This window comes from Ovis canadensis, chromosome 3 (assembly GCF_042477335.2).
Source record: "Ovis canadensis isolate MfBH-ARS-UI-01 breed Bighorn chromosome 3, ARS-UI_OviCan_v2, whole genome shotgun sequence".
NCBI lineage: Eukaryota > Metazoa > Chordata > Mammalia > Artiodactyla > Bovidae > Ovis > Ovis canadensis.
Window position 1 is genome coordinate 170,146,483 of NC_091247.1, and position 72,089 is coordinate 170,218,571.

Here is a 72,089-nt window from a genome sequence, read left to right on the forward strand (position 1 = left end):
GTTGTTCAGTCGTGTCTGACTCTTTGTGACCCCATGAATCACAGCACAACGGGCCTCCCTGTCCATCACCAGCTCCCAGAGTTCACTCAAACTCATGTCCATCGAGTCGGTGATGCCATCCAGCCATCTCATCCTCTGCCATCCCCTTTCCTTCCTGCCCCCAATCCCTCCCAACATCAGAGTCTTTTCCAATGAGTCAACTCTTCACATGAAGTGGCCAAAGCACTGGAGTTTCAGCTTTAGCATCATTCCTTCCAAAGAACACCCATGACTGATCTCCTTTAGAATGGACTGGTTGGATCTCCCCCAAGGGCCTCTCAAGAGTCTTCTCGAACACCACAGTTCAAAAGCATCAATTCTTCAGCACTCAGCTTCCTTCAGTACTATTGCCTGGGAAATTCCATGAGCTGAGGAACCTGCTGAGCTACAATCCACGGGGTTGCAAAGAGTTAGTGATGACAGAGTGACTAAACAACAACAATACTACACTTAGATATCTGTGAGCCGATTTATGTCTCAATAATTATTTGCATGCATCATTTTAAGCCTATTTAATTTCAGTCCACTGTATTACTGTAACAACAGCATTTAAATTCAAACTTGTCATTTTTGTAAACAAATGTTGTTTTCAGTTTTACCATCGTAAAATATCACTCTACAGATAATTATGCTGTTTCTAAGTAACTTTAATCATTTTAGCTTCTTTTATATTTTCTACAATTATAAAAATATTACAAGAAGTTTTAAAAAATATTTATGTATATTGTCTGGAAAACTGGATCAAAGCAAAATTTCTCTGAGATACTGAGATACATACTTAGAACTATAATCTACTAATGCTGATAATTAGTATGTTCCTTCAAGTCATGTGTATAAGAGTATCTTTGTGCATACACTCAAGAATGCTTTTCCTTTAAATAACTATTATCTTTATTCATTTATGGACTAATGTAGGTCAAGTTGGGTTGCAGATTGAAGTAAAATTTACATATAATAAGTGGAACCTTTAAAATATTTTAGTTAGTGAATTTTCAAAATATATAGTTCCCTAATCATTACTTTCACTGTAAAGACAATAAACATTTCCATATTCCCACAAATTTCCTTTGTGTCCTTTCCTAATAAACTTTTTGTTTCTAGGCAGCCAGTGATCTTTCTGTCATTTAAAATCAGATTTGCCTTTTTTGTGTGTTTCTCTTGAATGGAATAATCATGGCATTCTTCCTTTATAATATTTTAATATTCAATTTTACTATTGTATATATAAGTAGTTCACTTACATTACTGAGAAATATCCATGATTTAGACGTATTGCTAAGTCACTTCAGTCATGCCCGACTCTGTGCAACCCCATAGACGGCAGCCCACCAGGCTCCCCTGTCCCTGGGATTCTCCAGGCCAGAACACTGGAGTGGGTTGCCATCTAGCCCCTAAATAATGGTCTGGGGGTCTTGAGAAAGGGTCGAGGGATGGCATCGATATGTCTAGAAAAACTGAGAAACTGGGAGATCCAAGAAAGCCATAAAAACAACAAACTGAACATTGCAACATTTAAACTGATTGATCAAAAATTACACGTATCTGGGCCCAAGCCAATCAAAAACGAACAGATCAATGCTAATAAAGATACAAAAACTGCTGTTATTCTCATCTTTTGGGGCTCTTTACCCCTTCTCAGTGTCTATGCTGAGGGCTTTGTGTCTTTATCCTTTTAAACATAAATTTTGCCTGTGTGAGTGTTTTAGAGTTTGTGAAATTCATTCTTTGGCTCTGTGAACAGAACCCCGTTTCCCATTTCAGCCCCAGCAGATGTTCACCAGCCCAGAAACCCATCTGAAGCCCATCTTTCTGGGATTTTATGGAGGCTTTATTATGTAGTTATTATTGATTAAATCATTAGTCTCTGTACATTGAACTAAATCTCCATCGAGAACCCTCTCTCTTTGCTGAGGTGGGGGATTTCAGTTCAGTTCAGTTCAGTCGCTCAGTCGTGTCCAACTTTTTGTGACCCCATAGACTGCAGCACACCAGCCCTCCCTGTCCATCACTAACTCCCGGAGCTTGCTCAAACTCATGTCCATTGGGTAATACCATCCAACCATCTCATCCTCTGTCGTCCCCTTCTCCTGCCTTCAATGTTTCCCAGCATCAGGTCCTTTTTCAATTTGGGGACTGTAAATTCCAATCCTCTAATCAATTGATTGATTTCTCTGGCAGCCAGGCTTCATCCTAAGGTGATTTAAGGGCTTCCTATATCTTCTCATTAACATAAGGAAAGATACCTTTATTGCTCTCATCCCTTAAGAAATTCCAAGTGTTGTAGGAGTGTCCTGTCAGGAACTGGATGATGACAAATAGGTATGTTTTTTTATAAATCACACAGACCAGAGATCTTTATTTTTCATGATAAGGTAACAGTACCAGTGTTATGATTACTGTGTTGTTTTCTGAGCCCATTTTGTTTTTTGGCAAATATACAATAGATATTCTGATGATTCTTTCATAAAATTTCAAGGGTGAAGCATAGACATGTTGTAAAAATGTAAAATCTGAAATGAATAAGCCTTTTAATAATAGTAGGTATGGATGAATGATGGGTTGATTATCATGTACAGGAATATTAAGTAGAATCAAGGTTTAGATCTTGGTTATCACTGAAATCATACTGATAAAGGCTTGTCTCTTATCTGAAATATGTGTATGTGTGTATATTTTATGAAAAGATTTTATTGTGATAAGAACACTTTGTGAGATCTACCCTTTTAACAGAATTTTAGTGTAGAATACATTATAGTTGATTGTAGTATAATGTGGTAAAGCAGGTCTCTAGAATTTATGAATTTTACTTAACTAAAATTTTATGCTTTTTCATTAATAATTCTCCATTCCCCTGACCCTTTCAGCCCTTTTCCCTGGTAATCACTATTCTAGTCTTTAATTTTATTAATTTGACTATTTTAGAAATTTCATGTAAATGAAATCATGAAGTTTTTGTCTTTCTGTATCTTGTTTATTTCATTTAGGATACTGTCTTCAAGGTCCATCCACATTGTCACATGCTGCTGAATTTTCTTCTTTTTGAAGGCTGAGTAGTAGTCCATTGTGTGTATATACCACATTTAACTTATCCATTAATTGGTAGGTAGACATTTATGTTGTTTCTACATATTAGTTATTGTGAATATTGCTGCAATGAACATGAGTGATTATGAGCACACATCTCTTTGAGATCCTTTTCAGTTCCTTTGTGTATATACCAGGAAGTGGGATCATAGGGTAGTTCTATGTTTAATTTTTTAAGGAAACTGAGTGACTATTAAAGAAAAAAAACTGAAGGAAAAAAAGAGTGATCCAATAAATAATGAGAATATATATATAAAATACAGGGAAATAGCAGTTGTAAAAGACTAAATGTGAACACAGGGGCCTGTAAGTTCAAGAGCCTATAGCATAAATTGTAGTGAATAGAGGAAATAGTTTCAGATGATTATCTGTGTAAGCTTCTTTTTCTAGGAAATGTGGTAAATAGTTTGTGTTCCTCCAATGGATAACCTTTTCATACTGTTCATGAGGTTCTCAAGGCAAGAATACTGAAGTGGTTTGCCATTCCTTTCTCCAGTGGACCACATTCTGTCAGACCTCTCCACCATGACCTGGCCGTCTTGAGTTGCCCTGCTGGCATGGCTTAGTTTCATTGAGTTAGAAAAGGCTGTGGTCTTAGTGTGATTAGATTGACTAGTTTTCTGTGAGTATGGTTTCAGTGTGTCTGCCCTCTGATGCCCTCTTGCAACACCTATCATCTTACTTGGGTTTCTCTTACCTTGGGCATGGGATATCTCTTCACAGCTGCTCCAGCAAAGCACAGCCGCTGCTCCTTACCTTGAATGAAGGGTATCTCCTCACTGCCACTCTTCCTGACCTTCAAAGTGGGATGGCTCCTCTAGGCCCTCCTGTGCCTGCACAGCCACTGCTCCTTGGACATGGGGTTGCTCCTCGGACGTGGGATGACTTCTCTTGGCCACCTTCCCTGGCCTCAGATGTGGGGTGGCTCCTCTCAAGCATCACTATGAACAAAGCTAGTGGAAGTGATGGAATTCCAGTTGAGCTATTTTAAATCCTGAAAGATGATGTTGTGAAAGTGCTGCACTCAATATGCCAACAAATTTGGAAAACTCAGCAGTGGCCACAGGACTGGAAAAGGTCAGATTTCATTCCAATCCCAAAGAAAGGCAATGCCAAAGAATGCTCAAACTACTGCGTAATTGCACTCATCTCACACGCTAGTAAAGTCATGCTCAAAATTCTCCAAGCCAGGCTTCAGCAATACGTGAACCGTGAAATTCCTGATGTTCAAACTGGTTTTAGAAAAGGCAGAGGAACCAGAGATCAAATTGCCAACATCCGCTGGATCATGGAAAACCCAAGAGAGTTCCATAAAAACATCTATTTCTGCTTTATTGACTATGCCAAGCCCTTGACTGTGTGGATCACAATAAACTGTGGAAAATTCTGAGAGAGATGGGAGTACCAGACCACCTGATCTGTCTCTTGAGAAATCTGTATGCAGGTCAGGAAGCAAGTTAGAACTGGACATGGAACAACACACTGGTTCCGAATAGGAAAAGGAGTACATCAAGGCTGCATATTGTCACCCTGCTTATTTAACTTATATGCAGAGTGCATCACGAGAAACACTGGACTGGAAGAAACACAAGCTGGAATCAAGATTGCCGGGAGAAATATCAATCACCTCAGATATGCAGATGACACCACCCTTATGGCAGAAAGTGAAGAGGAACTGAAAAGCCTCTTGATGAAAGTGAAAGAGGAGAGTGAAAAAGTTGGCTTAAAGCTCAACATTCAGAAAACGAAGATCATGGCATCTGGTCCCATCACTTCATGGGAAATAGATGGGGAAACAGTGGAAACAGTGTCAGACTTTATTTTTTGGGCTCCAAAATCACTGCAGGTAGTTATTGCAGCCATGAAATTAAAAGACGCTTACTCCTTGGAAGGAAAGTTATGACCAATCTAGATAGTATATTAAAAAGCAGAGATATTACTTTGCCAACAAAGATCAGTCTAGTCAAGACTATGGTTTTTCCAGTGGTCATGTATGGATGAGAGTTGGACTGTGAAGAAAGCTGAGTGCTGAAGAATTGATGCTTTTGAACGGTGGTGTTTGAGAGGACTCTTGATAGTCCCTTGGACTTCAAGGAGATCAACCAGTCTATTCTAAAGGAGATCAGTCCTGGGTGTTCACTGGAAGGACTGATGCTGAAGCTGAAACTCCAGTACTTTGGCTCCCTCATGCGAAGAGTTGACTCATTGGAAAAGACCCTGATGCTGGAAGGGATTGGGGGCCAGAGGGGAAGGGGATGACAGAGGATGAGATGGCTGGATGGCATCACCGACTTGATGGACATGAGTTTGAGTGAACTCCAGGATTTGGTGTTGAACAGGGAGGCCTCGTGGGCTGTGATTCATGGGGTTGCAAAGAGTCAGACATGACTGAGCGACTGAACTGAACTGAACTGAATGATGAGTGATGTTGAGCATCTTTTGCTGTGTTTGTTTACCATCTGTATGTCTTCTTTGGGGAAATGTGTTTAGGTCTTTTTCCCACGTTTTGATTGGATTGTTTGTTTTTCTGGCATTGAGTTGTATAAGCTGCTTGTATATTTTGGAAATTAATCCATTGTCAGGTGTTTCATTTGCTATTATTTTCTCCCCTAAGCATTGTCCTTTCTCTTTGTTTATAGTTTCCTTTGCTGTGAAAAAGTTTTTAAGTTTAATCAGGTCCTCTTTGTTTACTTCTGTTTTTATTTCCATTATTCTAGGAGATGAGCCACAGAGTATCTTGCTTTGATTTAGGTCATCAAGTGTTTTGCCTATGTTTTCCTTTAAGAGTTTTATAGTTTCTCGTCTTACATTTAGGTCTTTAATCCATTTTGAATTTATCTTTGTGTATGGTGTTAGGAAGTTTTCTAATTTCATTCTTTTACATGTAGCTGTCCAGTTTTCCCAACACCATTTATTGAAAAGGCTGTCTTTGCCCCATTGTCTATTCTTGCCTCTTTTGTCAAAAATAAGGCACCATAGGTGCGTGGGTTTATTTCTGGGCTTTCTATCTTGTTCCATTAGTCTATATTTCTGTTTTGTGCCAGTACCATACAGTCTTGATGACTGTAGCTTTGTAGTATAATCTGAACCCAGGAAGGTTGATTTCTCCAGCTCCATTTTTCTTTCTCAAGACTGCCTTGGCTATTCGGGGTCTTTTGTGTTTCCATATGAACTGTGAAGTTTTTTGTTCTAGTTCTGTGAAAAAAATGCCATTGGTAATGAAAGAGTCAATTGCTAGGCAGGTTGATAAAAAGTCTGGAGGTCCCCATGGAGAGAGGGTTCTGGGGTTCTCCAGGAGGAGATAGGGATCTGGAATCCTCAGGAGAAGGAAAGGACAAACTTTTTCCCCCCTCTACATTCCTTAGAATTATATAACAATAAAGTATCCTGCTTGAGGACAGTTTCTGGAAAAAACCTTCTGGCTAATCCTGTTATCTTAAAATGTAAATTATGGGAGTGGGTCTAGTAAGGTCTTTACAACATCCAGACATTCTTTTGAGTCACTGTAATAACTAATTAAAAAGTATATAACTCCATTGCTAACACTGGCAAAGCGGCACTCTTTCTGCCCCCTTCTGATGTCTTTGTCGGAAGCTTTCTCTATCCCATTTATACTTTAATAAAACCTTATTACACAAAAGCTCTGAGTGATCAGGTCTCGTCTCTGGCCCCAGAGTGAATTTTTTTCTCCCAAAGGCCAAGAATCCTTGCCTATTTCATGGTTCTGCAACAACTTTTCAGTAATTTGATAGGGATCACATTAAATCTGTAGATTGCATTTGAGAGTATATTCATTTTCACATTATTGATTCTTTCTACTTAGGAACATGGAATATCTCCCCATCTGTTTATATCATCTTTGATTTCTTTCATCAGTGTCTTATGATTTTCTGTGTATAGTTCTTTTTTCTCCTTAGGTAAGTTTATTCCAAGATATTTAATTGTTTTTGTTGCAATGGAGAATGGGATTGATTCCTTAATTTCTCTTTCTGACTTTTCACTGTTAGTATATAGAAATGTAAGTATTTCTGTATATCAATTTTAGGTATAAAGTTAGGTTGTCTATTCAGTGTTTTTCTTGTTTCTTGAGGTAGGATTGTATTGCTATAAACTTACCTCTTAGGTCTGCTTTTGCTGCATACCATAGTCTTTGAGTTACCTTATTTTTTTCCACTTAGTGTGGCTGAGTTTTCTATTAAATGGTGTTAACTTTCTTTCTTGCTCAGGGTATTTCAGTGTTGCTTCTTCTCTATTCACTCTATCTTTAGGAAGCTTTCAGTTATTTCATTGTCCTACTCAAAACAGAGTGATCAATGCAAATTCAGTTATTTGATAATTTAATTTCTAAATAATTAACCTCTTTAAAATAGAACAGGTACTGCAATCATGGAATGAATAATAATTACAAAAGTTATAATGTAGGAGTTTCTGCAAAGAGTTATGTGAGAAGCTGAAAAATTTATTTAGAATAAATACCTTGGTGTGTGAAAGCCAAAGTTAATGGTCTTGAATAGATTCAAGCTCATACAATTTGGTGAAAAGAAAAAAGTTAGAATGAGCCTGTACCCTCAGAATCAATATCTTATATATTGGTCAAAGGATCCTAATTAGGACAGAGTATATAAGTAACACCTGATTGAAGGGACATCTAGTGCTCAAGGTGGCCCAATATTTGATATGTATTCCTGCATTTGTTCAAAGTCATTGGTCATATCATAGTGGCATTTTTGAGCCCATTGCCCTGGTTTCATTAGACCTTTCCTGAAAAGTCACAATTGCTATACTAATAAATTCAGTTCTATATACCAATTCATAAATAATTTAACTTTTATCTACCTTCTTAGGGAGAGTGTTCATATGCTGTTGACCTTACTTTTTGTCCAGAACTTCCTGCTCTTCATTGTTTCATGTTAAAATATATCTGTTTTTTTTGTAAATATTATATAAATACAAACTATTTTCTAATATAACAAATGTTTTCAAGTCTTTATAAATTATGAATGCTTATATTAAGATGGAATGCTATATTTTAAATAATTTTTCCCTTAAAATTAGGAAAGTTTTTCAGTTTTCACAAATTAATACCTTCACTTGGTATTTGTAACTTTCCTAAAGTGTCCATTAAGGACATTTTAACATTAAAATGGGCATCATAGAGCATCACACACTGTAACAAACACTAGCATTGGAGTCAGATATAAATGGATTTGCACCAGGAAATTACCTCTTACTAGAAATTTGGAAAACTCAGCAGTGGCGACAGGACTGGAAAAGGTCAGTTTTCATTCCAATTCCAAAGAAAGGCAATGCCAAAGAATGCTCAAACTATCACACAATTGCACTCAACTCACATGCTAGTAAAGCAATGCTCAAAATTCTCCAAGCCAGGCTTCAGCAATATGGGAACCGTGAACTTCCTGATGTTCAAGCTGGTTTTAGAAAAGGCAGAGGAACCAGAGAACAAATTGCCAACATCCGCTGGATCACGGAAAAAGCAAGAGAGTTCCAGAAAAACATCTATTTCTGCTTTCTTGACTATGCCAAAGCCTTTGACTGTGTGGAACACAATAAACTGTGGAAAATTCTGAAAGAGATGGGAATACCAGACCACCTAACCTGCCTTTTAAGCCACCTGTATGCAGGTCAGGAAGCAACAGATAGAACTGGACATGGAACAACAGACTGGTTCCAGATAGGAAAAGGAGTATGTCAAGGCTGTATATTGTCACCCTGTTTATTTAACTTATATCCAGAGTACATCATGAGAAATTCAGGAAGAAGCACAAGCTGGAATCAAGATAGCCCAGAGAAATGTCAATAACCTCAGAAATGCAGATGACACCACCCTTATGGCAGAAAGTGAAGAGGAACTAAAGAGCCTCTTGATGAAAGTGAAAGAGGAAAGTGAAAAAGTTGGCTTAGAGCTCAACATTGAGAAAATGAAGATCATGGCATCTGGTCCCATCACTTCATGGGAAATAGATGGGGAAACAGACTTTATTTTTTTGGGCTCCAAAATCACTGCAGATGGTGACTGCAGCCATGAAATTAAAACACGTTTACTCCTTGGAAGAAAAGTTATGACCAACCTAGATAGCATATTGAAAAGCAGAGTCATTACTTCGCCAACAAAGGTCCATCTAGTCAAGGCTATGGTTTTTCCTGTGGTCATGTATGGATGTGCGAGTTGGACTGTGAAGAAAGTTGAACGCCAAAGAACTGACGCTTTTGAACTGTGATATTGGAGAAGACTCTTGAGAGTCTCTTGGACTGCAAGGAGATCCAGCCAGTCCGTTCTAAAGGAGATCAGCCCTGGGTGTTCTTTGGAAGGAATGATGCTAAAGCTGAAACTCCAGTACTTTGGCCACCTCATGTGAAGAGCTGATTCATTGGAAAAGACCCTGGTGCTGGAAGGGATTGGGAGCAGGAGGAGAAGGGGACGACAGAGGATGAGATGACTGGATGTTATCATCGACTCTGTGGATGTGAGCTTGAGTGAACTCTAGGAGTTGGTGTTGGACAGGGAGTCCTGGCATGTTGCTATTCATGGCACTGCAAAGAGTCGGACACGACTGTTTGACTGAACTGAACTGAACTGAGCAGTTTAACTCTGCTGAGCTTTAATTTACTTACCTGGGAAGACAAAACACCTTTTAAATGTGTTTTCCATATATTAAAATGCAATAGGTGTCTAGTAATTTTCTAATTGTTAGCTGATGTAATCATTGTCATCATGATATGAAAATGGACATGTAAAGAAACAGTGTTATCAGTTCATGATTTAGATTTAATTTTAATGTTAAACTCATTCCCCCTAAACCATCCTTGGGTTAAGCCCAAGGGACTCTCGAGAGTCTTCTCCAACACCACAGTTCAAAAGCATCAATTCTTCGGTGCTCAGCCTTCTTCACAGTCCAACTTTTACATCCATACATGACCACAGGAAATCCAAAGTCTTGATTAGATGGAACTTAGTCCGCAAAGAAATGTCTCTGCTTTAGAATATGCTGTCTAGGTTGGTCATAAGTTTTCTTCCAAGGAGTAAGCATCTTTTAATTTCATGGCTGCAATCACCATCTGCAGTGATTTTGGAGCCTGGAAAAATAAAGTCTGACACTGTTTCCACTGTTTCTCCATCTAGTTGCCATGAAGTGATGGGACCAGATGCCATGATCTTCATTTTCTGAATGTTGAGCTGTAAACCAACTTTGTCATTCTCCTCTTTCACTTTCATCAAGAGGCTATTTAGCTCCTCTTCACTTTCTGCCATAAGGGTGGTGTCATCTGCATATCTGAGGTTATTGATATTTCTCCCGGCAGTCTTGATTTCAGCTTGTGTTTCTTCCAGTCGAGCGTTTCTCATGATGTACTCTGCATATAAGTTAAATAAGCAGGGTGACAATATACAGCCTTGACACACTCCTTTTCCTATTTGGAACCAGTCTGTTGTTCCATGTCCAGTTCTAACTGTTGCTTCCTGACCTGCCTACAGGTTTCTCAAGAGGCAGGTCAGGTGGTCTGGTATTCCCATCTCTTTCAGAATTTTCCACAGTTTATTGTGACCCACACTGTCAAAGGCTTTGGCATAGTCAATAAAGCAGAAATAGATGTTTTTATGGAACTCTCTTGCTTTTTCCATGATCCAGTGGATGTTGGCAATTTGATCTCTGGTTCCTCTGCCTTTTCTAAAACCAGCTTGAACATCTGGAAGTTCATGGTTCACGTATTGCTGAAGCCTTGCTTGGAGAATTTTGAGCATTTCTTTACTAGCGTGTGAGATGAGTGCAATTGTGTGGTAGTTTGAGCATTCTTTGGCATTGCCTTTCTTTGGGATTGGAATGAAAACTGACCTTTTCCAGTCCTGTGGCCACTGCTGAGTTTTCCAAATGTGCTGGCATATTGAGTGCAGCACTTTCACAGCATCATCTTTCAGAATTTGAAATAGCTCAACTGGAATTCCATCACCTCCACGAGTTTTGTTCGTAGTGATGCTTTCTAAGGCCCACTTGACTTCACATTCCAGGATGTCTGGCTCTAGATGAGTGATCACACCTTCGTGATTATCCAGGTCATGTAGACCTTTTTTGTACAGTTCTGTGTATAATTTTTGTCAGCTTAGTAAACATTAATAATTTTCTATTTTAAATTGAAGTATGGTTGATTTACAATGTTGTATTATTATCAGGTGTACAGCAAAATGATTAAGTTATATATGTTCTTTTTTTCAGCCTCTTTTCCCTTGTAGGTTATTTCAAAGTATTGCACACATTTTCCTGTGCTGTACAGTAGGTCCTTGTTGGTTATGTATTTTTATTATAGTAGTTGCATATGTTATCAAAAACTCCTAATTTACCTCTCCTTTGCTCTTTGGTTACTATAAGTTTGTTTTTTGTGTCTGTGAGTTTATTTCTGTTTTGTAAGTAAGTTAATTTGTATCATTTTTTTGAAAAAAATCTGCATATAAGCAATTGTGTGTCATGACTGTGTGCTCAGTTGTGTCTGGCTCTCTGTGCCTCTGTGGACTGTAGCCCACCAGGCTCCTCTGTGCATCTAATTTTCAAGCAAGAATACTACACAGCGTGTTGCCATTTCCTACTCTAGGGCATCTTCCTGAACTGGGAAATCAAACCTGCGTCTCCTCTGTCTCCTGTGTTGCAGGCAGATTTTTACCACTTGAGCCATGTCATATAATGCTTGTCTTTCTCTGTCTGGCTTACTTCACTCATTGTGATAATCCCTAGGTCCATCCATGCTGCTGCAAATGGCATTATTTCATTCTTTCTTGATGGTTGAATAATATTTCATTGTGTGTATATGTACCACACTTTTTTTAATCCAGTCATTTGCTGATGAGCGTTTAGTTTGCTTCCATGTAAGGGCTGTTGTAAATAGTGTTGAAATGAATTTTGGGGTGCATGTGTCTTTTCAAATTTTAGTTTACTCTGGGTATGTCCCCAGAAGTAGGATTGCTGATTCATATATGAGTTCTATTTTTAGTTTTTTTAGAAACCTCCATACTATTTTTCAGTGACTGCATCAACTTACATTTCCATCAACAACATAGGAGTGTTCTCTTCTCTCCATATCCTGTCTAGCATTTGTTGTTTGTAGATATTTTGATGATGGCCATACTGACTAGTATGAAGTGGTACCTCATTGTAGTTTTGATTTGCATTTCTATAGTAACCAGTGATTTTCAACATCTTTTCATGTGCCTTTTAGTCACCTGTATATTTTCTTTGGATTAATATCTATTTAGATCTTCTGCCCATTTTTGATTGGGTTGTTTATTTCTTAGATATTGAGCTGTGTGAGCTATTTATGTATTTTAGAAATAAATCCCTTGTTGGTCACATCATTTGCAAAAATTTCCCCCCATTCTATTGATTTTCTTCTCCTTGTGTTTATTGTTTCCTTTGCTGTGCAAATCTTCTAAGTTTATCTAGGTCCCATTTGTTTATTTCTGTTTTAATTTCCACTATCATTACCATTTCCATTCCATTACCATTTAATTTCCATTCCCATAAAGTAGGCCTGCTGCCTAGGTCCACCAGGGCTTACCCGGTGCCTGTGCCTGCAGGTGTGTGCCTGGAGCCTGGTTCCACTGGGGCAGGTCTGACATCTGAATCCATTATGGCAGTCCTGGTACCCAGGTGCCCAAGGAGGATCTGGTACAGGATGGGGCATGAGCCCGAATTTGCAAGAGGTGGTGGGATGCTCTTTTGAGCCTGGTGCCTGGGGATGGACCTGCTCTGGAGCCTGTGGGGACCATCCTGGTGTTGGGGTCCACTAGGGTGGTCTGGCACCTGTGTCTCTGGAAGCATGCCTGGTCTTAGACTGTGGTATTGGTTTTGGAGCCTGTGTACATGGGGGTGGACCTTCAGCCTAAGTCTGTGAGGGCCATTCATGGAGAATGGGAACACAAGGGCAAGTCTGGATCTTGGACCCACAGGGGCTGGTGGTGCTGGAGCAGGCACTGGCCTAGAGCTTTGGGCCATGGGCCCAGCCTGGCATAGGAGATAGCTGGATGACCCTGATGCTGAGGTCTACAGTGAGGTCAGTTTCTCAGTGCTATCTGTAGTGCTGTCTCCCAGGCTACAGCCCTCATTATGCTCCAAATGAAACATAACTCACAACTCTCACGTGTGCATTAGTTTTTTGATCGACAATACTCTTTTCAGTAAGTGGTACTGGACTTCAGCATTAAGCTCCTCCGTGAACTCCACCAGATGGTGAGCCCGGAACCTCAGGGAGGGCTGGGTGGTGATGGGCTTTCCCTCTCAAAGCCAGTCTGCAAAGCTTGAAAGTGGTGCCCACTTCTTCAAATGAACATACATCAACAAAGGCCACAGACATTTACAAACAATTAGGGAAACAACACCAAAAAAAAAAAAAAAAAAGTGCTAGTATGCAATCTTGACCAAATGGATCTTCTTTGTATTAAGCTTTCTTAGTCTTCTTTCTTTCAAGCTATGATGTTGTCACCATTTCACTTCTTTCACCTCCATTTTAAAAGGATGTTACTTTTCAACACAATAAAATCTCAGTAGCTCAAATATTAATTGCTTATTATCCTTGTTTTGATGGGTTATCTGATGGCTCGGCAAGAAATAATCTGCCTGCAATTTAGGTTCGATCCCTGGTTGGGGAAAATCTCCTGGAGGAAGAAATGGCAACCTACTCTTGTATTCTTGCCTGGAGAATCCCATGGACAGAGAAGCTTGGTGGTCTACAGTCCATGGGGTTGCAAAGAGTTAGACATGACTGAGCACGCACTGCATGTGTGATACTTAAAATTCCACATATAAAGAAATTAGAGCAACTTTTGTTATAGAGCAACTCCTATACTTTCTGAATTTTAGATCTTGATGTCCTGAACTTGTTTTGGTTTTAACATATAACTTTTACAGTGAAAGTGAAAGAAAGTGAAGTCACTCAGTCATGTCAGACTCTTTGTGACCCCACAGACTGCAGCCTACCAGGCTCCATCCTTCCATGGGATTTTCCAGGCAAGAGTACTGGAGTGGGTTGCCATTTCCTTCTCCAGAGAATCTTCCCAATCCAGGGATCGAACCTGGGTCTACACACATTATAGGCAGATGCTTTACCATCTGAGCCACTAGGGAAGCCTAATCTAAATCAAGTAATTAAAACTATTTGTCTCTTTTGCAATTATATATAATAGATAATTATATTAATCATTTATTAACTTACTAGCTACACATTTCTTAGTGTCACATAATTACTCTGGTTTCAATAATGACTACTTTAGTGTCTCTTGTGCAGATTTATTTCGATATTTCTCACTTTAGTACCTAAGAGCTCTCTGTTGTATGTTTCATGAGGTCATGTTGATGATTTGTGTTTTGAACTTTCAGGGAGGTGATAACTCCATTTTTACCTCATGTTCCTTCTTATCAAAACATAAATTCCTAAATATGCTGCAATAGGACAGATCATGCTATGTAAAGTCTATGACATAAATTCTGAAATGTTTAGACAATAATGTTTTTCTTTGATATCAATAAAGAAATTTAACAGAGATAATTAGGCATATTGATAACTTCAGTTCATGTCAGTCACTCAGTCGTATCCGACTCTTTGCAACCCCATGAACCGCAGCACACCAGGCCTCCCTGTCCATTGCCAACTCCCAGAGTTTACCTACATTCATGTCCATTGAGTTGATGATGCCATCTAACGATCTCATCTATTGTCATCCCCTTCTCCTCCTGCCTTCAGTCTTTCCCAACATCAGGGTCTTTTCAAATGAGTCAACTCTTTGCATCAGATGGCCAAAGTATTGGAGTTTCAGCTTCAACATCAGTCCTCCCAATGAACACCTAAGACTGATTTCCTTTAAGATGGACTGGTTGGATCTCCCTGCAGTCCAGGGACTCTTTTTTTGTTTTTTAATTTATATTTTTACTATATTTTACTTTACAATACTGTGTTGGTATTGCTGTACATTAACATGAATCTGCTACGGTTGTAAATGAGTTCCCAATCCTGAACCCCCCTCCAACCTCCCACCTCATATCATCTCTCTGGATCATCCCCGTGCACCAGCATACACACCAAGGGACTCTTGAAGAGTCTTCTCCAACACCACAGTTCAAAAGCATCAGTTCTTTGGTGCTCAGGTTTCTTTATAGTCCAACTTTCACAACCATACTTAACTTAAGAGTGTATCGTTGCAGGTAAAGATCTCTCCTACTTAGCTGGTGTGTATACTTTCAATTACAGTGCCTTTCAATTACTTTCATTTATTTTTCAGTTACAATGTCTTTTCCCAACCCCGCCCCCACAAAACTACTTTGCTGCTTGATAGGTTATGTACTGCAGCAGATTAAACATGACTTGAAATTAAAATCCAGACTCCACTCTTTGCTACCTGTAATATGCTGGTTAATTTGCTCAGTCTTCTTCTGTCTACATTTTTTTTTGTCTTTTTTAAAATTTAAATTTATTTGTTTTAATTGGAGGCTAATTACTTTACAATATTGTATTTATTTTGCCATACATGAACATGAATCCACCACGGAGGTGAAAAGACAGCCTTCGGGATGGGAGAAAATAATAGCAAATGAAGCAACTGACAAACAACTACTTTTTAGTATAACTGAAATATTTATGGGATTGGTAAAGGCAGAATTATGCCAATAGAAATAATTTAAAAGAATATTGGCACTTTCAATCCCTACTTTACATTTAAAAATAAATAGTTACTGAGGTTTTCATTGAATATCAGGCACAATTTTTCAAATTTTTAGAACAGTTTTTTTTTTTTTTTTTTTTTTTGGTCTTTTTTGTTTCCTAGCCAGTAGAAGTAATTGTTTACTTTCAATGAAAATAATGAAAAAGTGAATGTATTATCAGGAAAGGTTTTCTTTCTTTCCTCATTCCTTCTTTCTTTCATTCTTTTTTTTAAATTGACAAGCCCACATGTTACTTGCTTCAAATTCTAAGTTATAAAATTTAGCAATATCATCTTCAATTGTCCCTTGATCATAATTCTAATATTTACTTGCTTTTATAACTTTCTATTTCTGTTGTTTAGGATACTTCTGATATCTTTTAAAATCATTCTGTTGCCCTTGTATTAATGTGTAGTTGTATTATGAGCATTTAAAATTTGATATTCTAAATCACTCATACATCTATTCTAATTTTGTAACTCATAATAAGTGATGTCACTTTTAAATTTGTTTTAAATTAGATGCATCCCTTTTAAGTGAATAGAAACTATATAGCTAATGCGTCTTATTAGTGATTGTGAAGATGCTTCCATTTGTTAGAATTCAGATCATTCTGAAACTCCCATTGATATAGTTATTTCCTGTTTGACGTTTCATTATTTTAATTAGCCTGGAATTCCTGTTTGGACAAATTTATTTTTAATACATGTTTATTGCTGTTGATTTGTTTTATTTGATTATTAGTATTTTAGAGTGAAGTGAAGTCGCTCAGTCATGTCCGACTCTTCGCGACCTATGGACTGTAGCCCACCAGGCTCCTCCGTCCATGGGATTCTCCAGGCAAGAATACTGGAGTGGGTTGCCATTTCCTTCTCCAGGGGATCTTCCCGACCCAGGGATCGAATCCAGGTCTCCCACATTGCAGGCAGAAGCTTTAACCTCTGCACCACCAGGGAAGTCCCATATTAGAGTACTATTAGTAAAATTAGTATTATTATTACATAATGTATCTTCTATATAATTTATGTACATTAAATATTATTACTTTCTTAATTCTCTTAGATCATTAAAGAAAAGACTAGGTCAGAAGTGGAGACAAGTTTAATTATGTGGAAGTATATTTTATAGTTTCACAATAAAAGAAAACACCATGTATGAGTTTGGTTTGACAGAAATTTGATTACTTTGAGATTAGGAAACAGTATTAAATGTCTTTGAGAAGGATAAAATGATGAAATTTTAGGTACAAAGCAATGAAATAATTAGAAGCTGTAGTTAAATATTTAGAAGGATTTCATTCTACTCTGATGAAAACTTGGATTCTTTTGAGAGGAATGTAATCCTCTTTATGGAGTTATTGAAAGCTTGCTTCACTTGCTTACTCATCAGGGTGTAAATGAAGGGGTTCAACAAAGCGGCTACAGCAGTGGCGGGCACTGAGACACCTTAATTTATGGCCACCTCTTCCTTTGCCGAGGGTTTGACATAGATGAAGATACAGCTTCCATAGGTGATGGAAACTACAATCATGTGGGATAAGCAGGTAGAAAAGGCATTTTTCCTGTGTTGGACTGAGGGAAACCTCAGAATTGTCCTAATGATGTATATGTAGGACAGAAATACAGATACTAGGGTGATAATGAGGGCAAATACAGCCACAAGGATAACTATTTGTTCTATTACCCACATATCTGAGCACAAGATCTTTAGGAGGGGACCAGCATTGCAGCTAAAATGATCAATGACATTGGAAATATTCTAGCTGGAGCCTAAGGGGTAGGATGATCATCATCAAACCTGAAACCCAACAGCTGAGGACTAAGAAGGTCCAGACTCTATTGTTCATGATGGTCGTGCAATGTGGGGGTTTACAGATGGCCACATAGTGGTCATGGTACATGGCTGCCAGCAGAAAAAATTCTGATGCTCCAAAGAGAATAACAAAAAAAATTTGACTTGCGCAAGTATTGTAGGTGATGGTATTGTCCCCAGTTGATATACTGTACAGAACCCTAGGAATACAGACAGTGGTAAATGAAACTTCCAAGAAGGAAAAATTTCTGAGGAAGAGGTACATAGGAGTTTTAAGATGGGAGTCTACCAGTGTGAGGGTGATGATCATCAAGTTCCCTGTTACACTCAAGAGGCAAGTGAGAAATAGAAAGATGGAAGCAGAATTTGCAGTTGTGGGTCATTTGTCAGTCCCAGAAGGATGAAAGTTGTTATTGCTGTGTGGTTTTTCACCACTGAGTTTCGAAATCTATCTAATTGACAAGAGAAAATCAAAGAGATTTTATGAGGAGGTTGGTATATGAATTCTGTACCAAAACACTCTGCAATTACAGCCAAACAAACCAGTCTACATTTACTTATCCCTTCACATCAGTCTACATTTCTTTATGCCTTCACATTGGTCTACATTTAGTTAGCCCTTCACATTATAATCAAGATCATCACTGTTCTGACAGTCTTTCTGAATTTACAAGCTTGAGAGAGGATTATTCCTTTAGGATTTATGTTATTATCAAACCAACTCTTTCTAAGATCATTGTTTGTCCCTTGAAATTTACAAATGTTTGTTAATTCGTGACATGGACTAAATTTACAAAATAGTAGTGAAAAAAGATAATACTACTTCTTGTGTATTTAACCTTTTTTTAAATCCAAGACAAACTTTGTATATGGGATGTATCCAGATGATGAAGATGAATTCTCTTCAACTGTTACTTTATAAGGATTCTTTAAAGGGTGAGATGTATCTCTCCTGGAAAACATAGAAGAATGATGACAAAATACAAGCCTGGATCCTGACATTTTCCACTGTCCATTTATTCTTTTCTACTTGTTTTCCTATTCTTAATTCATAGTTGGTTTCAAGCACTACTGTTTTATCTATTGGAGAAGGAAATGGCAACCCACTTGAGCTTGCCTGGAGAATCCCACGGAGCCTGGTGGGCTACTGTTCTTGGGGTTGCAAAGAGTTGGACACAACTGAGCACTCATTTTATCTATAGTGTGAAGTAAGATTGTGCTCTTTGCAGAAGAAATATGCTCATGTGCATTCATGTTATTTTTCAGGTAACTGACTGTGGTTCCTGACACTTTGAAGTGACAACTTTTTTAGTATCATCAAAATTATTCTTCCATGCTGTGCCTGTTTTCATTATGGTTTCAATGCCTTTGAAAAGATATTAGTGTCTTATCTTCTCATCTCATCCCTGCTCAGTTTATCCTTTAAGCTTCTTCAACCTGACCTTCAATTCCAATGACCCCCTGATCTTCTAACACTATAAAATTTTATTACATTTGAAATCAATGGCACATTTTTGCAGCTATTTTACCTGGAATCAATATGTTCTTTAAATTAAATTTCAGTTATTTTTCACATCTAAAAGTACTAACCACTATATGATCATGGCAAGAAACTGGGGACCCGATTAGTCATTTTTCAAAGGGATCCTAAACCATCATTCTCATTTTTCTAATTCTGAATCTCTTTTTTTTAGTGTCTTACACAGTCTCTTCATTCTCTACTCGTCTACGAAATATCACTGTTTCCTAGTATTCTATCTTGAGAGCTCTTCCTTTTTGTCTTCTGTTTGGTATTCTTCTTTCTGCATATTCTCCAAGCACATTTCAGTTAGTAGAATTGATCTGTCCTTTATTTGGTGGATTACAAAGGCCAGGAGTTTTACAAATAAAAATCATTGTTAAGTGTATATCACCAGTTAGATGTTTCACAGACACCTCACAGACTATGAGGAAGAAAGGCTCTCCTCTCTGGATCCAGAGGGACAGGGTCGGTGGCCCACTGGCAGGGATGTTGCAAGATATCACTATGCTGATGAAATTCTGGGTATTCAAAGCTATGATTTTTCAGTAGTCACGTATGGATATGAGAGTTGGACATAAAGAAGGCTGAAAGCCAAAGAATTGATGCTTTTGAACTGTGATGTTGGAGAAGACTCTTGAGAGTTCCTTGGACAGCAAGGAAGTCAAACTAGTCAATACTAAAATAAATCAACACTGAATATTCACTGGATGCTGAAACTGAAGCTCCAATACTTTGGCCGTCTAATGTGAAGAACCGACTCATTGGAAAAGACCTTGATTCTGGGAAAAATTGAAGGCAGGAGAAGGGGCTAACAGAGGGCAAGACGGTTGGATAGCATCACCGACTCAATGGACGTGAGCTTGAGCAAACTCTTAGATAGTGAAGGACAGGAAAGCCTGACATGCTGCAGTTCATGGGGTCACAAAGAGGCGGACACAGTTTAGTAACTGAACAGTAACAATTTGGTAGGTGGGTTATGTTTCCAAAATTGGACATGACTTAGTGACTGGACAACAACAATGCCTTCTGCATATACAAAGATACACTAGTATCCATATGTATTTTTGCACTTATGACACACACAACTTTTTTGTAAATGTCTTGTTATTTCTAGGGTACATGGCTCCTCTGTGAATTTTTAATTTTTTAAATTGTAGCAAATCTCCAAAAGTGTTCCCACTATATTTATTGAAAAAAATGTGCCTATAATTGTCCCATACAGTTCAAAGTCTTGTTGTTCAGGAATCAACTGAACAATATTAGCAGTAAATTAGCGCTGGATTGGTTTCTTTCACACTGATTCTCAATTAGAAGCCAAATATAGAATGGCCTTTCTATTACCCCTAGGTGGTGGGAGTATGGTTGAGTTTTTTAAATACAGTAGAAATCTCAAGAGTTTGGAATCAGACACACTCAAAAAAGAACTCTGACTTATACAGAGATCCACAGCAACATTCAGTAAATTATAAACATCATAGTTATTATTAAGCTTTTACTCATACTGCAAAACAGTTTTCTGCTCCATTTCCACAGCTACTGATCTCATTCTCTCATGAACCAACTGTGACTAAATCACAGCTACACAGTTAATATTACTTCTCTTATTAGAGAACAGAGAACAGGATGTTAATTCTGATTGTCTTCAGTTCAGTTCAGTCATTCAGTCATGTCCCACTCTTTGTCACCCCATGGACTGCAGCCTGCCAGGCTTTCCTATCCATCACCAACTCCCAGAGCTTGCTCAAATTTGCTGGGGTCCAGCCCCGGTGGATCCAGGGAATTCGAAGCGGGGACGGCTTTGGCATGAGAAAAACTTATTTGTTTATTAATATAAGATTAGATTAAGAAACAACAGTGTAGTAGGAAGATTAAGTGGAGAGAAGAGGCGGATTAACTTGGGTTACGTGGAAAACCAATAAAGCTCCAGACAAGGAGCTTACACCGTCTACATTAGGCCACCGGTGCCTATTTGAATATCGGAGAGTGCCCCGCCTTGGGCTCTCTCTCTTACGTATCTTAGAAACCGTAAGTAGACGCAGTGAGCCTCCGTGCCCCAGATGGGAATTCAGCCTGAAATTAGAGTAGAGAGGAGACACAGGGGAAACCAGTCCAGCGACTGGCTCTCCTTCTATTGTCCTTCAAGGCCTTTTACACTTTTGATTATACATAGAGATCAATGGGTAATACAAAATTATGTAGCGTTCGCATCCCAGACTCTTTCTGTATATCTTTTTGTATACAAAAGATCTCAGGTGATTTACATTATCTTCTGGCCAAAAGGCTTGTTAACACTTTCTGGCTCTCTTCCTTAATGAATGTTAATTTCGTTTCCCCTAAGTGTTTTTCTTTAATCTGCATCTCCTTAAAGCGCTAAAGTTACATCTCTATAGAACAAAGGCACAGTGGGTTATAACAAAGAAGGTACTTAACTCAAAGATCTAATGTTGCTAATACCAGGTCTACTACTTGTTTTTCTATATACCAACTATATCTAAAAATAAAGGATATGAAAATTTGGCAGCAAGTATTGGCTCAACAAATGAAACTAATCAGTCCTATTCTAATGTTTTTGACTCTTCGGAAGCCCCTACATTCCTAGGATGTTTTAAGCTTCCTGTGCCTCCTGCTGTCAGGAGGCCTCAAACAATCACATATGCAGCTGTACGAGTCCTGCAGGCAGGCTAGAAAGCCATCAGAGGGGTTTTTGGATTGAAATACTCTTTCAAATGCAGAAGACTAAAGCCCTGAATTGACTTTTTCCAGAGGATGTCAGAAGAGTGGAAAAGCACGCAGATTCTTATTTTTTGGGGGGTGGATGCTCAGGAAATTCCAGGGGAAAACCTGAGGTCTGATTAGCCTTGCCATCAGAGCTCTGCTGCATGACCTTGTCACGGGTGGAATTCCTCACGCTGGCTCCCGGCACAAATTCATGTCCATTGAGTCAGTGATGTCATCCAACCGTCTCATCTTCTGTCATCCCCTTCTCCTGCCTTCAGTCTTCCCCAACATCAGGGACTTTTCCAATGAGTCAGTTCTTCACACCAGGTAGCCAAAGTATTGGAGTTTCAGCTTCAGCATGCCTTCCAATGAATATTCAGGACTGATTTCCTTGAGGATTGACTGGTTTGATCTCCTTGCAGTCCAAGGAACTCTCAAGAGTCTTCTCCAACACCACAGTTCAAAAGCATCAATTCTTTGGTGTTCAGCTTTCTTTATAGTCTAACTCTCACATCCATACATGACTAATGGAAGAACTATGGTTTTAACTATCCGGACCTTTGTCAGCAAAGTAATGTCTCTGCTTTTTGATATCCTGTAGGTTGGTCATAATTTTTCTTCCAAGGAGCAAGGTTTTTTTTTTTTTTTAAATTTCATGGCTACAGTCACCATCTGCATTGATTTTGCAGCCCCCCAAAATAAAGTATCTCACTGTTTCCCCATCTATTTCCCATGAAGTGATGGAACCAGATGCCATGATCTTTCTTTTTAGGATGTTGAGTTTTAGGCAAGCGTTTTCACTGATTGTCTTAATGGCAAAATTTACCTACTTATTTGACCTATTCAGTTCAGTTCAGTCACTCATCCATGTCCAACTCTTTGCGACCCCATGAATCGCAGCATGCCAGGCCTCCCTGTCCATCACCATCTCCCGGAGTTCACTCAGACTCACGTCCATCCAGTCCGTGTTGCCATCCAGCCATCTCATCCTCAGTCGTCCCCTTCTCCTCCTGCCCTCAATCCCTCCCAGCATCAGAGTCTTTTCCAATGAGTCAACTCTTCGCATGAGGTGGCCAAAGTACTGGAGTTTCAGCTTTAGCATCTTTCCTTCCAAAGAAATCCCAGGGTTGATCTCCTTCAGAATGGACTGGTTGGGTCTCCTTGCAGTCTAAGGGACTCTCAAGAGTCTTCTCCAACACCACAGTTCAAAAGCATCAGTTCTTCAGCGCTTAGCCTTCTTCACAGTCCAACTCACATCCATACATGACCATTGGAAAAACTATAGCCTTGACTAGACGGACCTTAGTTGGCAAAGTAATATCTCTGCTTTTGAATATGCTATCTAGGTTGGTCATAACTTTTCTTCCAAGGAGTAAGCGTCTTTTTATTTTATGGCTGCAGTCACCATCTGCAGTGATTTTGGAGCCCCCCAAAATAAAGTCTGACACTGTTTCCACTGTTTCCGCATCTACTTCCCATGAAGTGATGGGACCGGATGCCATGATCTTCATTTTCTGAATGTTGAGCATTAAGCCAACTTTTTCACTCTCCTCTTTCACTTTCATCAAGAGGCTTTTGAATTCCTCTTCACTTTCTGCCATAAGGGTGGTGTCATCTGCATATCTGAGGTTATTGATATTTCTCCTGGCAGTCTTGATTCCAGCTTGTGTTTCTTCCAGTCCAGCGTTTCTCATGATGTACTCTGCATAGAAGTTAAATAAGCAGGGTGACAATATACAGCCTTGTCCTATTTGGAACCAGTCTGTTGTTCCATGTCCAGTTGTAACTGTTGCTTCCTGACCTGCATACAGATTTCTCAAGAGGCAGGTCAATAACGGGTATTTATTTACAATGACAGTTAGGAAAATATGTCCCATCTGAAAAGTCTCTGGGTTCCTGCTGTTTCTCCATCATTGAGTTAAATAGTATGTCCCTGGAGACATCAATTGGTTATATCTACAAGTTTTCACTCCATTGGTTTTAAAATATTTCCTGCAAATGACATGAACCTCTCTGAAAAGACTAAGTCTTCTCTTCCTTTGGACATGTGCCTTATAAAATCCCTTGAGGTACATATGGCAAGGCCAACCTTGCTTTAAATGAATCATCACAGGAAAAGACATTCATGCAGAGAAACTAATGAAAAATTCTAAAAAGTAAAAGTGCAGATCTGGCTCAACTAAGATGAAGACACTAACAAAGCTAATGGCAAACATCATTTAGTGCCACCCTAGCTCTCAAATTCTCAAGATTTTTCTATACATCAATAAGTAATGGAAACTGTTTCTTTTGGTGACTCTTTCACCCTCCAAAGGAGTGGTCTCTTTGCGAGCCTCTCATACCAATCAATAGCTTATACAAGGAGAGTAAAAGAATATTCTTTGTTTTCAAACTGTGAGATTTTTCCTATCTCTTCAATCCTTTTTTTTTGCTGTGTAAGTCCTATTTTGCCTTTGTTAGGTAAGATCAATTTATTCACAGTTTCTCTTTTAAGTGAATAAAACAGTATACTAATAGTCCACAATGCCTTATTCTTTGTCTTGTCCTTGACTGTGGTTTCTCTAATAATTTATTTTGTCTTAACTACTTCAAGACTGCAAAAAGGCTATAATAAGTAGAATAAGCTGTGAAGTAACTAAAATCTGTTATCCCTGAAGTCATCTTTTTCTCATAATTCTCCTTCTGAATGCACACCACCCCAAAATTGTTAGTGAAATACTCTCCTCAACCTTGCTTTATCCTCTGCAGTGCCTCATAAACAGCAAAAAGTGTATCTCTCTGCTGAGTCATCAAATTACTGTCTGTTGAGTAAGTTAGATATTAAGGGCTTCCCAGGTGGCTCCAGTGGTAAAGAACCCGCCTGACAGTTCAGAAGATATAAGAGACTAGGGTTCGATCCCTAGGTTGGAAAGATCCCCTGTAGAAGGGCCTGGCAACCCACTGCAGTATTCTTGCCTGGAAACTCTCCAAGAACAGAGGAGCCTGGCAGACTACAGTCCATAGGGTCTCCTAGAGTCTGACACAACTAAAGCAACTAAGCATGCACAAAATAGATGCTGAGGAAAAATTAAAATATTTTTGCTTAAATTTTCATTATAAAATACAATCTAGAATTTAGATTTATAATTTAGAAAATGTTGATATTTTAAGCAGTGTAATAGTCTTTTGGGGTATAAATTCCAGGGATTTGAAAGGTATGTTTCTGTATATTCTTGAATTAAACTGCATAGGTGCCAACTTATCAGTGTAAAAATATAGCCCTGGTTATGACCTGAATTTTACAAAGGACTATTGGATATTTCATAGTATGTCTGCTGCAAGTTTCCATATTACAAACTGAAACAAGTTTAAACACATCATACAAGAAAATAACAACACATATTTCTTACTCTTATCTCTCAAAAGAGAAAGTAGTTCTCCTAGCTCCCTTATGGTACTTATTCATTTGACAATTTTTCCTGGCTTCAGCTGGCAGCTCCCTACTCTGTTTGCCTGTGTGTGATAAGGGAAATGCCCCTCTGCACTGGTCTCACAGGATCTTCACCCTACATTTTCTCTCTGGTCATCTTTGGAGGGTCTTCAATATTGCATCTTCCATTTTCATATCAGATAGAGACTTTCATTAGAGACTCTCTTATTTTAAACTTTGGAAACACTTTCCTTTGGACTCTGTCATGAGGCAAGGAGGACCAGAAGTAAGGGAGGAGAACAAAAGGAACTTCTTTGGGATGTGGAAGAACTATGAAGGTTTTAAGCAGGGAGCTGGCTTTCCTAGTCCAACATTAAGGATATTTACAGTCTTCTGCTCAATCTTCTGGAGGTTCTTTGGGATCATCTGAATGAATAAAGTAAATAATCCTCAGTAACCTAGGTTCTGACATCACTAACGAACATTTTGCTTAATGAACTTTGGCAAAGCAAGAAAACCAGGCAGCAGCAGGGACACTGTCTTTTGAGAGGGTAGATGGAACAATAGCATCAAACAGAGGACAGGTTCCCATTTTACTAATAGAAAAACAAACGGACAAACAGATTTAATCCCCTACTACATTTCCTAAAAATATGAGGTTTTAATAGTTAACCTATTTTGCTTTCATTTGGGATTTTCCATAACATCTTATGAACTTTTTGATCAATCTAATCTAATCTAGTTTTATTTATTATTAGGATTTATGTTATTGGAGACTATATTATAGGGTTTGGCTATTAAAATGTCAAAAACTATTCAAATTTTTGGTCTAGGACATAGAAGAGGTTAAAAGAGTGCATTTGATTAAACTTTATAAAAGTTATGATTTTATATGTAGAACTTCATATAAGAAGAAATCATACTGAGAAAGTACTATTATGTAACTACACACGGATTTAGTCCTAGGTATTTTATTATTCTATTTTTATCCCCTTTACTATTCTTTTTTTTTGTTAATGTATATATGTGATATAGCTAACCAGTATTTTTGCAATTAGTAAAGGCCATGATCTTAATAAGTATATCTTATAACAAGTTATATTTTTGCTCTAAGATTCTTCAAAAACAAGTAACCACATTAGGAATAAATTATAGTTTCTTTGTATGGATTTGCCAATGGAATTTACCTTACCATAGAGTTGTATTATTGAACAGCTTTAAAGAGAAACTTTCTTTTTAATGAAATCTATCATGCATGAAAAACAGTGTACAGTCATAGAGGTATCCACTCTACACGTTAAGAAACAGAACATTCCCTGTACCTTAGAAACCTCCTGTTTGCCCTCTGTAATCACATCCTTCTCAACTGCTGCCTGTTGAGTTAATTGACCACTTAGTTACTGTTTGCACTCTTCTTCAACCTGCTCTGTGCTGGAGGAGGCTGACCCATGAGGACTAGGCACAAGCTCCTTTTTCCAGTGGACTTGACTTTGTTTAACCATTGAGAGCCCCTTGTAATATCATTGTCAAGTCTTACATCAAGATTATACTGCTTTCATTTTTTGAAATTTGTACATACTCTTTTAGTTATGCCTGGAAAGTTCTGTGTAGAACTGGTATTATTATTATTTTTTGTATGCATTTGCTAAATACTTTGTAGAAACCATTAGATTCTGGATTGTTTAATGAGTTGTAATAACTATACAAGTATTCAAATTTTATAATTTTCTGTACCAGTTATATTTTATAGAACAATACTATTTACAAACTTATTGGAAAAATTATAATTATCCCACTTTCATGTCTATATTTATGTGCAGTGATATGCTATTTCTCAATACAATCCTTGGATTTCTCTTTTTTTCCCTAAACACTCAAAAAAGATTTAATTATCTCAGTAGTCCACTTATTTTCTTTTGCCTTGCTGTCCTTCATTTTCTGCTTAGTCTCTATTTTCTTTTTCTATAATTTCTGCTTTATTCTTTACTACTTTTTTCTTTGAAGTTTAGTTAAGTTTAATGTCTTGCCTATTTCCTTTGCATTAATGCTGAGATAATTGGTTTCAAGATTGTATTAATTTTTTTTTCTAATGGAATTTGGACTCCACATATGCTGTTAGTCACCACTTTTTCTGTATCTTACAAATTTGATACTCTGTAACTTTATATGACAGAGGAGCCTGGCAGGCTAGACGATGGTGTCTGTAAAAAGTTGGACAGAAATCACTTCCTTTGTCTTTCTAGTTCTTCCATTGTTTGTTGTTGTTTAGTCACTAAGTGGTGTCCAACTCTTTTTGACTCGATGGACTGTAGCCCGTCAGATTCCTCTGTCCATAGGATTTCCCAGGCAAGAATATTGGAGTGGGTTTCCATTTCCTTCTCCAGGGGATTGTCCAGACCCAGGGATCAAACGTGTGTCTCTTGAGTCTCCTGTATTGGCAGGTGGATTCTTTATCACTGTGCCACCTGGAAAGCCCATGAGATGTGCATAGGTTGCTAATGCTGGCAGTTTCAGACTTGCATGTGGAAACGATGGTTTGTAAGAGCAATCTTCATATCTGGTGTTATCACTAGGATAATTATCTCAGGTAATTTTCATAGCGAAGATGGTACTTTTCTTGTTTTCATGTTTCTTTAATTAACATTATTTGACACATAAATTTTGATATTTGCTTGTATATCAGATATTCCTATATTCCATAAATTTGTTCCAAGTTCTTTTAAAGAAAAAATTAAGGCAGTGGATATATATATATATTCTTATATATTCACATAAATAAATAAAAACATACACAAGTAAATATATATACAATGTAAGTACATGTGTATGTTGTTGTTTAGTTGCTAAGTCGTATTTAACTCTTTGTGACTCCATGAACACACCATGAAGCCCACCAGGCTTCCCTGTCCTGTGCTGTCTCACCAAGTTTATTCGAACTCATGTCACTGAGACAGAGATGCCATTCAAGCATCTCATCCTCTGTCACCCCCTTCACCTCTTGCCCTCAATTTTCCCCAGCATCAGGGTCTCTTCCAAAGAGTTGGCTCTTTGTATCAGGAGGTTAAATTATTGGAGCTTCAGCTTTAGCACCAGTCTTTTCAATGAATATTCAGGGTTGATTTCCTTTAAGATTAACTGGTTTGATCTCCTTGCTTTGCAAAGGACTCTCAAGAGTCTTCTCCAGCACCACAGTTCAAAAGCATATATTCTTTGGCACTCAGTCTTCATTATCATCCAGCTCTCACATCCAAACATGACTGCTGGAAAAATCATAGTTTTGACTGTACAGACCTTTGTTGGCAAACTGATATCTCTGCTTTTTAATACACTGTCTAGGTTTGTCACAGATTTCCTTCCAAGGAGTAAGCATCACTTCATTTTGTGGCCTCGGTCATCATCCACATTGCGTAGGTACATGATTTTATACATTTATATGATTTAATACACTTAAATGATCCTTTTATACATTTATAGCTAAAAAGACTAGTGCCATATGCTGTTTGAATAAATTAGGCTGTGATAAATATCATCACAATGAATATTATTGGAAGTACCTACATTAATAGAAGACTAGCTTCAGCCATTTCCTTACGTTATATCATAGGGAAATGCTATGGATCATTCCATAATGATTTTGTGCTTATATATATATATATAGAGAATTGTATTTTAAGAGCAAAACCAATACAGTATTGTAAAGTAAAATAAAGTAAAAATAAAAATTAAAAAAAAAAGAATATTGGATCCAAAACACCATAAACAATTATATTTCTGAGAATCAACAAAAGAAGACAGAAGAGATAAAACAATTATTTATTGTTTCTCTGGTAAAAGTTGCTGTGTGTTTCAGGTATAAATTTTCATGAAATCAATGGTTTGGAGGACAATATCTTTCTCATAATACCCTTAAATGCTTGTTTCACCTGCTGGTTCCGTAAGGTATAAATAAATGGGTTCAGCATAGGAGCCAAGGAGGCATCAAGTATAGCAACCCCCTTTGTCAAAGCAATCCTTTCTTTCGCTGAGGTTTTCACATACGTGAAGATGCAGCTTCCATAGAGGGATTGAGACAACATCATATTGGAGAAGAAGACTGAAAAAGCCTTTTTCATTTGTTGAGCAGAGATTCTCAGAATTGATCTGAGGATATAGAAGTAGGAGAGGACATGAGCTCAAGGTGGACATGAGCGTCAGCACAGCTAAAACAAAACTCAAGAGCTCTAGTGTGCTGGTGTCTGTGCAGGAGAGTTCCAATAAAGGAAAGGAATCACATGTGAAGTGGTAAATGACATTAGAGTCACAGAAATCCAGCTGCAGCCCCAAGGTCAGTGGTGGAAAGATCACTAAGAATCCAGCCAGCTAAGAGCCGCCTACAAGCTGGTAGCAGATCTTGTTACTCATGATGGTCATATAATGCAGAGGTTTGCAGATAGTCATGTAACGATCATAGGACATAGATGCCAGGAGAAAAAACTCTTGAACTGAATAGAATCAAGAAAAATAGCTGAGCTACACAAATGTTATAGGAGATAGATTTGTCTCCAGGTAGAATGCTCATCAAAAATCCAGGGATACAGACAGAAGTAAATGAGATTTCTAAGAAGGAGACATTCTTGAGGAAAAAATACATGGGAGTCTTCAGATGAGAATCCAGCAGTGTAAGAATGATGATAGTCAGATTTCCACAAACACTCAGCACATATGTGAGAAATGAAGAAAATCACAGCTTGTATTTCTATATTATCAGTCAGACCCAGTAGGATTAAATCTGTCACTGATGATCTGTTTCTCACTTCTGGCTATTGATTTTTGGCAAATCTTGTGGCATAATCAAGACAGACAACAGTAAATGGGTTAGACAAGCATAAATATTAACATCTTCTTTTTAAAGTCATAATTGTGTCTTCACCAAAATTATGTACATTCTTCATTTCTTCCAGTTTCATTATTCATCTTAGATTTGTGTCTTTTGTTTAATATAAGTCTTATTACTCTGCATAATGTCCTTTGATTTCTTGCTACATGTTCACTCTGCTTTCATTTACCATAATTGCTACTTGGGAAATCTAGTGATTGAACATGAGCTCTTCTCATGCTTCACTGTTGAGCTAACATGGAGAGAACCTTACTCTTTTGTTATTTAAGCTTTTTAGGATAAAAAGTACTAACTGATGATGGCAATAATTGGTCAACCCAAATCTAATTAATATAGGTCAGTGACATTCTGATTGCTCTCTGAGAAAATAGCCAATCATACACTTACTTATTCATATATTTCCCATTTCTTCTAAAAATTAGAGTATAAGTCATTCTAATGCTGTATTTAGAACATTTATGTATACTAAAATGGTTCATATAAATAACATAAAATATTTTGTAACCAAATACTAATATCATTTTCACATATATTAATGAGGCCTCTGAACACCCAAATTTCTTTTTGCATTACTTAACATGAAAATTTAAGTTCACGTTTTTACTTATTGGTTCCAGGCATATGTGTAAGTCACTTCAATCATGTCTGACTCTTCACAACCCTATGGACTGTAGGCCACCTGGCTCCTCTATCCGTGGGATTATCCAGATAAGAATACTGGAGTGAGTTGCCATGCTCTCCTCCAGGGGATCTTCACAACCCAGGGATCAAATCCACGTCTCCTGCGACTCCTGCATTGCAGGTGGATACTTCACTGCTGAGCCACCGGGGAAGCCCTCATGGTTTCATAATGCCTAATAATTCCTTTTGAAAATCTACCAAATAATGGTATAAAGCAACATGTTCACAAAGTATGCTAATGATCTCTAAGAATGATTCACAAGTGAATTTAGATGAGAAATGCACAAATACTTTACAGGTATCTAAGTGACTTAGCAGCAGCAGCAGCAGACCTATTGTGGACACCAACACCAAGAGTATCCACATGTCCTTCTAAAGTATAAGTGTAATTTAAGGAAAGCAACCTATGCTGCACATATTTCTGCTAATTGCCATTGAAAGTGCTAAAATCTAGAAATCATCATTTAAACTTCTCAACTATTTAGATTGTTGATTTTAACTTTAATATTAATATGCATATATATTTATGTGTATTCTTATGTATTCATATATATGAGAGATACAGGCATCAGAGAATCAATGCTATATAACGTATAAAAGCTGAAAACATATGAAAATAAATTGTGAATACTTACATAAAAATTGATCATAAATCACCATTTAAGGTTCTCAACTATTTAATTATCAATATGCTATTACATTAATATGTATGTATATTTATGTGTATACATATATATTCATGTGTATGAGAGACAGGCAGCAATCAATGTTATATAAGATATAAAAGCTGAGCATCCTATGAAAATAAGTTGAGAATATTTATTGTCAAATGCTTGATGGTTAATTATTTAAAGTGATATATTTGATTCTCTTAAATCAGAAGTGATCAATCATAGATATATTTCCTTCCCTCCAACAGAGCTATAAATCCCTCTAAAATACCTTTTTATCCCATCTCCAAATACCTAATGAGATATTTCCCACATATTTTTTCCCAACATTGTCCAAAAACCTGGAATCTTGAAATATTTTACCTGTCATATTGACATAAATCTCTAAATGAAAGTTTACTGCTATTAATGCTGCAAATTTGAGAATATTTCTTTAATAGGCTTCTCTGATATTTTGAGGTAGGTGGGCATATCCATTTATTTTCCTTTGAAAAGGAGTCAGCTTAGCACCTTTAATGTGCTTTGCTACATATAACTTCATAAATATTCCTTGAGACAAATTTTTAATGACTTTTGGGGTAAACAGCAATAGGGCACTAATGAATAATGTACAAGATCTGCTTTGGCAATCATGTTTTAATTGGTTGATCATGGGACCTATGGTGCAAGGGAAGTTTGAGGAATTCATGCAGCTGGATGTTAGCCAATATTGGAGGAGAACTGAGGCTAAGCAAACCAACACGCTCTGATTTTTATTTTCATATGATCTAAGCATGATTCTTAAATGGTGTGCAGAAACCTGTTTAATGTGAAAAATAAGGTACAGAACGATTAAAGAAGAACAACAGGTTCCATGGGCTGTGAAACATTAAAATTACGAGGACTTTTTAAGATAGAGCATTGTAGCAAATATTTCTTTAGAATGAATTTGTCTTTCAATACTTGAGCAAAGTCACTAAAATTAGAAGCACATCAGATTTCACTTTTACTTATTTCTTCTGACTTCTGAGTATGAAATCCAAGACACATTTATATAAAGAATATATATATGTAATGTATATCAAAACTGTTCTTTATGGGGTCACAAAGAGTTGGACAGTATTGAGTGACTAAGCACACACATACATAGCTATTCTTTCCAGGTGAGCACATTAAGTGCAGTTTATCCCACTGTGACCAAATTCAGTGTTATCACACACACACAGTGAGCTATCTGGAGAATGGCCACCTAATGTCAACAGTAGAAATAATATCTGGGCTGTGGGATTTTGGATCATTTTAATTGTGTGGTTTTGTGTGCTTTTTTTCTATCAATATAGAACTATCAATCTCCCCCCCCCCAAAAGAAATATGCATTAGTGTAATATCTTCTTAATGAACATATTATATAAGTAAAATCTATTCAATAACTTTTTTTACAATCAATAATAACATTTTAGTACTAGAAGTCTAATCAATGTTATTAAAATACATCACAATGACAATGTCAAATATAACATGAATAAAAACATCACAACGTGTATCTTTATCTTTCCACTTCAAAGAACTTGTTTTGCCTTCATGTGATCTTACTTTTAAGAAAATCTACTTGAAGTGTATATTTATTTTGAAATATTTACCTTCACTGGTAAGTGTTCTTAACAAATACACATTGTCGATACATCTTTAAACACATTCTAATTTTGGAAATTTTCCCTTGACACTTAGTAATATATTATTAGTTCCCTTGTCACAAAGTAATATTTAAGCATTCAAAGTGAGCATATGCATTTATAATAGTTACATAGTTGAATACCATTTTGATGTTCAGTTGCTCAGTTTTGTTGGTCTATGTGACCCCAGTGACTGCAGCATGCCAGGTTTCCTTGTCCTTCACCATCTCCTGGAGCTTGCTCAAGCTCCATAATCAACCAAATTATTACTTTGGGGTATTATGCATGATCAAAAATTTCTAAAATTAAATCATGTATTAGAATAAGTCACACACATACTTTTTATATAATTGTTCTATTTCATTTTGAATGTAGATTCTACAAATGAAATTACTTTTCCTTCTTAAAATTTTCTTTTTTTTTTCTGGATTTAGATTTTTTATTTTTTAAATTTTAAAATCTTTAATTCTTACACGCATTCCCAAACATGAACCCCCCTCCCACCTCCCTCCCCATAACATCTTTCTGGGTCATCCCCATGCACCAGCCCCAAGCATGCTGCATCCTGCGTCAGACATAGACTGGCGATTCAATTCACATGATAGTATACATGTTAGAATGTCATTCTCCCAAATCATCCCACCCTCTCCCTCTCCCTCTGAGTCCAAAAGTCCGTTATACACATCTGTGTCTCTTTCCCTGTCTTCATACATATTCCTATACAACTGTTTGTATTTATCTCATATGTTTATAAGAATGGCTATTTTACCATAAGCTCAGTGCTACAGGATAATTTAAACTAATATCAATGTTGTAAAGAAAAAAATGTCTGGGTGTTTGTCTCTGAATGGATATTCTATTTTGGTAATATATTATTGATTTCATGATTTTAATTAAGGTCATTTACCCTTCAGTGTGATGTTTACCAAGTCATGTCTTCATGATGAAATTTGAATATGAGATATAAGGCCCCATGTACTTGGTAGAAGTGGCTTATTCATACTGATAGGGCTCATTATTGTAAAATAGAATTTTATGGTAATATGAAAATCTGAAAAATTGGTAAAAAGAGGTACACAAAAAAGAGAAATATCACAAACATTTAGTTTTAAGGGGTAAACTGAGAAATAAAGCACTAAATAAGGGAAGAGAGAAGAAATAAATGTAGTTCTTCAATAAAAATCAAGACATTGAGAAGTTGGATAAATTTGTGCCCATCACTGATTAGTCAGAGCTGGTTTTTAGGGGAAGAGGAACCTCATCATATATCTGCTTGTCTGGTTTAAAGCAAACCATAGCAGCAAAAATACAAGAAAAAAGCAATGATATTCATTTTATATACTAATCTGTTTTCTAAAGTACTGTTTCATTAGTATATACTTGCTAAGAATGTGTTCACCTCTACATGAAAATTTAAGCACTGAAAACTTTTTTAAAAAATTAAATTATTTTTATTTATTTTTGACTGTGCTGGGTCTTTGTTGCTGACTGTGGGTTTTTCTCTAGTTGGGGCAAGCAGGGAATACTCTTTGTTGCAGTGTCCCGGCTTCTTACGGCAGTGTTTTCTCTTGTTGCAGAGCATGGGCCTTAGGCGTGGGAGTTTCAGTAGTTACTGCCCCCGGGCTCAGTAGTTGTGGCACAGGCGCTTAGTGGCCCCAGGGCAAGTGGGATCTTCCTGAACCAGGGATCAAACCTGTGTCCTCTGCATTGACAGGTGGATTTTTAAACAATGGAACACGAGGGAAGTCCGTGAAACCTTTTTAAAGGCGATTCTTTCACAATGGGTTTTACTACATGATCTTTTGACTCTGATTAGTAAGATTGCAAGTCTGATGAAGCATGACATTTGGACAAGGCAAAGGGCCAATTCTTTCCTTTCATAAATCTATCTGGTCTATGCTATCCTTTTAAGGTGGCTCAGACAGTAAAGCATCTGTCTACAATGTGGGAGACCTGGGTTTGATCCCTGGTTAGGGAAGTACCCTGGAGAAGGAAATATCAACCCACTCCAGTATTCTTGCCTAGAAAATCCCATGGACGGAGGAGCCTGGTGTCCATGGGTTCGTAAAGAGTCGAACATGACTGAGCAACTTCACAACAATCCTTTTAAGAGTATCTGTAAGTGGCTATTACCTTAGGAAGTGCTTCTATCTCTGGAAGTAGACATGTTTTCCATACAACCAAACTGGCAAAATGAAGTTGGCTGAAATAAAATTGAGTGGTTACTCCAAAACTACTTCTCATTGTCAAGCAGGATTTTCTGCCATCTCCACCTACATCTCAGTTGACAATGTGACCCAGACTATGTGACTGAAATTAATCACTATAACAATAATAATAATAAATGTTAACATTATTGCACCATTACTCAATTACTAGCAGTTTTAGATGCTTAAACTATATGTAACATAAGAAATCTATTAAACAGAATTACTGACTTTCTTTTGCATGTGAAAATTTTGCAACCAAGAGAATTTAAGCTACAAACGACAAAACTAGAGGCAAATCTAGACAACTTAATTCTAGCATATATATATATATATATATATATATATATATATATATATATATAAGCAGCATCCTATGGCTATGAAACATAGTTCATGGTCAGGGATCAAAGAGATGATTTTTTAATTGACATCTACTCAGAGGGGTATCAATAAGCTTCTTCCAACTGATACTTCTATTGAACTGAGTGGCAGGAAGTCTTGCTTTTTATCATGAAGTGAAAAGGATGAACTGAAGTCTACAAGGAACTGTACTATCTCTTATGTGATGAAGAACAATTTATTCTGGAAGAAGGAAACAAAATTAAACCAAATGAAGATAGATTAAAATCTTTAACAGAGAAAAAGGGAAACATTTGAGAGAAATTATGAGCAATAAATAGTCATGGGATAAGCGAATCTGTCTTTCCAGCTTCTGAGTTAAGCAGAATTTTCTGGGATCCTACAAATCTTCCTGAGTTTTTTGTTCTATATCTTATTTCCCTCTTAACTTCATTTTACTTTTAATGTTTATTTGGCAAGCAATATAATCTCACATAATATATTGGTCAAATCTTATAAAAGTTTATTAGAGATACCAATAGAGAAAAAATACTATTAGCTAGTATTTGTATGTGTGAAGTAAGATTCTCATAATGGAAAATATTTCCAAGCCAAATACTGCCATCTCTGTATATAACTACCTTCTAAAAATCTGTTTATATGATATTGCAATTTCTTAAGTATTAGCTCTATAAAAGTTCTGTATTCAAGAAATTTTTATTAAAGAAATAGTTTCTGCATTATTTTTCTTATCTAAATTCTCATACAATGAATTGCTAAAAACAAATATAAATGTAGAAAAGTATTTTTCCATTACTAATCTGTTGTCCTGATGACAAATACATAGAATATTTTAAAATTTTTATGTAGAATGTAAGTAAATTGTAACTTAAATTTCGTGCTCATTGCCTAACTCCTATATTACTTAGTTATTTGTACACCTTTACGACTGAGTTTCCTCTATTTCACTTGATGAAAACCATTAAAAGTATAGTATGTGTAAATATATATAGAGAGACATATATATGATTATATACACATAGAACACATATATACATATTTGCATGCTTCTAGAGACATGAGTATGTACTTTTGAATTTAGACATATATGAATTAATAGTAATTTTATTCTGCTCAAGTATTTTAGGTGATGTTTAATGTCATGCATGTTATTTGAAATTAATAAATGGAGCTTCTCATGTAGCACTAGTGATAAAAAGCTTGCCTGCCAATGCAGGAGTTTTAAGAGATGTGGGTTCAAACCCTGGGTTACGAAGATCTCCTGGAGGATGGCATGACAACCCTCTCCAGTATTCTTTCTGGAGAATCACCTGGACAGAGAAGCCTGGCGGGCTACAGTTTGCTGGGACGCAAAGAGTCTGACATGAATGAAGTGACTTCGCACTCACACACATGTTAATATATGAAGGGCCTTTAGTTCTAAATTTAAGCTTATAATATGAAATTGCATAAGAACATTCCGAAATGATACTGTGCTAAAGTTTATACGAGGAAGATTTACAATAAGAATATTAAATTCAAAATAGCCTAAACAATACTGTTTCTATAAAGAAATAGAATAAGGTAGAATATATGTTAGAAAAGATATTATTCATTGGTTCTATAGTTAAAATTGTATTTGTTTTAGTTAAAATTTAAGTCAGGTCAATGTTTTGAGAATAGCATCTTTCTTACAACATCCTTAACCGCTTGTTTTACTTGCTGGTTCCGTAAGGTATAAATAAACGGATTGAGCATAGGAGCCACAGAGGTATTGAGCATAGCTACTCCCTTTGTCAAAGCAACCCCTTCCTTTGCTGAGGTTTTCACATACATGAAGATGCAACTTCCATAAGAGATTGAGACAACAATCATATGGGAGGAGCAGGTTGAAAAGGCCTTTTTTCTTTGTTGAGCACAAGGGATTCTCAGGATTGTTCTGAGAATGTAGGAGTAGGAGAGGATTACTAACATCAAGGTAGACATGAGCGTCATCACAGCTAAAACAAAGCTCATGAGTTCTAGTGTGCTGGTGTCTGTGCAGGAGATTTGCAGTAAAGGAGCAGAATCACAGGTGAAGTGGTCAATGATATTGGAGTCACAGAAATCCAGCTTCAACCCTATGGTCAGTGGAGGAAAGATCACCAAGAATCCAGCCAGCCAAGAGCCGCCTACAAGCTGGTAGCAGATCTTGTTACTCATGATGGTTGTATAATGCAGAGGTTTGCATATAGCCACATAACGATCGTAGGACACAGATGCCAGGAGAAAAAACTCTGTTGAACCAAGAAGGATAAAGAAAAAGAGCTGAGCTGCACAAGCATTATAGGAAATAGATTTGTCTCCAGTTAGAATGCTCATCAAAAATCTAGGATTACAGACAGAAGTAAATGAGATTTCTAAGAAGGAGAAATTCCTGAGGAAAAAATACATGGGCGTCTTCAGATGGGAATCCAGCAGTGTAAGAATGATGATAGTCAGATTTCCACAAACACTCAGCACATATGTGAGAAACAAAAAGAAAAAAATCACAGCTTGTATTTTGGGATCATCAGTCAGACCTAGAAGGATGAACTCTGTCACTGATGTTCTGTTTCTCATTTCTGGTGGCTGATTTTTGACAAATCTTACTGGCAGATACAAGACAGTAATAAATTGATTAGATAAGCATAAATGTCTGCACCTGTTTTTCAAGTAATAATTTTATTTTCACAAAAAGTTTCTGGACTTTTATATTCACTTTCCCAATTTTATTATACATCTTAGGAGTGTTTCTTTTGTTTAATATTAGTCTCATCTGTAGGATGTAATGTCCTCTGATCCTTACCTCATGTCTATTGTGTCTTCATTTATTACTCTTGTTACCTGGAAAATCTAGTGATTGAACATGAACTCTTCTCATGCTTCATTGTTAAGCTAAAATAAAGAGGAAATTATGTTCTCAATTTGTCTTTTCCAGGCATTAAAACTCTGACTGATAATGGAAATCAGCGATCAGTCTAAACTTAATTAATATTTCATAGGGAAAATTCTAAATGTTCTTTTGGAGAAGTAGTGAATACTACCTCTGTTATTTATTACCCTTTTTAAAAAATACAAATACCAAGTCACTATAATGTATTATAGACTTTTATTTATATCAAACTATGGTTTATATAATATTATCCATATTTTAAAACCCAGTAGTCCATTCAATTTCCAGAAGTTAGAATCTCTTAACTCTTACCTTTATTCTTGATTTCTTAAAAATATGACTTTACATGATATGCAATTAATGCAGTGACTTTTAATAGACTGTTTAAAAATTTCTAATAAAATAAGTTTTACAGATTGAGTTAATAGCTTAAACAATATATTTACAAATATGTTAATGAAGAACAGAAATACTCATATAAAATTAAAATATGAAATATGCAAACACTTTGTATATGTCATTTAGAACTATCTTGGACATCCAGGCCAAGAATATGTATCAAGTTTTTGTAAAGTGTGATTATACCAAAATTAAGGAAAATGTGGTGTGTTCTACACATTGCTGTTAATGATAGAAATCACCATTTCAAATATCTTTATATTTCAGTTTATTGGTTTACCTATTGAATATATATGTAAGATAATATATTGTAATATTATTATATACACTGTTTGTAATTATATGTATCAGAGAAGAAGAGAATCACAACAGAGAGTCATAATCAATGCTTTATAATAAATAGAAGCATCAGATTAAAATAAACAGAATACTTACATATGGTCAAAAGACTGATGATTTGTGTGACATATTGAGTACAAGCTAATGTGCTCAATTAAGATAAATGAAAAGAAAAGTAGTAGTCTAATGCTTCATGGAGAAATAACTATTCTCCCTGTCTTTCCATAAATCTCTCTATTCTTCCACAAAACCCTTCAAGTTTCAGGAGCTAAATAGCTAATGGAACAGTTTTCTCATATTATTCTTCACCATTTGTCCCAAATATGGAATCCTGAACATATCCCACCAGCTATCTTAGCAGCAACATTTTCATGTGAAAGCTAAAAATGAAAAACATTTGAGAAATCTTTTGTAACAAGCTCTTCTGATATTTCACAGAAGGCCATTTCCATTTATTTTTCTTAGGGAAAAAGAAAACCTAGAAAATTTAAAGTGTTTTGTTACATAAATTTTTTTTTTTTTTTTGCTTCAGAAATATTCTTTGAGATAAATCCTTAATGACTTCTGGGAAAATAATAATAGGGCACTGATGAATCATGCACAAGATTAGCTTTGGTGAGTATCTTTTAATTGATATTATGGGACCTGTGTCCCAGGAGAAAGTTGAGAAAATTATCCAGCAGGGTGATGGTCAAGTATTTGGTGAGGTGGGAAGTGTAGTGAAAATAAGCCAACATTTCCTGATCATTTTCTTATGATGGATATATCCTTCACAACATATGGTATATGTTTAAAATATGTAAGCAAAACAGACAGAAGACTATTAATGAAGAAAGACATGGTCTCATCGTGTGTAAAATAACTTTAAAATTATTAAATCTCTTGAGTTGCATCATTTCAGCTATACTCCTTAAGAAGTACTTCTACTTTCATCAATTGAGCTAAATAACTAGTATGCACCAAAATCAGAAACAACTGAAATTTCACCTTTATGTTTCTGTATTATTTCCAATGTATTGGCATAGAATCTAAGATACACTTTAATATTTACCAAAACTGCTCTTACTAATGAGCAAATGAGGCACAGTTCATTCCACAGTGAGTAAATACAATGTAGAAAAAGATAACTTCTTCAAAATGGCATCTTGTTGTTGAATATATCATATAAGTGAAAACTAAGATACTTAAATTACTTTTGTGTACCCAATAATGATACTTCAAAGCAGTCTTAATTAATAGTTGAATTATTAGATATTTTATCACCACTTTAAGTATAAATATAATTATAAAAACACAAAATGATGTTTTTCCATTTTAAAGAATTTGTCTTCATGTGATATATACATTACTTCAAGCACTTGATAATTAATAGGAAATCTTCATTTTAGCCAATAGTTAACCATTGGCTATGGGCTTCCCTGGTGGCTCAGTGGTAAAGAATATGCTTGTAAATGTAGGAAGGGTGGGTTCAGTCCCTGGGTTGGCTTCAAACCCTGAGTCGGGTTTTCCACATTGGATTTTTTTTTATTTCAATTTTTAATTAAACTTCACATTTAATTTCAACATTTCCATTCCTTCTAATTAAATGGTGTGAGATACTTACAATGATTGAAAATGGTAAAGGCATGTGATTTATCTTTGAATTTACCTTGAGTACCAATAATTGTGTTCTCTGATCCTTATATATGTATGTTAAATAGGTGTGTAAGCATCTTGCACTGTTCAGTAATTTCATGGACTAAGCTTTTTATGTTTACGTACTTCTGACTATTTAATGTTAAAAATTTTCTGATGTTATGATATGGCCAAACAAAGGTCACTGCATGTGATATAAAAGCAGTTATCCCTAATATTTAGCAATAATGATCTCATTAATAATTAATATTTAATAATTAGTCATAATTTCTGTTGACATCACTCACTGGAAGAAATCACCCACCAAACAGCTGCAGTCTCTCACAATTCCAGTTTATTGCCTAACAAGAAGAGTATAACTTGGAAAAATATAGATAAATACTTCTGATGAAGCAGAGCTGGGAGCAAGTGATATGGACAACTTAAAATAATCTATTTCAGAGTAGAGGATAATTTTTTTTCAAATATTTTTAACATAACTTATTTATATTTATTTAATTTATTTATTTTTAATTTTTATTTTATGTTGGAGTATAATTGATTAACAACATTCTGTTAGTTTCAGGTGTACATCACAGTGATTCAATTATGCATATACATGAATCTATTCTTTTTCAAATTATTTTCCCATTTAGGTTACTACAGAATAGTGAGCAGAGTTCACTGTGGTACACAGTAGGTCTTTGGTGGTTATCTCCTTTAAATATAGCAGTGTGTACATGTCCATCCCAAACACTATCTGCAATCTGTTTTTTTCCCTTTACATATGTTGAATAGCTGACTCAATAGAAAAGGAAATAAGAGTAGGGAGGAGACAGAGTTCTTTGGTAGAAATAATCATAAAGCATGGTTTTCTAAGCCTTGAATTTAGGTTCCATTCATTAACTGTGGGTTATTGTGAATTTTATTTTGGATCATTTATTTCTCATGTAGGATCTGAATAGCTATCTAGAGCTTTCAACTTGTCTTTTGAAATTAAAGACCAATATTAAAATCACACCCCAGAGTCTCCCTATGTTTGCCAACTGTGGAATAAATGATACATAGAGCTGGGAACATTATAGGGGGGAAAAAAGTAACAAATACAGAGAAATACTTTTGGAAGTAAAAAAGTGAAATATAAAAGGAGCTATAAAATAACTGAAATCTTTGACCACCCTATTTAATTTGAATTGTGTCCTCCTTTCCTTACAGTATATCAGTTTTGTTCATATTATTTTCACTTACTAAAATACAAAATAATTTAATTTTCAATTATGTTGACTGTTTGAAGTCTGTTCCTGCACTAGAAATAAACTCTACAATATCAAGAGGTTTTGTGTGCTTTGTTCCCTTCTGTGTATCAACCATCTGAATCAATGGTTTGTGTTTATGTGTTGTTTATTTGTGGTTTCAGCTACAGATTTCATAATGATTAACCCACTCCAGTGTTCTTGCCTGGAGAATCCCAGGGATGGCAGAGCCTGGTGGGCTGCTGTCTGTGGGGTCACACAGAGTTGGACACGACTGAAGCAACTTAGCAGCAGCAGCAGCAGTGCTTGATTGATAATAACATTGTTTTGGTGAAAACAAGTCCTGGACTTGTTTTACCTACTGGTTCCTTAAGGTGTATATAAAGAGATTCAGCATGGGAGCAACAGAGATATTAAGTACTGCTAACCCCCCTTTTTACAAAATATAAATTTATTTATTTTAATTGGAGGTTAATTACTCAAAGCCACACCTTCTTTAGCAGATGTCTTGACGTACACGAAAATACAATTCCTGTGAGAAATGGAAACCACAATCATATGAACAAGTAGAGAAGGCCTTTTTCCTTTGCTTGGCAGAAGGGGTCTTCAGAATTGTTCTAAGGATGTGTAAAAGAGAATCACCAAGGCTAAAGTTACCATGAGTGTGAATGCTGCTAAGAAAAATGCCATAAGTTCTAGAAACTTTGTGTCTGTGTAAGCAATCACTGCGAGCCGGCGCACTGAGCATAGGCGGCTGCGGGCTGGCGCACTGAGCGCAGCCAAGAGGAGCTACCACACGTCTGAGGTCAGGGGCAGCGGCCTAGAGTGCCAGGCTGCGATGGCGCAGGAACGACCAAGAGGAGCTACCCTGTGTCCAAGGTCAGGGGCGGCCAAGAGGAGCTACCCTGCGTCTGAGGTCAGTGGCGGCCAAGAGGAACTACCCTGCGTCTGAGGTCAGGGCTGGTGGCTGGGAGGAGCAACCCGAGGAATGGGGGCTGTGCAGGCACAGTAGGGCCAAGAGGAGCTATCCCACATTGAAGGTCAGGAACAGCAGCGGTAAGGAGATACTGATCGTCCAAGGTAAGGAGCAGCACTGTGCTTTGCTGGAGCAGCCGTGAAGAGATACCCCACATCCAAGGTAAGAGAAACCCAAGTACAATGGTGGGTGCTGCAAGAGGGCATCAGAGGGCAGACACATTGAAACCATACTCACAGAAAACTAGTCAATCTAATCACACTAGGACTACAGCCTTGTCTAACTCAATGAAAGCAAGCCATGGTGCAGGGCAACCCAACACGGGCGGGTCATGGTGGAGAGGTCTGACAGAATGTGGTCCACTGGAGAAGAGAATGGCAAGCCACTTCAGTATTCTTGCCTTGAGAACCCCATGAACAGTATGAAAAGGCAAAATGACAGGATACCGAAAGAGGAACTCCCCAGGTCATTAGGTGCCCAATATGCTACTGGAGATCAGTGGAGAAACAACTCCAGAAAGAATGAAGGGATGGAGCCAAAGCAAAAACAATACCCAGCTGTGAATGTGACTGGTGATAAAAGCAAGGTCCGATGCTGTAAAGAGCAATATTCCATAGGAACCTGGAATGGCAGGTCCATGAATCAAGGCAAATTGGAAGTGGTCAAACAAGAGATGGCAAGAGTGAATGTCGACATTCTAGGAATCAGAGAACTAAAATGGACTGGCATGGGTGAATTTAACTCAGATGACCATTATATCTATTACTGCGGACAGGAATCCCTCAGAAGAAACGGAGTAGCCATCATGGTCAAAAAAGAGTCCGAAATGCAGTACTTCGATGTTATTTCAAAAACGAGAGAATGATCTCTGTTCGTCTCCAAGGCAAAACATTCAGTATCACAGTAATCCAAGTCTATGCCCCAACCAGTAACGCTGAAGAAGCTGAAGTTGAACGGTTTATGAAGACCTACAAGACCTTGTGGAACACCCCAGAAAGATGTCCTTTTCATTATAGGGGACTGGAATGCAAAAGTAGGAAGTCAAAAAACACTTGGAGTAACAGGCAAATTTGGCTTTGGAATGCAGAATGAAGCAGGGCAAAGACTAATAGAGTTTTTCTAAGAAAATGCACTGGTCATAGCAAACACCCTCTTCCAACAACACAAGTGAAGACTCTACACATGGACATCACCAGATGGTCAACACTGAAATCAGATTGATTATATTCTTTGCAGCCAAAGATGGAGAAGCTCTATACAGTCAACAAAAACAAGATCAGGAGCTGACTGTGGCTCAGATCATGAACTCCTTATTATCAAAGTGAAGTCACTCAGTCGTGTCCAACTTTTTGGGACCCCATGGACTGTAGCCCACCATGTTCCTCCTTTCATGGGATTCTCCAGGCAAGAATACTGGAGTGGGTTGCCATTTCCTTCTCCAGGGGATCTTCCCGACCCAAGGATCGAACCCTGGTCTCCCGCCTTGCAGGCAGACGCTTTAACCTCTGAGCCACCAGGGAAGCCCTGCTTATTACCAAATTCAGACTCAAATTGAAGAAAGTAGGGAAAACTGCTAGCCCATTCAGGTATGATTTAAATCAAATCCCTTATGATTATACAGTGGAAGTGAGAAATAGATTTAAGGGCCTAGATCTGATAGAGTGCCTGATGAACTATGGAATGAGGTTCGTGACATTGTACAGGAGACAGGGATCAAGACAATCCCCATGGAAAAGAAATGCAAGAAAGCAAAATGGCTGTCTCAGGAGGCCTTACAAATAGCTGTGAAAAGAAGAGAGGTGAAAAGCAAAGGAGAAAAGGAAAGATATAAGCATCTGAATGCAGAGTTCCAGAGAATAGAAAGAAGAGATAAGAAAGACTTCTTCAGCGATCAATGCAAAGAAATAGAGGAAAACACCAGAATGGGAATGACTAGAGATCTCTTCAGGAAAATTAGAGATACCAATGGAATATTTCATGCAAATATGGGCTCAATAAAGGACAGAAATGGTATGGACCTAACAGAAGCAGAAAGTGTTAAGAAGAGGTGGCAAGAATACACAGAAGAACTGTACAAAAAAGATCTTCACGACCCAGATAATCATGATGATGTGATCACTAATCTAGAGCCAGACATCTTGGAATGTGAAGTCAAGTGGGCCTTAGAAAGCATCACTACGAACAAAGCTAGTGGAGGTGATGGAATTCCAGTTGATCTGTTTCAAATCCTGAAAGATGATGCTGTGAAAGTGCTGCAGTCAATATGCCAGCAAGTTTGGAAAACTCAGCAGTGGCCACAGGAATGGAAAAGGTCAGTTTTCATTCCAATTCCAAAGAGGGGCAATGCCAAAGAATGCTCAGACTACCGCACAATGCACTCATCTCACATGCTAGTAAAGTAATGCTCATAATTCTGCAAGCCAGGCTTCAGTAATACATGAACCATGAATTCCCTGATGTTCAAGGTACTTTTAGAAGGGGCAGAGGAACCAGAGATCAAATTGCCAACATCCGCTGGATCATGGAAAAAGCAAGAGGGTTCCATAAAAACATCTATTTCTGCTTTGTTGACTATGCCAAAGCCTTTGACTGTGTGGATCACAATCAACTGTGGAAAATTCTGAAAGAGATGGGAATACTAGACCACCTGACCTGCCTGTTGAGAAATCTTATGCAGGTCAGGAAGCAAAGTTAGAACTGGACATGGAACAACAGACTGGTTCTAAATAGGAAAAGGAGTACGTCAAGGCTGTATATTGTCACCCTGCTTTTTAACTTATATGCAGAGTACATCATGAGAAATGCTGGACTGGTAGAAACACAAGCTGGAATCAAGATTGCTGGGAGAAATATCAATAACCTCAGATATGCAGATGACACCACCCTTCTGGCAGAAAGTGAAGAGGAGCTAAAAAGCCTCTTGATGAAAGTGAAAGAGGAGAGTGAAAAAGTTGGCTTAACGCTCAACATTCAGAAAACAAAGACTATGGCATCCGGTCCCATCACTTCATGGGAAATAGATGGGGAAACAGAAGAAACAGTGTCAGACTTTATTTTTTTGGGCTCCCAAATCACTGCAGATGGTGACTGCAGGCATGAAATTAAAAGACGCTTACTCCTTGGAAGAAAAGTTATGACCAACCTAGGTAGTATATTCAAAAGCAGAGACATTACTTTGCTAAGGTCCGTCTAGTCAAGGCTATGGTTTTTCCTGTGGTCATGTATGGATGTGACAGCTGGATTGTGAAGAAGGCTGAGCGCCAACGAATTGATGCTTTTGAACTGTGGTGCTGGAGAAGACTCTTGAGAGTCCCTTGGACTGCAAGGAGATCCAACCAGTCCATTCTGAAGGAGATCAACCCTGGGATTTCTTTGGAAGGAATGATGCTAAAGCTGAAGCTCCAGTACTTTGGCCACCTCATGCGAAGAGTTGACTCATTGGCAAAGACTCTGATGCTGGAAGGGATTGGGAGCAGGAGGAGAAGGGGACGACAGAGGATGAGATGGCTGGATGAAATCACAGACTGGATGGACATGAGTCTGAGTGAACTCCGGGAGATGGTGATGGACAGGGAGGCCTGGCGGTGTTGCGATTCTTGGGGTCGCAATGAGTCGGACATGACTGAGCGACTGAACTGAACTGAAGCAATCAGTAGCATAGGAGAAGAGTCACAAGTGAAGTGATCAATGATGTTGGAATCACAGAAACCCAGCTGGTAGCCCATAATCAGGGTCGGGTGGAGGAGGGAAGATAATTAGGAAATGAACCAGCCAGGAGCTGATTACAAGCTGATTACAAGCTGATTACAACTGGTTGCAGACTCTGTTACTCATGCTGGTTGTGTAATGTATAGGTATACTGATAGCCACATAATGATCATAGGACATCACTGGCAGAAGGAAAAACTCTGGAGGGCAGAATTAAAAAAACAAACAAACAAAAAAACCACTTGTGTCATGCAAGCATTATAGGAAATGATTGTGTCTCCTGTAGCAGGGCTGCTCAGAAACCTAGGAATACAGACTGTGGTGAATGAAATTTCTAAGAAAGTGAAATTCCTGAGGAAGCAATACTTAGGTGTCTTCAAACAGACACTGAATAGTTTTAACATGATGATGTTCATGTTTCCACTTACACTCAGTAAGGTGAACAACATAAAGAAGAATATTACAACTTGTACTTCTGGGCCATCTTTAAGTCCCAGAAGAATGAATTCTCTGATTAATGCTTTATTTGGCATGACTAAACTCTGAATCCTGCAGGTCTGGAGGTAAAAATAAGAGTGGATATCAACTCCTTATATGATTTCAAATACATTTATAGCTCTCTTATTCTGTGCAAAGAACAATAAAACATGCATTAATAGGAAGTGACAAAATTTTATCCATCAGAATAATGCAAAAATTCTTATTAGAATTTGTCTAGTAGGGAAAAAATTAATCTGTGTTAAATAACCTTAAAGTAAGCCAGAAAGAAAAACACCAATACAGTATACTAACACATATATATGGAATTTAGAAAGATGGTAATGATAACCCTGTATGTGAGGCAGTAAAAGAGACACAGATGCATAGAACAGACTTTTGGACTCTGTGGGAGGGAGAGGGTGGGATGATTTGGGAGAATGGCATTAAAACATGTATACTATCATGTAAGAAACGAATCGCCAGTCTAGGTTCAATACAGGATACAGGGGGCTTGGGGCTGGTGCACTGGGATGACCCAGAGAGATGATATGGGGAGAGAGGTGGGAGAGGGGTTCAGGATTGGGAACTCACGTACACCCGTGGTGGATTCATGTCAATGTATGGCAAAACCAATACAGTATTGTAAAGTAAAAAAACAAAACAAACAAACAAACAAAAACTTAGAGTTTAATCTCAGCTTTTGATAATTCCCTGCTGTATGTTTTTGATTACTTATTAAAACACAGTAAGTTGTTTTTCACAGTCATAAAAATGAGTAATAATGATAAATACTTAGCGTACTTCACTGGGAAGTAGGTCATTGGGAAGATTAAACAAGTTGCTAAGTATATAGTATTTCTGAAAACGTAATGTGCATAAAATTCTACATGCTAATTTTTCTATTCAAAAATTTATTTTTGATTTGGAATGCATTCTTTTTCTAAATAAGTTGTGATTTAGTCATAGTAAAAAGTTAAAGAAAAAATATCGTATTTATGAGCAATTCATTGAAATAAATTCTATTCTGCCTTTATGCAAAATTAACTCTATTCACTCTTCTTTAACTAAAGGTGATGTGAGCACAATGTTAGCCCCTTGTGAGCCCAATGTTAGCCCATAAACAAAGTTACAAAGTAAAATTTTCTGTTGGACTCCTTAAATATAGTCAATCATTAAACAATTATAGAGATCATATTGTTTCCTATAAGAGTATATACTTATTTCAGAAAGTTATTGCATGACAACCTTTATTAAGTTCTGCTTTCAAAAATAATAATTTGATAGCTGTATTGTTTATTAAACTAGTTTTGAAGGATGCAATAGGGAAAGAACGTATATTGGAAGATAGTAACAGCAATGGTAACAGTAATTAATTATACAACAAAGTATAATGAGTTTTATTATGTGTTATTATCAATATTATTCATATTATAACAAAGATGTAAACAGCCTTTTACTCTGTGCCCAAAATGCTTTTGGTTGGTCCTTTTAAGAGACTCATTATGCAGATGAGGGAACTGACTGAAAAAATACTACCTGACTCCCTCCTCAGGCAAGTGTGATACATTTATGAGTTCAGCTCTGACAAATTTACAAAGCTATAGGCAGAGAAAATAATGCAAGAATTGATAGAGTGCCTTCATGCTGCATTTTAAAGAGAGTAATTTTAGAGATATATGATTTCAAAAAGATAATTAATGATGTAGATAAAGAAAAAACACACTCACCTTTGTGATAGTCGATAGAATCGAGTCATGGTTTATACCTGAATATTTTTCTAATTATCAATAATAAGAGAAACATGATGTTTTAGGTAGAAAAGATTTCCTTCATTTTGACATATTTTATAAAATTAATTCACATTTGTGCACTCATGATTAAAAATTTAAATCTTTGGTTTGCATTTTCCTAGTCATAAACCAACCATTCTCAAATACCCAATCTGTGAGGATGAAAAAATCCAGTCAGCAAACGTCCAAAAAATTGTTTTTGCAATTTAAATGTCATATGTTTTATGACTTTTCTGATATTGCTCAGTGATATAGGTTTCCCAAAATGCTTTTCTCCAACAGAAACTGACCCATTTAATATATTTTGAGTATACTGTTACAGATGAGGTTTTTGTTTTTTTTTTTGAGGGAAACATAAAGAAAACTTCTCTGAGGAAGAAAAACCAAGGCATCTATAATGCAATTAATTTTAGCTACAATTTTTAGTAAGTTTCCTTGGGAGCCATTAGGTATTGAAGGACTATAGAATTCTATCTATAATGTTGGAGTTTGCAGGGAACAAAAGGAAAGACTGATGAAAAAATTATTTCTTGGTTATTTTTCAAATATTTTTCTGATCGTTGTTTTAAAAGAGAGACTCTCATTGACTCTCTTGCAAATTTTTGTGAGAAAAATGAATGTGTGGTAAAAATTTATTTGGAGCCTAGAAGAAATACCTTACCTATGTGGTTATATAGTACAAACAATGGTGAAAAGGTGTTTTTTGTTTTTGCTTTTCCTTTCTTTTTTAAATACAGCTGATGTTCTCTTTGGAAAAGGTCATACATTTTTAATGAAAGATTTAATAAAGTATTACAGATTTCTTCAAGTAAATATTTTGCATACTTGGATTTAGAAAGGAACAGATAAAATGTGTCACCAAAGATAGGGTGTATTAAACTTTAATTTTGGTTAAAATTAATTAACATAGTGGTTTCTAGACTTCAATTAATGGTGTTATAGGGATGCCAGTCCACTTGGTCTGTGTTCTACCAAGCTAAAATAACAGCTGTTTTACTTTGCATGATAGGGAGTATTTGTAGGGCTGAATGTAATGATTATGGTAAATAGGGCTCTATTATCAGGCAGAGGTAAAGAAAAGATAACACCTAATAGTATGACTCTATCTGGAGTTCAGTTCACTTCAGTTCAGTTGCTCAGTCCTGACCGACTCTGCAACCCCATGGACTGCAGCACACCAGGCTTCCCTGTACATCACCAACTCCGGGAGTTTATTCAAACTCATGTTCATTGGGTCAGGAATGCCATCTGACCATTTCATCCTCTGTTGTCCCCTTCTTCTCCCACCTTCGATCTTCCCCAGCAACAGGGTCTTTTCAAAATGAGTCAGCTCTTCATATCAGGTGGCCAAAGTATTGGAGTTTCAGCTTCAACATCAGTCATTCCAATGAACACTCAGGACTGATCTCCTTTAGGATGAGCTGGTTGGATCTCCTTGCAGTCCAAGGGACTCTCAAGAGTCTTCTCCAACACCACAGTTCAGAAGCATCAATTCTTTGGTGCTCAGCTTTCTTTATAGTCCAACTCTCACATCATACATGACTACTGGAAAAACTATAGCCTTGACTAGGTAGACCTTTGTTGACAAAGTAATGTCTCTGCTTTTTAACAGGCTGTCTAAGCTGGTCATAGCTTTTCTTCCAATGAGCAAGGGTCTTTTAATTTCATGGCTGCAGTCACCATCTGCAGTGATTTTGGAGCCCAAAAGATAAAGTCTGCCACTGTTTCCACTGATTCCCCATCTATTTGCCATGAAGTGATGGGACCAGATGCCATGATCTTAGTTTTCTGAATGTTGAGCTTTAAGCCAACTTTTTCACTCTCCTCTTTCACTTTCATCAAGAAGCTATTTAGCTCTTCTTCACTTTCTACCATAAGGGTGGTGTCATCTGCATATCTGAGGTTATTGATATTTCTCCCAGAAATCTTGATTCCAGCATGTGCATCATCCAGCCCAGCATTTCTCATGATGTACTCGGCATATAAGTTAAATAAGCACGGTGACAATATACATCCTTGACACACTCCTTTTCCTATTTGGAACCAGTCTGTTGTTCCATGTACATTTCCAACTGTTGCTTCCTGACCTGCATACAGATTTCTCAAGAGGCAGGTCAGGTGGTCTGGTATTCCTCTCTTTCAGAACTTTCCACAGTTTTCACAGATTTAGTGAATACAGGATTCCTTTTTCTAACCTCTGCTTGTTTAGGAAATGTATAATATAATGGATCAATAAATTAGCCACTTAGTGTTACCACCACTTTTGAAACCAAGTCTAAGCCAGGACAAGAAAACTTACATGTTTAGACCTTCTCCTTTTAATATTGAGTGAGTTCCTTGATCTCTTCAAGAAAATTAGAGATACCAAGGGAACATTTCATGCAAAGATGGGCTCGATAAAGGACATTTCAGCCAAAGGCTTTGACATAGTTAATAAAGCAGAAATAGATGTTTTTCTGGAACTCGTTTGCTTTTTTGAAGATCCAGCAGATGTTGGCAATTAGATCTCTGGTTCCTTTGCCTTCTCTAAATCCACCTTGAACATCTGGAAGTTCACAGTTCACATATTGCTGAAGCCTGGCTTGGAAAATTTTGAGCAATACTTTACTAGCATGTGAGGTGAGAGCAATTGTGTGGTAGTTTGAGCATTCTTTGCATTGCCTTTCTTTGGGATTGGAATGAAAACCTTTTTCAGTCCCATGGCCACTACTGAGTTTTCCAAATTTACTGGGATATTGAGTGCAGCACTTTCACGTAATCATCTTTTAGGATTTGAAATAGCTCAGCTGGAATTCCATCACCTCCACTAACTTTGTTCGTGGTGATGCTTCCTAAGGCCCACTTGACTTCACATTCCAGGATTTCTGGCTCTAGATGGGTGATCACACCATCGTGATTATCTTGGTCATGAAGATCTTTTTTGTACAGTTCTTCTGTGTATTCTTGCCACCTCTTCTTAATATCTTCTGCTTTTGTTAGCAAGGAGAGATAAGAAAGCCTGCTATTCATTATTGTTTTGTAATGCAATGGCTTATAGATAGCCACATAACGATCATATGGCATGATAGTCAAAAGAAAAAATTCTATTGAGCCAAGGAATATGAAGAAAATGTCCTGGGCCATGCAAGAATTATATGAAATGGTCATATCCCCTATTACAATGTTGACCATAAATCTAGGAATACAAACTGCAGTGAATGAGATTTCTAAGAAAGTGAAATTCCTAAGGAAGAAACACATGGGTGTTTTGAGGTGTGAGTTTAACAGAGTAAGGGTGATAACTGTCATGTTTTCAGTCACAGTCAGTATATATGTGCAAAATAGAAATAGAAAAATGAAAACATTTAGCTCTGGATCATCTGTTAATCCCAGAAGAATGAACTCTTTCGCTGAGGTGTGATTTCTCATTTCTTATTGCTTACTTCTTCCTGGTCTGTAAATACAAACAAGAAACATGATTTAGTGAATACAGGATTCCTTTTTTCTAACGTCTGCTTGTTTAAGAAATGTATAATATAATGGATCAATAAATTAGCCACTTAGTGTTACCACCACTTTTGAAACCAAGTCTAAGCCAGGACAAGAAAACTTATGTGTTTAGACATTCTCCTTTTAATATTGAGTGAGTTCCTTGATCTCTTCAAGAAAAATAGAGATACCAAAGGAACATTTCATGCAAAGATGGGCTCAATAAAGGACAGAAATGGTATGGACCTGACAGAAGCAGAAAATATTGAGAAGAGATGGCAAGAATACACAGAAGAACTGTACAAAAAAGATCTTCATGACCCAGTTAATCACGATGGTGTGATCACTCATCTAGAGTCAGACATCCTGGAATATGAAGTCAAGTGGCCCTTAGGAAGCATCACTATGAACAAAGCTAGTGTAGGTGATGGAATTTCAGTCCATCCTAAAGGAGATCAGACCTGGGTGTTCATTGGAGGGTCTGATGTTGAAGCTGAAATTCCAATACTTTAGTCACCTGATGCGAAGAGCTGACTCATTTGAAAAGACCCTGATGCTGGGAAAGATTGAAGGTAGGAGGAGAAGGGGATGACAGAGAATGAGATGGTTGGCTGGCATCACCGACTCAATGCACATGAGTTTGGGTGTGCTCCGGGAGTTGGTGTTAAACAGGGAGGCCTCGTGTGCTGCAGTCCATGGGGTCGCAAAGAGTTGGACATGACTGAGTGACTGAACTGAACTGAGCGGATTCCCTTGAAAGGACTAATAATCATGTTTGTATAAGAAAAATATGTTTATCACATGTAGTTAACTTTCTTTTCAGAATTTGATCATATGGGTAAAGAAGTTGCATAATACTGTAAAATGTTTTAATGTTTGTTCGATCACCACATGTATAATGATTTTTCTGAAAATGAAACATTTTGAAATTTGTCTTTTTTTTCTTTCTTTCTTTCTTTATTTATTTTTAGTTTTTTATTTTTTAAATTTTAAAATCTTTAATTCTTACATGCGTTCCCAAACATGAACCCCCCTCCCACCTCCCTCCCCATAACATCTCTCTGGGTCATCCCCATGCACCAGCCCCAAGCATGCTGTATCCTGCGTCAGACATAGACTGGTGATTCAATTCTTACATGATAGTATACATGTTAGAATGCCATTCTCCCAAATCATCCCACCCTCTCCCTCTCCCTTTGAGTCCAATAGTCCGTTATACACATCTGTGTCTTTTTTCCTGTCTTGCATACAGGGTCGTCATTGCCATCTTCCTAAATTCCATATATATGTGTTAGTATACTGTATTGGTGTTTTTCTTTCTGGCTTACTTCACTCTGTATAATCGGCTCCAGTTTCATCCATCTCATCAGAACTGATTCAAATGAATTCTTTTTCACGGCTGAGTAATACTCCATTGTGTATATGTACCACAACTTTCTTATCCATTCATCTGCTGATGGACATCTAGGTTGTAATTTGTCTTTAAGAGTTATTTTCCATATTTTTCAATCTTAATGTTATTCTGGCTACATAATTAATAACTTACCAAAAGATCAGAGCCATCAAAATTAATATGCATATACTCCTAAATAAACAAACTCAGAACTTAAGGATTTTCTTTTCTGAGTTAAACAATAATTTATTGCTTTTGAGAATAGATTCTTACAAGCAAAGTTAATTAATATAAATATAAATTGATTAGAAAATGGGAAAAATAAATGAGGTGAGAAAAGAAAAATATACTTACAATTATATAACCCCATGTGGTAGCAATTTTACTGTTCAACCCAAGTAAACTGTTGCTTTAATTTGAGTGTCGGTGTGGAATCTTTACTTATGGAGTATTTCATAGACTTCTCAACTTGTTTGTTTCTGCCTTTGATTTTTCTACGCAATAACATACTTACATAGTTCATTGGTGGAATTTGGCAGTATTATCCTGGCTGTGTAGAGTGAGGTGAACATATTGAAGGATAAATCCAGCAGAAAATTTATTCCTAAATTGATGAGGCCCTAACAGAAAAGTGACAGTCCCAGGTGCTGATAGAAGGTGTTACATCCAAAAGACAAGCAATGAGTTCAAGAGGAAAGGGTTGGTGACATGGTGGCAGAAGTTCTGTGTCAGTCCCACATAGTCAGTTCATGTTGAGTCTGAAAGGATGAGACTTGGGTAATATTGCAAGATTTTTTATTGAGTAACAGTGTCTCTGATATTAGCTTGTTGTTTAGGAGGATAGCTAGAAGAACTGGAAATGGGAGAGGGTAACAGCGAAATGAACTTTTGTCCTGTGTTTAACTGGTTGCACAGCAGAACTAGAGACCAAGCTTTCCTGGAATGTGGGTCAGACTCTCAAAAAACTAAATAATAGAAAAAGGGAAAGGAAAATAAAAAAGTGGGATCAGAGCAGTAGTTACTTTGGTGAAACAGGCAAATAAAGGGGATAAAGCTATGTGTTTTGCTAGTTAATAAAGTGAAGCTCCTAGTTCCTAAGGAGCAAGCTCAAACTAATCTAGTAATACAATATATTACTTGGTTCTCAGTAACCTTTGTGAGAGAAAGATAGTTTAAATTTTTGTTTTACTTTGTTTACCTTCCAGGGCAAAGACTATATTGACTAACTAGTGCTTCCAAAACAAACAGATTGCTTTTTTTCCTCAAAATAGTCACAGGGGATTGTTGCAGTGAAATAGAATTCAAATGTCTCTGGAGAGTGATGGTGTGAATATTTCACCCTAAATTTAGCTGAATAATTTAAATTAGGTGTTCATGGGGAATAATTAAAAAAACAAAGAAAAAGAAAAATGTCAGGGAGCAACTGCAAAGAACAACAGCAAGGAATTAGCAATCTTTGAAATTCTGGATTTCATATCATCCATGTTATTTTATTTTTCCTGAAATAAATGTTAGCTTAAGTGATGTATTTCCATGAATGTAAACTTGTGAAGAAGCAGAAAATAGCAAGAGGAAAGTGCTACCAGTAGATTCCATGTGCTATTCAAATGTTTTACTTTTTATAAAATTATTCAGACTTCTTTCCATGGGTAATTTGTGTATTCCTTCTCACGCATTAATGTGTTCAATTATTTATTTAGATCAGTATGAATTTGTGAATATTTATTTAATAGTTTGAATTATATCCAATGCTAATTTACTTTGTTGCTATATTTTTTTTCCAGCTTCGGCCATAGGAAGCCCTTTCAGTTGGGTACTGTCCTTTGACTTACTGCTATCATAGTGCTTTAAAAGGTCACTTCTTTATTTTCTGGCATTTTACAATGCTTCAGGATTATCTTGTATATTCCTTACCATAGCCCTTTAGTTAGATATTTCATCAATGATGCTTGAATACTTTTATTGGAGAGTGGTATTAGAAAGTATTAGTCACTCAGTTGTGTCCAACTCTCTGTGACCGCATGACTGTAGCCCACCAGGCTCCTCTGTCCATGGAATTCTCTAGGCAAGAATACTGGAGTGAGTTGCCATAGAAATCAGGATCTCAACTGTGGGTGTGTTCATTGCTGTCAGAGTGCCATTGATTCTAGGTCCCCTGTAGCTCAAATGATAAAGAATTTGCCTAAGAGGCAGGAGCCCAGGGTCCTATCCCTGGGTTGGCTAGTTCCTCTGGAGAAGGAAATGGCAATCCACTCCCAATATTTTTGCCTGGAGAATTCCATGGACAGAGAAGCCTGGTGGGCTACAGTCCATAGGGTCTCAAAGAGTCGAACACAACTGAGCAACTAACACAGTCACACACAAGAGGACAGAACCAGGGAAAATGTATGAGCCTATGAACCTGCGTATAAATACATATGCATAATATTACTCTATCTTACCTTCTGGATTTATAATAAGCTAAAAATGAATCTATACTGTATCTTTGTTACCAGGTACATTATAATAACTTCTTCCTCTGGCTCCTCTGTAAGCTCTCACTGCAAAAGTAAGATTCCTGGCATCCACCATCCATTTACTTAATCCTTCAATTCCTATATACTTATATAACATATCAAAATTAGTGACCTATGCAATGATAGGAAAATATTTTATAAGCTAGAGTGAAGAACTTATATACCTTTTCTTTGTTTTTAGTCTTACAAATTTCAATCATTTTTGAAGTTACTTAAGTCAGCAACTTTGAAACCTACTCCCTTCGGTGAGATTATTGCAGACATTTAAAATACAGTTATTTTGGGAGTCATATTCTGCATTCCATTCTGTGATCCCCCAACCTCTTAAATGATTTTTTTAAACATTTGTATAAATTAAGGTTTACCCCCTCTTTTTAAAAAGTAATTTTTGGCTGTGTTATGTCTTCATTTCTGTAGGAGGGCTTTCTCTAGTTGCGAAGAGTGAGAACTACTCTCTTAGTTGTGGTGCACAGACATCGAATTGCAGTGGATTCTTTCGTGGAGCACAGGCTCTAGGGCATAGGCTCAGTAGTTGTGATGCATGGGCTTAGTTGCTTCATGACATGTGAGGTGCTTTTTACCAGGGATCAAATAGGTGCTCTTGACATTGGCAGTTGGATTGTTAACCACTGCGCCACCAGGGAAGCCCAAAGTTTACTCTTTGTATTGTAATTTTCTATGAATTTTGACAAATGCATAGGACCATGAATTCAGTATTACAATATTATAAAAAATAATTTCTTTGCCTTAAAGTCCCCATTCATGTCACCTATGTAATCTCTTTTTCTCAATAATCCCTGGAGGGCATTGATCTTTTTACATTATGTATTGTTTTCCTTTTTCTAGGATAGCATATAATTGAGATCATATATTATGTTGCCTTTTCAAAAAGGTTTCATTCAATTAAAAATATTGATTAATAGATCATCCATGTCTTCACAGTTTGATAGCTCATTTATTTCTATCACTGTATGTATTCATTTACCTTTTTCGGAGCATCTTGAATACTTCTAGTGTTTTGTAATTATAAATAAAGTTTCTAGCAAACATTTGCATGCATTTTTTTTTGTGTGGACATGAGTTTTGAAATCAGTAGGGTAAGTATCTGCAAGGGCAATTGCTGGATCATGTGGAAATTTATATTCAGAATTATTTTTTTCTTTTTTCACTTGCCTTGTGGGATCTTAGTTCCCCACCAGGGCCTGAATACGGGCCATGGTAGTGAAACCTAGAATCTTAATCACTGGGTCACCAGGGAACTCAGGAAATCCCCATAGTATTGTAAAATTTATTTAATTTTAATTGGAAGATAATTGCTTTTCAATATTGTGTAGGTTACTGCCTATATGAATGTCATAAGCATAGCTCTTTAAGAAACTGAGAAATTCCTCCAAACTGACTGCATTATTTTGTGTTACCATTAGCAATGAATGAAAATATCAGACTTCCTGTTACTCTGCATTATCTTTAGCAATTAGTGTTGTTAATGTTTTAGTTTAGTCATAATATGTGCATAGTGGTATCTCATTATTGATACAATTTGCAGTTGTCTAAGGACAGTGATCCCTAACATCTTTTCATTCTAATCCCTCTGATTCAAGGAATTAGATCTGGTAGACTGAAGAATTATGGACAGAAGTTCCTAACATTGAATAGAAGGTGGTGACCAAAACCATCTCAGAGGAAAAGAAGAGCAAGAAAGAGAAGTGGCTGTCTAAGGAGGTTTTACAAACCGCTGAGAAAAGAAAAGAAGTGAAAACCATGGGAAAAAGGGAAAGATATACCCAACTGAATGCAGTGTTCCAGAGAATAGCAGAGAGAGGGAGAGAGAGAGAGAGAGAGAAAAGGCCTTCTTACATGAAAAATACAGAAAGGTAGAGAAAAACAAAAGAATGGGAGAGACTAGATGTCTCTTCAAGAAAATTGAAGTGGTCAAGGAAATATTTCATGCAAGGATAGACACGATAAAGGACAGACATGGCATGGCCTAAGAAAAGCAGAAGAAATTAAAAAGAGGTGGCAAGAATACACATAAAAAATACACAAAAAATGTTTTAATGACTGGGATAACCGTGATGATGTGGTCACTCACCTAGAGCCAGACATCCTGGAGTGTGAAGTCAAGTGAGTCTTTGGAAGTATTACTATGAACAAAACTAATGGAGGTAATGGAATTCCAGTTGAGTTATTACAAATCCTAAAGCATGAGGCTGTTAATGGGCTGAACTCAATATGGTAGAAAATTAGAAAACTCAGCAGTGACCATAGAACTGGAAAAGATGATTTTTCATTCCAGTCCCAAAGAAGAGCAATGCCAAAGATGTTAAAGCTGCCATACTATTTCAATCATTTCACATGCTAGCAAAGTTAAGCTCAAAATCCTTCAAGCTAGCTTTCAGCAGTACATGAGATGAGAAGTTTCACACATGGAAGCTGAGTTTAGAAAAGGCAGAGGAACAAGTAATCAAACTGCCAACATTCTTTGGATCATTGGAAAAGTAAGAGAATGCCAGAAATTCATGTACTACTGCTCCAATGACTATAATAAAACCTTTGAATATATGGATTACAACAAACTGTGGAAAATTCTTAAAGAGATGGGAATAACAGACTATCTTACTTGTCTCCTGAGAAACCTGTATGCAGGTCAAGAAGCAACAGTTAGAATCAGATCTGGAACAAGTGACTGGTTCATAATTGAGAAAAGAGTACAACATGGCTGTATATTGTCACTGTGTTTTTTTAACCTCTATGCAGAGAACATCATGGGAAATGTTGGACTGAATGAATCACAATCTGGAATCAAGATTGCTGAGAGAAATATTAACAACCTCAGATATGCAGATGATACCACTATAATAGCAGGAAGTGAACTAAAGAGCCTCTTGTTGAGAGTGAAAGAGGAGAGTGAAAAAGCTAGCTTAAAACTCATCATTTAAGACACTAAGATCATGGCATCTGGTCTCATAAGTTCATGGCAAATATACAAGGGGAAGAGTGGAAGTACCATCAGATTTTATTATCTTGGGCTCCAAAATCACTGCAACAGTAACTGCTGCCATGAGATTGAAAGATGGCTTACTCCTTGGAAAAGAAGTCATGACAAAACCTAGACGGCATACTAAAAAGTAAAGAGATAACTTTGTCTACAAAGGTCTGTATTGTCAAAGCTATGGTATTTCCAGTAGTCATATATGGATGTGAGAATTGGACCATAAAGAAGGCTAAGTATCAAAGTATCGATGCTTTCGAATTGCGGTGCTGGAGAAGACACTTGAGAGTCCCTTGGATTGCAAGGAGATCAAACCAGTCAATCCTAAAGAAATCAACCCTGAATATTCATTGGAAGGACTGATACTGAAGCAGAAGCTCCAATATTGGCCACCTGGTATGAAGAGTCGACTCGTTGGAAAAGACCCTGATGCTGGGAAAGATTGAAGGCAGGAGAAGAAGGAGGCAACAGAGGATGAGATGATTGGATGGCCCCACTGACTCACTGGACATGAGTTTGAGCAAACCCCAGGAGATAGTGAAGGATAGGGAAGACTTGCATGCTACAGTTCACAGAGTTGCAAAGATTTAGACACAACTTAGCGACTGAACAATAATATTTCCCTTTGTAGTTCACCTTTGAGGAGGTGTCTGTTAGATCTTTAACTCACTTTTTAATTGAGTTGTTCATTTTCTTATTGTTGAATTGTGAAAGTTTTGGGTTTGTTTTTTTGTAAAGTTTTGAGTAAATCGTCTTTTATCAAAACGTGAACAGAGAATCTAAATAGATTTTTTTTTCCATAGAAGACATACAGACAGCCAACAAGCAAAATGAGAAGGAGCTCGTTATGAATAATCAATATGGAATGCAAATCAAAACCATAGTGAGATGTTGCCCCATATTTGTTTGGCTATTATCAACCAGACAAGAAATTGGAGAAGATGTACAAAAATGGGAACTCTTGGCCCTGTTGATGAGAATGTAAACTGGTGCAATCATTATGGAAAACTGTATGGAAGGTTTCAAAAATAAAAAATAGAACATATGATCCAACAATTCCATTTCTGGTTATTTCTCTGAAGGAAGTAAAAACTGTAACTTGAAAATATGTCTCTACTCCATGTTTATTGCAACATTAATTATATGTAGCAAGCATCAGTTCAGTTCAGTCGCTCAGTCGTGTCCAACTCTTTGCGACCCCATGAATTGCGGCATGCCAGGCCTCCCTGTCCATCACCAACTCCCAGAGTGTACTCAGCCTCGCGTGCATCAAGTCAGTGATGCCATCCAGCCATCTCATCCTCAGTTGTCCCCTTCTCCTCCTGCCCACAATCCCTCCCAGCATCAAAGTCTTTTCCAATGAGTCAGCTCTTTGCATGAGGTGGCCAAAGTACTGGAGTTTCGGCTTTAGCATCATCCCTTCCAAACAAATCCAAGGGTTGATCTCCTTCAGAATGGATTGGTTGGATCTCCTTGCAGTCCAAGGGACTCTCAAGAGTCTTCTCCAACACCACAGTTCAAAAGCATCAATTCTTCGGTGCAGCAACAGCTTAAGTGTCCACTGATCAGTGAATGGATGAGGAATCAACACTCTTTCAGACATTTCTTTGAATAAGAGGAAGTAACAGCATATACAGTTTTGTGAGGCTAATCATGGCTAGGAGGATGGTTTCTTGTGTTTTGGAAAATGGGATTAGGCATCAATTTTATTTTGCAATAAGTACAGATTTAAAAGACTGACAAACAGTACCAGAGCAACCTTTTATATTAATATTTTGTTCCACTTCCTCTAAGTGCAACTTCTTATATATAAGCACAGAACATTATTAAAACTAAATAATTTTGTTGTGCATGCATGCTAAGTCATTTCAGTTCTGTTCTCCTTTTTGTGACCTCATGAATGGTAGCCCACCAGGCTCCTCTGTCCATGGGATTCTATAGGCAAGAATAATGGAGTGGATTGCTATGCTCTTCTCCAGAGGATCTTCTCAACCCAGGGATCAAACCCATGTCTCTTACATTTCCTGCATAAGCAAGCAGATTCTTTACCAAGAGCCAAGTGGAAAGCCCAGTAATTTTGTTACAATAATAATTATTAAATTACATACTTTATTTGGATTTCATCAATTTTTCTATCAATATACTTTACCTGTTGAGGATCAAATCTTAAATCCTTCATTGAATTAGAGATCATGTTCCTCTGCTTTCTCCAGTTTGCTAAAAAAAAAAAAAATCCCATCTTTCCTTGTTTTTCATGATCTTACTATATTTGAAGAGTACTGAATAGGTATTTTTTTAGAATTCCTCCCCATTTTTCTTGTTTTCTCACAATTGTTTTGAAGCTGTATAGTTTCTGTGGACGCCATTTTGTCATAAAGAATGCTGAGCACTGCAGGATTGATGCTTTTGAACTGTGGTTCTGGAGAAGACTCTTGAGAGTCCCTTGGACTGCAAGGAGATCCAACCAGTCAATCCTAAAGGAAATCGATCCTGAATATTCATTGGAAGGGCTGATGCTGAAGCTGAAGCTCCAATACTTTGGCCACCTGATGTGAACAGTTGACTCATTGGAAAAGACCCTGACACTGGGGAAAATTGACGGCAGGAGGAGAAGTGGGCAACAGAGGATGAGATGGTTGGATGGCATCGCTGACTCAACGGACCTGAGTTTGAGCAAGCTCCAGGAGATGGTGAAGGACAGTAAGGTCTGCGTCCTGCAATCCATGAGGTTACCAAGAGTTGTACACAACTGAGCAGATGATAAACAACAGCAACAAGTTTCTGTGGAGAATACCACAGAGGCATTATGTCCTTTTCAGCATTTCAGGGAGAATATGATATGTGGATTTCTTATCACTGATGTTAACTTTGTTAAGTGTGGTTAATTGCTATCGTTTAGGCCTTTGCATAGGAGAAGGCAATGGCAACCCACTCCATTGTTCTTGCCTGGAGAATCCCAGGGATGGGAGAGCCTGGTGGGCTGCCATCTATGGGACTGCACAGAATTGGACACAACTGAAGCGACTTACCAGCAGCAGCATCAGGCCTTTGAATAATAAAGATTTCTCTTTGAAATTATTTTGGGGGAAATACATTGATTTTTGTTGTTGTGGTTGTAAGTTGTAGCAGAGGGTATCGTTCTATGATCTTATGATTAGATTTCAGTGTTTTAGTGAGCCTAGAAGGGCCTTCATAAATATTTTTGATAAAGTTTTTTCCCTTGGAATATAGGTCATTGTATGAAGAATAGGTGGGGATTATTTCAAAATGGTTCCTCTTCCTGTTTCTTGCCTGAATCAGGAGGAGATCTTTCTTAGCTTCCCAGCTTGAACACCTGGTGGGATTAGTGGCGACAAAACCTACAGATGAGAGAGGACCCCCTTTCAATGATAATCCTTAGATAATTCTCACTCTCAGCCTAGTAAGTACTCAGTCTCCAGTGATTTGTCAAAGTTTTGGTATGTTATAATTCCATGTTATTGTGTTTAAACTACACCTTAATAATTTTCTTTGATTTTCTTTGACATGTGGATTGCATAGTAATATTTAATTTACAAATAGTGGAATTTCCAGATATCATTCCATACTGATTTCTAAGTTAATTACACAGTCTTCAATAAACATACAATGTTTGACTTGACTCTTACAAATTTTTTGAGATTTGTCTGTCACCCAGAATAAGATCGTATGATATGTTTTGTGTTACTTTGGAAAGAATAAGTATTCTTTGATGTGAGTGGAATGCCTCAAAAATGTCAATTTGGTCAATTTGATTGATAAGGTTGTTCAAGTCTTCCATATATTTCCAACTGAAAAAAATTTTTTTTCTATCAATTATTGAGTAAACTGAAACTTCTGACTATAATTGCACATTTGAGAGGTGGTGTCAGATTCAAATCCATTTGTCAAATTGTGTTGAATTGGCAACCAAAGATTGATTATGTAGTTTGGTAAAAGTCAGTGAAATCATTCTGTGAAAATCAATGAAATGAATGAAAGTTGCTCAGTCATGTCCGACTCTTTGCCGACCCCAAGGACTGTACAGTCCAAGGAATTCTCTAGGCCAGAATACTGGAGTGGGTTGCCTTTCCCTTCTCCAGGGGATCTTCCTAACCCAGAAATAGAACCCAGGTCTCCCGCAGTGCAGGAGGATTCTTTACTAGCTGAGCCACAAAGGAAGCCCAATAGATATATAGAACTAGGTATATAAAACTTACAATGAAGTTTGTTTCATGTTTTATTATTTTTAAATCAGGTTAGTAAAATTTATACTATAACTGTGTATTTTTTTTCTGATAATTGCTTATTAAACATCAGCACACTGTTTCTCTGAACACATGCATTGAAGGGTCTGGGCTTTATTGAGCACTAGATTCCTTGAGTCATATCTACATCCCCAAATGCAAAGCAAGTATTTCCATCTACATAGAATCTCTTGAGGAACAACTAAAAAAATAAAAAGTCTCATAAAGCAAAGAGAAGCAAAAATGTAATTCTGGAATAACTGGAAAATTCACACCTATGATGGACAGGGAGGCCTGGCATATTGTAGTCCATATGGTCACAAAGAGTTGGACACATCTTAGGGACTGAACAACAACAAAATGATGCCTAAAAGCCTAGTATACATCCCAGTTCTACCTGAAGCTATTGTCAAATTGAACAAAACACTTTTTACAAGCAGATGTAGTAAATGTTTTTGTTGAGACAGAAAATGTAAAGATCATATGGCTGTTTTAAACATTCATACTCTCAGAAATTGGTAATTTTTTGCATAATTTTATTTTTTAAATTTTAATATTTACTTTATTTTGCTTTAAATTACTGTATTGGTTTTGCCATACATTGACATGAATCAGCCACGGGTGTACATGAGTTCCCAATCCTGAACCCCACCTCCCACCACCCACCCCATATCATCTCTCTGGATCATCCCCGTGCACCAGCCCCAAGCATCCTGTATCCTGTATCAAACATAGACTGGCAATTCGTTTCTTACCTGATAGTATACATGTCTCAATACCATTCTCCCAAATCATCCCACCCTCTCGCTCTCCCACAGAGTCTAAAAGTCTGTTTTATACATCTGTGTCTCTTTTGCTGTCTCACATACAGGGTTATCATTATCATCTTTCTAAATTCCATATATATGTGTTAGTATACTGTATTGGTGTTTTTCTTTCTGGCTTACTTCACTGTGTATAATTGGCTCCAGTTTCATCCACCTCATTAGAACTGATTCAAGTGTGTTCTATTTAATGGCTGAGTAATACTCCATTGTGTATATGTACCACAGCTTTCTTATCCATTCATCTGCTGATGGACATCTAGGTTGTTTCCATGTCCTGGCTATTCTAAACAGTGCTGCAGTGAACATTGGGGTACACGAGTCTCTTTCAATCCTGGTTTCCTCAGTGTGTATGTCCAGCAGTGGGATTGCTGGGTCATAAGGCAGTTCTATTTGCAATTTTTAAAGGAATCTCCACACTGTTCTCCATAGTGGCTGTACTAGTTTGCATTCCCACCAACAGTGTAGGAGGGTTCCCTTTTCTTGACGCCCTCTCCAGCATTTATTGCTTGTAGTCTTTTGGATCACTGCCATTCTGACTGGTGTGAAATGGTACCTCATTTTGATTTGCATTTTTCTGCTAATGAGTGATGTTGAGCATCTTTTCATGTGTTTGTTAGCCATCTGTATGTCTTCTTTCGAGAAATGTCTGTTTAGTTTTTTGGCCCATTTTTTGATTGGGTCATTTATTTTTTCTGGACTTGAGCTGCATAAGTTGCTTGTATATTTTTGAGATTAGTTGTTTGTCAGTTGCTTCATTTGCTATTATTTTCTCCCATTCCAAAGGCTGTCTTTTCACCTTGCTTATATTTTCCTTTGTTGTGCAGAAGCTTTTAATTTTAATTAGATCTCATTTGTTTATTTTTGCTTTTATTTCCAGTATACGGGGAGGTGGATCATAGAGGATCCTGCTGTGATATATGTCGGAGAATGTTTTGCTTATGTTCTCCTCTAGGAGTTTTATAGTTTCTGGTCTTACTTTTAGATCTTTAATCCATTTTGAGTTTACTTTTGTGCGTGGTGTTATAAAGTGTTCTAGTTTCATTCTTTTACAAGTGGTTGACCAGTTTTCCCAGCACCACTTGTTAAAGAGATTGTCTTTAATCCATTGTATATTCTTGCCTCCTTTGTCGAAGATAAGGTGTCCATAGGTATGTCGATTTATCTCTGGGCTTTCTATTTTGTTCCATTGATCTATATGTCTGTCTTTGTGCCAGTACCATACTGTCTTGATGACTGTGGCTTTGTAGTAGAGCCTGAGGTCAGGCAGGTTGATTCCTCCAGTTCCATTCTTCTTTCTCAAGATTGCTTTGGCTATTCGAGTTTTTTTGTATTTCCATACAAATTGTGAAATTATTTGTTTTAGCTCCGTGAAAAATATTGCTGGTAGCTTGATAGGGAATTGCATTGAATCTGTAGATTGCTTTGAGTACTATACTCATTTTCACTATATTGATTCTTCCAATCCATGAACATGGTGTATTTCTCCTTCTATTAGTGTCCTCTTTGATTTCTTTCATCAATGTTTTATAATTTTCTATATATAGGTCTTTAGTTTCTTTAGGTAGGTATATTCCTAAGTATTTTATTCTTTTCGTTGCAATGGTGAATGGAATTGTTTCCTTAATTTCTTTTTCTACTTTCTCATTATTAGTGTATAGGAATGCAAGGGATTTCTGTGCGTTGATTTTATATCCTGCAACTTTACTATATTCACTGATTAGCTCTAGTAATTTTCTGGTGGAGTCTTTAGGTTTTTCCATGTAGAGGATCATGTCATCTGCAAACAGTGAGTTTTACTTCTTCTTTTCCAATGTGGATTCCTTTTATTTCTTTTTGTGCTCTGATTGCTGTGGCCAAAACCTCCAGAAGTATGTTGAATAGTAGCGGTGAAAGTGGGCACCCTTGTCTTGTTCCTGACTTTAGGGGAAATGCTTTCAATTTTTCACCATTGAGGATAATGTTTGCTGTGGGTTTGTCATATATAGCTTTTATTATGTTGAGGTATGTTCCTTCTATTCCTGCTTTCTGGAGAGTTTTTGTCATAAATGGATGCTGAATTTTGTCAAAGGCCTTCTCTGCATCTATTGAGATAATCATGTGACTTTCATTTTTCAATTTGTTAATGTGGTGAATTACATTGATTGATTTGCGGATATTGAAGAATCCTTGCATCCCTGGGATAAAGCCCACTTGGTCATGGTATATGATCTTTTCAATGTGTTGTTGGATTCTGATTGCTAGGATTTTGTTAAGGATTTTTGCATCTCTGTTCATCAGTGATATTGGCCTGTAGTTTTCTTTTTTTGTGGCGTCTTTGTCAGGTTTTGGTATTAAGGTGATGGTGGCCTCATAGAATGAGTTTGGAAGTTTCCCTTCCTCTGCAATTTTCTGGAAGAGTTTGAGTAGGATAGGTGTTAGCTCTTCTCTAAATTTTTGGTAGAAATCAGCTGTGAAGCCATCTGGACCTGGGCTTTTGTTCGCTGGGAGATTTCTGATTACAGTTTCAATGTCCGTGCTTGTGATGGGTCTGTTAAGATTTTGTATTTCTTCCTGGTTCAGTTTTGGAAAGTTGTACTTTTATAAGAATTTGTCCATTTCTTCCACGTTGTCCATTTTATTGGCATATAATTACTGATAGTAGTCTCTTATGATCCTTTGTATTTCTGTGTTGTCAGTTGTGATCTCTCCATTTTCATTTCTAATTTTATTGATTTGATTTTTCTCTCTTTGTTTCTTGATGAGTCTGGCTAATGGTTTGTCAATTTTATTTATCCTTTCAAAGAACCACCTTTTGGCTTTGTTGATGTTTGCTATGGTCTCTTTTGTTTCTTTTGCATTTATCTCTGCCCTAATTTTTAAGATTTCTTTCCTTCTACTAACTCTGGGGTTCTCCATTTCTTTCTTTTCTATTGCTTTAGGTATAGAGTTAGGTTATTTATTTGACTTTTTTCTTGTTTCTTGAGGTATGCCTGTATTGCTATGAACTTTCCTCTTAGCACTGCTTTTATAGTGTCCCACAGGTTTTGGGTTGTTGTGTTTTCATTTTCATTCATATCTATGCATATTTTGATTTCGTTTTTGATTTCTTCTGTGATTTGTTGGTTATTCAGAAGCACGTTGTTCAGCCTCCATATGTTGACATTTTAAATTGTTTTTCTCCTGTAATTGAGATCTAATCTTAATGCATATGGTCAGAAAAGATGCTTGCAATGATTTCAATTTTTTTGAATTTATCAAGGTTAGATTTATGGCCCAGAATGTGATCTATCCTGGAGAAGGTTCCATGTGCGCTTGAGAAAAAAGTGAAATTCATTGTTTTGGGGTGAAATGTCCTATAGATATCAATTAGGTCTAACTGGTCTATTGTATCATTTAAAGTTTGCATTTGTTAATTTTCTGTATTCTTGATCTGTCCATAGATGTGAGTGGGGTATTAAAGTCTCCCACTATTGTGTTATTTTTAATTTCCCCTTTCATACTTGTTAGCATTTGTCTTACATATTGTGGTGCTCCTATGTTGGGTGCATATATATTTATAATTGTTATATCTTCTTCTTGGATTGATCCTTTGATCATTATGTAGTGGCCTCCTTTGTCTCTTTTCACAGCCTTTGTTTTAAAGTCTATTTTATCGATATGAGTATTGCTACTCCTGCTTTCTTTTGGTCTCTAGTTGTATGGAATATCTTTTTCCAGCCCTTCACTTTCAGTCTGTATGTGTTTCTTGTTTTGAGGTGGGTCTCTTGTAGGCAGCATATATAGGGGTCTTGTTTTTGTATCCATTCAGCCAGTCTTTGCCTTTTGGTTGGGGCATTCAACCCATTTACATTTATGTGCAACCCTGTTTCTATATACACTTCTTAGAAGAACTCAATTTTTATGGTTAGAAAATAAATTCAAGCATTGAGAATTTTAACAAATATTAAGAAAAAGTGCTCTGATGGAAATTATTACATTTCTTATAAATTCCTTGTACAAGAAGATAGAAAATAAATGAGTAGATAAATACTAAAGGAAATTTTATTTTTACTAGTGTAGAGGTATAATAAGAACTTATGGAGAAGATCTATGTCAAAGGTTTCAATAGTGCAAATCTGTTTAAATCTACAAACTCCAAAGTCCACAAAATTCTGAAATAACTTATACATACATACACACACACACACACACACACACATATATATATATATATATATATAAGAATGTAATTATAAAAACACTGAAAAACATTTCAAGATATCATTAATATATCAGAATTTTTTTCCCTTCTCCTTATTGCTTTATTTTATTTTATTTACTTTGAGATCTGGGTGAAGAAAGCATATGTTTTAATTGTCTAAAAAGTCAAAGAGATGCTCTCAGATCTTAGGCAGAAAAGGGCATGCCAGGATATTTCCATTGGAGTATTTGATGAGCTCTAAACTAACCATTAACAAATTAAAAGAAAATAATGGGCTATGGATCAATCACCTGTGTTGTTAGTTACAGATAATTCATGTTGAGCTACTGGGGTCTTACAGAAATATCAGTTCCATATTTGTAGTAACTTTGAAATTTAGTCCAAAAAGCATATTAAATATTAAAGTATGGACTTCACAATGAAGTTATAATTCTATGCCCCAAATAGAATAGATCATCATAAGTAAGTAAATTCACTCAGTCGTGTCTGACTCTTTGTGACCCCATGGACTGCAGCCCACCAGGCTCCTCAGTCCCTGGGATTCTCCAGGCAAGAATACTGGAGTGGGTTGCCATTTCCTTCTCCAGGGGATCTTCCTGACCCAGGGATAGAACCTGGTTCTCCCTCATTAGAGGCAGACGCTTTAACCTCTGAGCCACCAGGGAAGCCAGGCCATACAGCATACATAATATAAAAAACATAGGAGATACAAGGATCAATAGAAACACACTAGAAGTAGGAGACTTTACATCGCAGAAGCATTGTTTTAATACTCTGTGCTGCTAAGAGTCGGACACGACTGAGCAACTTCACTTTCATTTTCACTTTCATGCTTTGGAGAAGGAAATGGCAATTCTCCGGTGTTCTTGCCTGGAGAATCCCAGGGAAGGGGGAACCTGGAGGGCTGCCATCTATGGGGTCACACAGAGTCAGACAAGACTAAAGAGACTTTGCAGCAGCAACAGCAGCTGCTGTATTGGGAGAAATCATTTTTTGAATTACTTGATGATAACTTGTAGTTAGCTCTTGATTGATGCTCAAAGGGTAAGCTCTACAGTAATTGTTAAATCTAAATTTTTGAATTTTTATTCACTGTCATTCCAGTTTATGTGACATCAAATCACTCGTGATGATCACTCATCACCCTGAAAGAAAAAATTCAGGGTATGCAAATATTAATAAGATAGCTGAATCAAGTGAGATCAAATGAAATAGATAGAAAATAAAACCTGAAGGAAACAAAAGTTGAATACAGTAGTATTACAAAATACTACTACAGAATTCAGTAGTAATACAGAATATTAGTAATTGTGTTAAAGGTTTCATTTAAAGTTCCGGTCATGCATTTCTTTACAATTAAAATTTTATTTGAGAAGCATTTTTTTGACCAAGATCTTAAAGAACTACTTTACCTGCTGGTTCCTTAAGGAGGAAATGAAAGAATTTAGCTTTGGGGAAACAGAGGTATGAAGCACTGCTATACCCTTAGTTAAAGCCACTCCTTCTTTGGCTGAAGTTTTGACATACATGAAAATGCAACTTCCATAAGAAGTGGAGAAAACAATCATGTGTGAGGAACAAGTGGAAAGTGCCCTTTTCCTTTGCTCAGCAGAGGGGATCCTCAGAATTGTTTTAAGGATGAATGCATAGGAAAGAATCACTAATGTTAAGGTTACCATGAGTGTGAATACTGCCAGGAAAAATGCCATGAGCTCTAGGAAGGCTGTGTCTGTGCAGGAGATCAGTAGTATGGTGGAAGAGTCACAGGTGAAGTGGTCAATGATGTTGGAATCACAGAAATCCAACTGAAGTCCCGTGATCACTGGTAGGAAGATAATGAGAAATCCAGCCAGCCAAGAACTAATGACAAGCTGGTTGCAGATTCTGCTATTCGTTATTGTTATGTAATGCAGTGGCTTACAGATAGCCACATAACGATCATTGGACATGACAGTCAAAAGGAAAAATTCTGTTGAACCAAAGAGTATGAAGAAAAACACTTGAGTCATGCAAGAATTATAGGAAATGATCATATCCCCTGTCACAATGCTGACCAGAAATCTAGGAATACTAGCTGTTGTGAATGAGATTTCTAGGAAAGAGAAATTCCTAAGGAAGAAATACATGGGTGTTTTGAGGTGTGAGTATACCAGAGCAAAGGTGATAATTGTCAAGTTTCCACTTACACTCAGTATGTATGTGCAAAATAGAAATAGAAAAATAAAAACATTTAAATCTGGATCATCTGTTAATCCCAGAAGAATTATCTCCTTCACAGAGGTGTGATTTTTCATTTCGTATTACTGACTTATTCAAGTCTATAAATACAAAAAGAAGAAAGATTTAGTGGGTCCAGCCTTGCTTTTTTAAAATCAGTTCTGCTGGTTTAAGAAATGTGCCTCTGTGTGTGTGTGTGTGTGTGTGTGTGTGTGTGCACACGCTCACGAGCATGCGCTTAGTCACTCAGTCATGTCCCACTCTTTTTGTTTTTTATTATTATTTTTTTTTCTTAAAAATTTTTTTTACTTTATTTTACTCTACAATACAGTATTGGTTTTGCCATATATTGACATGAATCCACCACTGGTGTGTACGAGCTCCCAATCCTGAATCCCCCTCCCACCTCCCACTCCATATCATCTCTCTGGATCATCCCCATGCAACTGGAGCCGATTATACAGACTGAAGTAAGCCAGAAAGAAAACGCCAATACAGTATACTGACACACATATATATATGGAATTTAGAAAGATGGTAATGATGACCCTGTATGCGAGACTGCAAAAGAGACACAGATGTATAGAACGGACTTTTGGGCTCTGAGGGAGAGGGAGAGGGTGGGGTGATTTTAGAGAATGGCATTGAAACATGTATACTATCATGTAAGAAAAGAAGTGCCAGTCTATGTTCGATACAGGATACAGGATGCTTGGGGCTGGTGCATGGGGATGACCCACTCTTTTTAAAAAAATTTTTTTAAAATATAAATTTATTTATTTTAATTGGATTAATTACTTTACAATATTGTATTGGTTTTGCCATACATCAACATGTGTCTGCCACAGGTATACACATGTTCCCCATCCTGAACCTCCCACCCTCTTCCCTCCCCGTACCATCCCTCTGGGTCATCTCAGTGCACCAGTCCCAAGCATCCAGTATCATGCATCAAACCTGGACTGGCGATTCGTTTCATATATGATATTATACATGTTTCAATGCCATTCTCCCAAATCATCCCACCCTCTCCCTCTCCCACAGAGTCCAAAAGACTGTTCTATACAC

The 72,089-nt window shown here is 37.0% G+C and overlaps 2 protein-coding genes and 3 pseudogenes across 2 annotated transcripts; all 5 read right to left on the reverse strand.

The window, feature by feature from the left end:
- Positions 1-17,120: 17,120 nt before the first annotated feature.
- LOC138436365 (olfactory receptor 6C2-like) lies at positions 17,121-26,784 on the reverse strand (annotated as a pseudogene).
- A 2,358-nt stretch (positions 26,785-29,142) lies between these two features.
- Positions 29,143-31,880, reverse strand: LOC138436367 (olfactory receptor 6C76-like; annotated as a pseudogene).
- Positions 31,881-37,376: 5,496 nt separating this feature from the next.
- On the reverse strand, positions 37,377-38,312 carry LOC138438274 (olfactory receptor 6C76). The gene has a single exon (XM_069586447.1). The coding sequence runs from the start codon at positions 38,310-38,312 to the stop codon at positions 37,377-37,379; it is 936 nt and encodes a 311-aa protein (XP_069442548.1).
- A 1,356-nt stretch (positions 38,313-39,668) lies between these two features.
- On the reverse strand, positions 39,669-52,592 carry LOC138436368 (olfactory receptor 6C65-like; annotated as a pseudogene).
- A 17,615-nt stretch (positions 52,593-70,207) lies between these two features.
- Positions 70,208-71,098, reverse strand: LOC138437553 (olfactory receptor 6C65-like). The gene has a single exon (XM_069585088.1). The coding sequence runs from the start codon at positions 71,096-71,098 to the stop codon at positions 70,208-70,210; it is 891 nt and encodes a 296-aa protein (XP_069441189.1).
- Between the last annotated feature and the right edge of the window lie 991 nt (positions 71,099-72,089).

Coding starts and splice junctions, on each gene's coding strand:
- LOC138438274 (XM_069586447.1), bottom strand. CDS start 38,312: ATGAGAAACAGAACATCAGTGACAGAGTTCATCCTTCTAGGTCTGACT.
- LOC138437553 (XM_069585088.1), bottom strand. CDS start 71,098: ATGAAAAATCACACCTCTGTGAAGGAGATAATTCTTCTGGGATTAACA.